General features: G+C 35.9%; 2 protein-coding genes and 1 long non-coding RNA gene across 4 annotated transcripts; 2 read left to right on the top strand and 1 right to left on the bottom strand.

The window, feature by feature from the left end:
• The first annotated feature begins 13,141 nt into the window (after positions 1-13,141).
• LOC310718171 (hyaluronan and proteoglycan link protein 1-like) lies at positions 13,142-19,124 on the top strand. The gene is made up of 4 exons (XM_083526753.1): positions 13,142-13,432; positions 16,966-17,298; positions 17,720-18,016; positions 18,453-19,124. Exons 1-4 carry the CDS (start codon positions 13,369-13,371, stop codon positions 18,734-18,736), a joined length of 978 nt encoding a protein of 325 aa, XP_083382879.1. The 5' UTR covers positions 13,142-13,368; the 3' UTR covers positions 18,737-19,124.
• An 8,520-nt stretch (positions 19,125-27,644) lies between these two features.
• LOC310718143 (versican core protein-like) lies at positions 27,645-55,247 on the bottom strand. Of its 2 annotated transcripts, none has more exons than XM_083526723.1 (15): positions 54,865-55,247; positions 53,745-53,815; positions 52,605-52,976; positions 51,224-51,398; positions 50,900-51,027; positions 49,438-49,731; positions 44,593-45,633; positions 35,570-40,978; positions 35,346-35,459; positions 35,112-35,225; positions 33,790-33,948; positions 33,273-33,355; positions 30,621-30,765; positions 29,782-29,964; positions 27,645-29,171 (listed from the first exon to the last, which is right to left on the bottom strand). In XM_083526723.1, the coding sequence occupies exons 2-15, from the start codon at positions 53,806-53,808 to the stop codon at positions 29,026-29,028; spliced, it is 8,427 nt and encodes a 2,808-aa protein (XP_083382849.1). In that variant the 5' UTR covers positions 53,809-53,815; positions 54,865-55,247; the 3' UTR covers positions 27,645-29,025. The 2 variants fall into 2 exon arrangements, with proteins under 2 accessions (XP_083382849.1, XP_083382848.1); XM_083526722.1 differs by having other exon boundaries at positions 53,745-53,808; positions 54,861-55,002.
• A 7,340-nt stretch (positions 55,248-62,587) lies between these two features.
• LOC310718675 lies at positions 62,588-71,375 on the top strand. Its single transcript, XR_014531214.1, has 3 exons — positions 62,588-65,726; positions 70,632-70,720; positions 71,147-71,375. It is a non-coding gene; the product is annotated as an uncharacterized lncRNA (long non-coding RNA).
• The last annotated feature ends 714 nt before the right edge of the window (positions 71,376-72,089 follow it).

The following is a 72,089-nucleotide window of genomic DNA, read 5'->3' as shown; positions in this document are numbered from 1 at the left end:
CAAATAAGCTTCAGTTAGTCCAGAATGCAGCAGCAAGAGTCCTTACCAGAACCAGGCATATGACCACATTAATTCTGTCTTATCCACTCTTTTCTGGCTCCCATTCAAATCCCACAGTGATTATAAAACACTACAACTGACGTGTAAAGCACGTACCCAAGCAAATTTTTGGTCAATTACGATCCGCCACCTTTTCAGTCAAACGGTGCACTCTATTTTTTGTTACCTTGAGTAGTAAAGACTACAGCAGGGGGCAAAGCTTTCTTTTGAATGCATGCCAATTGCAGTCCTAAGCCATTGTAGCAGACTGTTTATATTAAATACAGTCCAAATCCATACTCAAAGTTCTTGAGTTGCTAAGTAACTTCATGTATCTTTAGGCTGTTCATGTGGAAGCATCCTCATCTGCACCAAGTGGTCTCCAATTGAAGGGAATTTCAGAGGAAAGAAGAAGAGGACAGGAGCACTGGTCACTGGTACCTCAGGGGCATGTTTACCTCGACAGCAAAGGAGAGTGGATAAAGAAAAATAGTAAGATTGGTGAGGTGACAGGAAGAGAGAGAAACATGGAATATTAGGTATCCTTATTGTAGGAGTCTCTACTTGCACCCTGATCACACTGCACAGTGTCTAACTGTTATGTAACAATAGGGATACCTAATAGTCCATGTCTTTTTCTCTCACCCTGTATCCCCCTCCTCTCTTTCTTTCTCTCTCTCTGTCTCTGGTGCCTGTCTTTTTAATCCTTTAAATATTCATTTTTTTTATTATTATTTATTTCATGGCAATGTGTTAAAAACCAACAAATAATAAATAAATAAAATGTTTGATTTAAAACTGCACTGCGAATTTAATCCATTTGGAAGACTTTAAACTAAAGTTTCCGAAACCATACAATACGAACTAGAGTTGAATTAGAATTTGGGATTTGTTGTAGTAAATATGTAAAGTTGTCAGCAAGGGTATAAATACATTTCCCAAGCAAATATTTGCACTTCAACCACAGTGACAGTGTTTAAGCAATTAAAGTTAAAAGTTAAAAAAAAATTCCCTTTTCTGTCTCTATTCAGTTTTCACAATTAAATATATTTGATAACATAAATAAAACCAAATTTGACTTGATAGACTAGATTTTTAAGATTTTCTTCAGAATCTGTATTTCTGTTTCTGTTCATGTAAATCTAATTGAGTTTGGCACAGTCCTTGAACTTTAATGATTGTTCTGTCTTGAAGCATTCAATATTTGGTATGTGTTTAATTTTATGTACATAAATGCTACAACAGAGCCTCACTGTGTTAAGTGATTCCAAATGTTTCTCAGAGCAACAATGAAGCACTGTTCAGCAAGCGATTTTTTTTTCTTTTTTTCCCATCTGAAACACTCATCATGTTGCCGAATAATGGTGTCTGAGAAGAAGCTTGTGCAATGGGGCTGTGATTTGACAAAACCGTACTACTGGCAATGTTACAATTGTAGCTGGTTTTGTGCTTTAGAACTATTACAAAATGATCACTGTTGATTTCTAGTTTTAACACTCTGCATATATGTTTTTCTGTGGAGTTGCATAATGTTAGTTAATGGAGTTTCTTTTGTTTAACTAAATATTTTCAAGTTAAAATGCTGACCCATTTTTTTTTTTTTTAATAATGCACTGGTTTTTAATGAGCATCTAGTTGACTACTATCCAACTGTACAAATTGTTGTATTGCAAATTGTTCTTATCATAGAATATGAGCAGGCTCTGCATCTATCTTTTTTTAAGCTGTCTGTATTTCCAAAATTTGATGAGTCCATTTGGGAATTTAGCGTATGCAGAGCTCGTCAGAAAATTTCAGACCAAAAAAGGCCATTTTCTCTGAATCAAGGAACCATTATTGCTATGTTTTTTTTTCTTGTAAAGCAGTCTGCTTGTGTTTCATGGCAGAAATTACTTGTTGGACAGAGAGTAACACGTTAGATTATAGAAATTCAAATGTGGCACAGGCTTTAAAATTTGACAGGAGTGTTTTTATATAACAACAGAGAGTTGGGGGTCTGCATGCAGAGCGGGAAAGAATGAGTCAGAGTCTGTAGAAATACGACAGGTTGTGCGGTTCACTGCAAACCTACATGCTGGCATCCTAAAAGCCCTGGCCACTGTTCAGGAGAAAAGAGGTCAATCTTCAATTTTTCTGTTTAATACAATAATCTCTTTTTAGGCATATAGTATCTTGGGTCAAAAACTATGAAGGGGGATACTATTCAATTTTTTTTAAATGCAATGAGAAAGGGCATTATTGCAATTGATGCTTAGCTGAAACCTAGTCCTACACTGTTAAATATGTCTGTCATATAAATAAACATAGCTTATCAATCCCCACAGCACAGGCATTTTAACCTCCTCTAGGGCTATTACCCAGCTTAGAAATCAAAGCACAGTATGACGATGTAGTGAAATCCAATAAGATAAATCCTAAACAGTAGGATATCACTTTGTTACATTTTCAGCAATGGTTGATCTGCATCTATAAACAGCATCTGTGCTTCCTTTCTGTTTTTCATGCCTATAGCAAGAAAGACCTCACTAACAAGGCTGTCGATGTTTCAGAGATTCCCATTTTCTCCCTTCCCACCGTTAGTTCTTTTTCCTCTCCCTTACCCCTCTAATAGCTCTTTTATCAATAAGGTCTTTCAAAACACAGTCTGCCCCAATTTCATTTCGAGATTCAAGCAGCCTTAATCCAGTTATTGCATGTTTGCTTGGATAGATGAATAAGAAACAGCTTGACCCACCAGTAGCCAAAATACTTTATAGGTCTTTTGGGAGGCCAAACTCCCGCCCATCTAACAGATCAGTGTACTATTAAGGCAGGGAAAATAATGATATCAATATGGGGATGGAGGCTGTCCAAAGGTTGTTTGCTCTACATGCAGTGCTCAGGGTAAATAATGGATCACATAAATGTACAGTATTTTAAACATTCTTAAACTGATTGCCAACATTTTGAGCGCAGTTGGTTGATTATAAAAAGCCTTTAATATAAATGTACTTTGAGCAGCTTGTTCCCAGGGGCCCATTCTTCCTCCACAGGTGGAAGTGATTTATCTAAAGACTTTGACTCTGTTAAAAGAGGAACAGGACATGAGCGAGCAGCTGAAGAGACCCTGGTCACTAATAATGAACAGACAGGATTATGGTTGTCACCATATCTTAAATAATGAGTTAGCTTTTTACTCAATAAAGGATTAGTTCAGGCAGTCCAAGAAAAAGAAAGTGTTTTTCTGTCTTTCTTTTTCTTTTTGTTTGTTTGTTTGTTTGTTTGTTTCTTTGTTTCTTTGTTTCTTTCTTTCTTTCTTTCTTTCTTTCTTTCTTTCTTTCTTTCTTTCTTTTAATAAAGTTAGTATTTTGATCAGATAATGTGTTTAGTTTTGCATACTTTCACTTTTCATACAAAAAGATGATTAATGAACAACCATTGTGGCTGGCCCAAAGTGTCACTTCATATTTTTTCTCTTCAGTCACTGATGGTGCAGTTGCACTACATTTCATGAGAAAAATTAAAATACTGCTTTAAAAACATTATCTACAAATAAGTCAAAGTAGATACCAAGATGAAACCTTGTACTGGTTTTTAATATATACTATATGGAAGGCTAGCTCTGTTAATACATTAATACAAGCTGTCCCTGCTCATGTGGACGTTGTACAAGACTAGAGGCTGACATAAAAATTATGTGCTGCTTCCTCCTGAAACATGTCAGGACTGAAATGAACAGCTGTAGTGCATTCAATAACACCTTTTCCGAGTCATCAGGTGGTCTTTAGTCTTCAAGTTTGCGGTGGTCTGCTTGTTTATTTTTTGCTTAATTTCTAATCCTGCAAGAAATATTTCGTCTTCATACAAATGATGAAAACTTTAAATGTCTGTTGTGTAAACTTTAAATGTCTTTTTGTTTAGACAGTACCTGAAGTCTGTTACTCTCAGGAGGTTAAATGTGTAACAGAATATAATAATAGTGAGGTGGAAGCTTAGTGTTTAAGGCATTGGACTTTGGATTCAAAGGTTGTGAGTTTAAATCCCAGGCACAAAAATCTGATGCCCATGAGCCCTGATAAAGGCATCTGCCTTTAAGAATAGAGGCTCCATCTGTTTCCATTGTCTAAGACATTATTGGTGATATTTCTTTTTAAAAGTATTATTGGAAAACTTTCAAGAGGAGACTTATGTAGCTTTATTTTAATTAAATCTTAACATTAATTTGGTAACAAAATAAATAAAAATAATTGTGGTAAAGTTGAACACGATACTTTTAGAAAACACAACTGAAAAGAAATATAATATAATTGTACTCAAAAAACACAGTTACACTGAACTATGCACGTCAGTACTTTATCAAGATTACATGTAATTGGTTTCCACTCCTGGATGAGGACAGTGTTTTTCTAGCATGATCCACATAAATATATCCAAAAGCTATTTAATTATTGCCACATGAAATTCAGCAGCATGCATAAGTAATGGTTATTTGCTGATCTACACATATTTTATTAACTGGAGGATCATGAAACAAAATTTTTACTGGAAACAATATTTTAGGATTTTGTGAATTTATTCACTATGCTATAAAAATTTCAGTGTCAACAAACATAAATTACAATTCATTTTCTGAAATTTTGTTTTAATTTGTAGAATATAAGTGAATATAACATTATACGTTATACATAACAGACAATGTTCTGAGCCCTCTATATCGCCATAGACAGTATATATATAGAGGAAAAGGTACCAACCACCTATAGGGTTGTTTTTATAACCTCATCATATACAGGTCGTTAATATTTGGTTTACCTAACGTTGTTTTATCACATCACTCAGTTAGTAATAATTTTCTTTTTCCCATAATGATTGCTTGCCAAAGCATGGCAGTATGGCAAAGTATAGCATAAGCAACAGCATAGCAGGTGGCTGAGAGCAAATCCTTTACTAAACAGAACATTTCTCCCACAGATCTAGCAGATTATGTCTAGTTATCTGTTAATCTGTTGAAATTCCTTTTTACTAATCCCAGCTTGTTAGAAAGCAATGAACCTGCATTCTGATCCTTGCTGCCTAACAAGCTGGATAATGCAAAAAAAAAAAATACTAATACCACTGTGCTGTAATATATATTTGACTAATAAAGGCTTCTTCCTCTTCTAATTCTTCTTCCTAGTTCTTCCTGTTTAAGCCTATCTGCACCTATGCAGTATACATCCGTGTTTTATCAGCTATCAGATATCCAGACATGATCTGCTAGATTTGTGGGAGAAAAATGTCCTGCATCTTGTCCCATGACAAAGAAGGATTTGTTATCAGCTGTCTGAGTGATCACTCTTATCAGACTGCATTTAGTTGTGTAACTATACAAACAATAACACAATCCAACATTTGCCTAATTACATCAGATATTTGTTTTGCTCATATGTTTCAGATTACTGCATTAGGCAAGCAGTCATTCAAGTTGTGCTGTTTTACTCAAAGATGACGTTCATATAAATTACAGAAAACCTGACTGAAAACTAGAGACAGGCCTTGAACCACGTTTTCCGGTTTGGTGTTCAGATCCGGAAAACACATGGTTGCGTAAGCCTAACCCAAATATTTGGCAAGCAACAAAGTTTGGATAAAATACTAGAGCAAAAATAGTAGTACCTCATCTTTCTCTTTTCATTGATGTACACTTTGTTTGAAGTCTATTATACACCATGGAAACTAGATCTGTTATGGTTTGCCATATCATGTAGGTCATCTTATGAGGTAACTTCAGATGGTGCCCCTCAAAATATACAGTAGCTCATCTGGTTTGAAATAACCTAGGACTACACTGGTACATGTATTCCTTTCCAGTTCTTCACCCCCGGGGCCAAATTTCAAGCACGTTGTGATGTTTGAATAGGTGCTATAAGACAGGAAGAAACACATTTAGTGTGATGATAGGCAAAGCATAACCTTTACTTAACAACCATTAAAGATCAAACAGAATTCTTGTCTCAAATCCAGGTGTTTTGACAAGTAAACAGAATAGGTTTTTAACAAAAGATGCTCATACATGTACTCAAAAATCTTTAACAGTTAAGGTGCTCATGTAGAGAGCTGCAGGGTCCTATGTGGCAAATACCATCATATTTTAATGATATTGGCATATGAAGCTGCCATTTAAAATAAATATATACTGTAAATATCTTTACATTCAAAATCCAAAATAAATATTGTCAGAATAATAAAGTAAATGTACTTTATAACAATACAAGTGTTATGTAAAACTACTTAAAGTGGTACTTATGTTTCACTGTACTGCAATTTTTGCCAAAACAAATCTAAGTCACTGAATTGCAGAGAACATAATAAAGAGGGCTACAGTTTAATTTTCCTCTAAAATGACCACATCTCACTGTACAAATTTATTTTCTTTTTGGCAACCTTTGAGAACAGCTTTGACTATCTTTAGAACAACCTTCATATAGTGTTCAAGTGATGCTTTTCTCACGTTGCACTTTTCTTTTTTCTTTTACTATCAAAATTTGTCATGACCTAGAAAAGACCTGCTTAGTGCTGCATTGGCTATATGCCAAGTACATTATCAAAGCCTTTTTTTATTTATTTGCAGCCATCTGTAGTATTTTCCAACTGCAGTCATTTTTAGGTGTTGTTTATCTCAAGTTGGCACTTTGAGTGCTGCTTGAAACTAAACATTTTCCATGAAATCTCTTTGAAAAGACACACTGGTGTCTTAAACACTGTTCTCGACTGTTAATGAAATCATCTGTTCTGGATTGAAACAGAGTGGATTGTTTTACCAAATAGTAACAACCATGGCAATAAAGTAGTGGCCCACCACAATGCAAGTGGCAATCATCTATTCCATTACCACAAATTTAGTATGAGAGCTAACTGACACAGGCCTGCCATAAGTCCCTTTGCACCAAAAAGCTTGAGGTTCCCAGGCATCTGTAGCAGTATCTTGTGATTTCTATTGCAACCAAAATCCCAGAGCAAAGCTTCACGATTGACATCACTTTTTGCGTATATGAGATACCATGCATACACATATCCCAAGCATATTTAACATTTTTAAGAACAGACAAGGGTTTTTTTTTAGAACTTTTCCAACTTATTAGTGACATATATATATATATCTGGCCAGCAGAGGGAAAGGGATTGAACGAAAGTTCTGGGGGAGTGCCGGAAGAGCTGACAACTGTCTGCCCCAGTATCTTAACCCTGTCATACATTTTTTTCCAATGTCATCTTTTTCTTTATTGTTCCAATGGGACCAGTAAAACAAAGTACTCATCATGCTTTGTGTAATCGATTACCGGTATTTTTCACTAATCACAGGAGGAGAAGGTGGAGTCAGTGAGTCAGCAGAGAGAGCTTTGCTGGCCCTGACCGCCCACCACTGGTAGGTTTATTGTGTATTTGTCCTACACCGTCTTATGTTGTCTTGCACTGTTTGCACCAGGTTGCACACGATGCACTTTGCGAGGACAATTACTAGTCCTTAGCTCAGTGTTTTCTGTTATGTAGCTTTATGTTGTTTTCTGTTGCACCAGGGTTTTGGAGGAACGTTGTCTCATTTCACTGTGTAATGCATCAGCTATATAGGGTTGAAATGACAATAAAAGCTTCTTGACTTCTTGACTTGACATCCTATTCACAACAAGCACCAACACTAATTGATGGCAATCTGACATGCTGGTGAGGACATGGGTGTTCTGAAAACCTTTCCACCTCTGTTGATGTCATTAAGGCTCAACACTCCTCTACCCACATCTGTTGCCTCTGACTTTTTTATTACTGCTTGCCTCATTTTCAGTCCAAAAAGACCTAGAATAAAAAGAGTTTTGTTGAATTGAATAAAAATATTGCCCTTTTCTGAGGTTAAGAGTTGCATCAAATACAGATCTGAATATTTGGTTTTACTTTATTTAAAATTATTAACTTAGATTTATTTGTACATTGTCAGAGGTTCCCTGGTGGTCTAGTGGTTAAGATGCAGCGCTCCCACCGCTGCGACCCGGGTTCGATTCCCGGTCAGGGAACCATCCCCAGCCACTCTTAGTGCCGGTCCCAAGCCCGGATAAATTGGGGAGGGTTGCGTTAGGAAGGGCATCCAGCGTAAAACATGTGCCAAATCAAACGTGCGGAGGATCCGCTGTGGCGACCCCTAATGGGAGAAGCCGAAAAGAAAGTTTATTTGTACATTGTCTGCTAATGGTTCTACTTTGTGACCTGATACTGTAATTGTATTTGTTAATTGAAGATACATTTTTGAAAGATTGTTTTACTACTTTTTCTTTTTAGTTTTTGTTTGTTTGACTGACTTGTTTGATCTTTGTTTCATTCTGGCATATTTAAGAGGCTGTTGTGTTGATCTTGGTTAATGCAGCATTAAGGGGTACACTTTTTTGTATGTGTACAATACTCAAGTACTGATAAAATATTTTAACTCATATTGGAATTGGTGTAAGTTGTAATGCAGTAAGGTATCTATACTTTTACTCAAGTATGATTTTCAGGTACTCTTTACTCCTCTGGTTACTGATGGTCTTATGTACTGCTTACTGTATGAAACTGTATGTCTATACAGTATGTATATACTGTATGTCACCATCAAGACCACTCTAGCAAACCACCATTTGTACTAAATACCAAACTCCCAGTATTCTAGATTATGAGCATTTGCGGCAACATATTTTGGATAACATTTGAGTTGAAAAAAAAAAAAAAAAATGGAAATGGAAATCTCACTCCTATAATCCCTTCAGATTGTTTAACAACCTACACCAGTTTGCCATTTCTTACAATTGTGGAATTTATGCCACTAAAGACTTATAAAGATATGACATATGTCAAAGTTTTGTGTAAAAATGCCTTGAATAAGCAGCTTAGTGCAACATAGATAGGAAAAAATAGTGTTATTCATCCTCATGCATGAAAAATCGAATCCACATTTGCATGCTACTCTTTTTCACCATTCCCATTCTTGAAGCCAGAAAGTTAGATCAAGCTCACATTGTACTATTGTTCCTGGTCCATTTCCATAAGAATGCAAGAGGTTCTGAAAGCCAACCACAAAAGCCAATGAAAAGATTCATGCCCTCTCAGTAGTAAAGTAACTTCAATATTTTTCCAATCATGGCATGTCGTTTACAAAGTATTGGCACTTTATCTCCCAGAGTACTATAAAATCAGCTAAAAACACATAATTAAATCACATTTGTGACACCCTTTAAGACTCATGATTTATACTATTATATCATGAATCAATACACCACTAACAGACTCAACCTCCCCCTTCTCATCAAACTTCATACACATTATTTAACTTTATATCAGCACTGAGTTTAGCCTAACCGCTAAAATTGTACGATTTCCTTTAAGTATTTAGGGCTACACTGTATCCACAGGTAGCAGTATGTATAAACCCTGGGCTAGTTATGTAAGATTTGTCACTAAGCGGCCCTTTACCAAATCTTTGTTTGTGTGAAACAGTAGAGAGCAATACCCCTCTGCCAAAAAGAAGAGGAGCAGCGCTTTCTGCCATGACCTGAAAACTAATGTCCAGATGTTACTTTGCTCAGTGTCCCAGATGCCTGGCTCTATCAGAGCCTGGTTTGGGGAAGGCCCTGGGTAAGCTCCAAGACTTGAACATATAATATATTGGTCACACCCTTTGGAGATTGAGTCTTGGATTAACTCAATTAAATGTTTAAGCTCATGTAAAACACCCATTAAATGACTCATATTGAGACTGCAGAAAATGGATTGAAGCCTAAATAATGCTGGAAGCTCACATGGTTTTCTGTGGAGTCTGCCCTTAAAGTTTACCCTTGGTTTAAGATTATGTAATGGTTATGTTTTAGGAGCATTTTTATTAAATTTACAATCCTCAAACGGCGATTCATTAAATAATGCCAGTTAGTTTGCCATTACATAAAATATTTTGTAATACTAGTAAACAGGTAACTGTGTGTGACAAAGTCCAAAATACACTGTATTTAAAACAACGGTTTTAGCCAATAAAAGGGTTTTACATAAATTATTAGTATATTTTATTGGTTTCTTTAGTGATGTTTTTTTAATATATATATATATATATATATATATATATATATATATATATATATATATATATATATATATATATATATATATATATATATATATATATATATATATATTTGTATACATAAAGGACATTTGTCAACTTGTCTTTGTGCTAATAATATATGTTATTTTACAGTTTATGTTATACTGTATAAAACCAACCCCAAAGATTTTTTTGAAAAATGTAAATAAAAACAGAATGCAATGATAAGAACATAACAAAGTTGAGGAAATGTAACAATTTAAGGAAAAAGTAAGGTCATTTTGAATTTGATGACTGCAATACGTCTCAAAGAATTTGAGACAAAAGGCAGTATGTGGAAAAAGTAAAAAGAAACAGCTGGAGGAAAATTTTGCAACCAATTACGGTAGGTAAATTGACAGCAGGTCAGTAACATCATTGCATACACCGTAAAAAGTGTATATTAGAGAGGCAGAGTCTCTCAGAAGTAAGCATGGGCAGGAGTTCACCAATGTGCAAAAAAACTGTCTACATATTGTGGAACAATTTCAGAATTATGCTCCTCACCTTCAAATTGTAAAGACTTTAAATATCTTATTTACATTACATAATATCACCAAAAGATTCAGAAAATCTGGAGAAATCTCTGTGCGAGTGGAAGAAGGGTGAAAATCAATATTGGATCCCCAGCAGTCTTTTTGATGTTATGAATAAAATATGGGTTTATGAAATTTGAAAATCATTGCATTCTGGTTTTATTTAAATTTACAAATTTTCCCAACTTTTGGGGAATTCTGGATAGTACACTATGTGGCCAAATATTTGTGGACACCTGACAATCACATGCATTATTGCATATTTAATACATTACTTGTTATTATACTCTTCTTTAAAGTCTTTATGGATTTGCCCATTCAGCAACTGGGGCATTAGTGAGGTCTAAGGAATGAAGGAGTCAATAATAATAATAATAATTATTACAATAATAATATTTAATATAATAATATAAAATAAAATAATAAAAATATTAATAATTAAATATAATAATCTGTGTCGCATTAAAACCCCCATAGTTTGGACCTTCAAATTTTTGACTTTGCAAAAATATTATAGTTTGCAAAACTGCAATTTTGCAACTGTTTAAGAGGGGGTACATACTTATACAAAGCAATAAATATTTTTCTTTACCATACTCTGCTTGGCATTTTAATACAATATTGTTTCATTTTCTTGATACCTACTGTCTTAATCTCAAAATGATAATCTAGCACTTTGGGATTTTTACTTTAAATCCAATGCCTAAAATATAGAACTGTATAAAGAAACGACTTTATCTTCCCATTCTCCAAAAGTTGTTGATGCCAATTGGGTAAAGTTCAACATAGAGCCTGCAATGTTGGTTGAAATACAATTTTATTAATATTGTTCTTGTTGTTATTAGTGACCATTGTAAAACTGTCTTCAGGGTTGTGAAAGAAACAAGTTTAAGGGAAAAAAACAGTAAAACTCTGATTCTTACTTTGTAGCTTCATATGGTTTTAATTCATTCAAGACTTAAGTGCAACAAGCGTAATGCATATGCTTTGAGTGAAACTGTTGAATAAATGCACTTACATTGTGGTTTGTAGTCAAATGCTATGTATATACATACACCAAATATCCTGCCCCTTAATTTGGCTTGTACAAATGTTTGGGTTTGCTCTGAAGTAAATAATGAGACTCTGTGTAAGCCTGGTGACCCATTTTAACAGCTATGGGCCAAAGCTATGGGTTTCAATGTAATGTTTATTAGGGCGATTTTATTTTTTGTTCATTGTGCTTTTTTTTTTTTTTTTATAACTATGGAGCTAACAAGAGCTGTGTTGTCTCTACAGCAGCATGCCCGCTATCTTGCAGTCATGCCATTCAAGGGCTCCTTAGGGATTTGAGTAAGTGGAAAAAGACTTGCACACTAAAATCCCAGACTATATATTTTCTCTCTTATAACTGCAAGGAAAATAAAACCTTTAATTCCAGTCTATTGTACAACTCAGAAAGAACCAAAATTGGAAATATTGATTACAACTGGTTGTTTAACTGCAGTGCATTAAGTAATAGCATCTAAAGTGTGATTTCCACTCTTGTTTCAAACTGTTCCATGTATTGAGTAAGTCTGTGCTTGTAAAATACTGATTATAAGCTTGGACGTCAGTACTCTTACTTTTGGATGGCAATAACTTTGTTGGATTTCCTTTGTATACACTGGAGCTCCATAATGCTGGAGGTTTCATCACAGCCCTGGGTTTTTCTGAATTTTGACAGCTGTGTTAAGAGCTTATTAGACCATCTGTGGTGAACAAGCATCCGGCTCTGTTTTCCCCCTGTCTGTCACTATCCATGAAGATGGTGGAAAAAAATCATCTCTATAGGACCAAACACTTCCTTGCACCTTGACATGCCTTTTCTATCTTAACAAGGTAATGGATTCTTTCTTAAGACTGTCAGTCGGTGGGTACACTGTACTATGAGCTTCCATAATTTATTTTATTTTGCACACTGGGTGATACACTAGGTATGGTAGTTTATTACTGGGGAAGGAACTGAGAATAAAATGTGATGGATGGTGATGTACACACTAATAACCTGCCATGTTTAAAATGGTACTGTTGGAAAGCAATGAAATAAATAAATTAAATAAACATGTAATCATGTCAAACAATTATGCAGTGTGACTCTAGTTTATAATTTCTACCATAATTCTTGGAATTTTTTTTTTTTTGTACATTTTTTGTTTAAGGTATAATGATAAACATAGTACAATATTAATAAAAAAGAAAAAAATATATCCAAATATAAAAAAATAGCCACCTAAAACAGCATATTTACTGTGCATTAAATAACTGCTGTTTTTAAAAATATAAATATATGATTTGCAATTTTAAAGCAGCAGTTTTGTATGTTATTAATGCATATTCATGCATTATTATAATCTTAAATAGAGTAACAGTAAGAGTAAGTCTAAGCAGAATAAGTGTCAATTAGGTTGTAGAAGCTCTCAGCATTAAAGTAGGGTGGTGGGTGCCTTGGCTTCTCCAAAGGGAGGCGGAGTGATCTTAGCCAGCCACCCCGCTTAAATAAAAGGCTCTCTTTGCAACCAAGGAGGACCCCAAACATTTCAGTAGCACCAAAACTGACAGCTGCCTACACGTCCACACAGACAGCAAAAGAACCAACACCCCCACTTTTGTTTTGCTTCTTTATTGCGCAGGCCCAAAGGCAAAGAAAGAAGAAAGAAGATGATAACCATAATTGCTTCGGCGTTAGTCTGCCTGAGCCTTTTCAACAATGTACATACAGCAGGTATGGGAAATCTGTGTTTTTCTGTGACTTAATGAGTGTGCATGTGTCATTGTGTGTATTTGTGTGTGCAATGTGTGTAATAAAACTAAACAGTGGAAAACTGCTTTTGACACAAAGCAGCACTGTGTAAAACTGACTGGACTAAGAATTTAGAATATTAATGAGTCATTCTTGGGACCATCAATGAATGAATGAACGTCAACTAAAACAATGTAAATGTTTTTTTTTTCTATTTGGATTCAAATATACTATGTTTCTTTCATTCTGGAGCATCTAATAACACTAACAAAGACACAATGGTTCAAAGAAGGGGTGTGGGGGATGGTGGCAAGCCAAAAAGAAAAAGAATGTGACCCTCATATGAATATACATAAATGACAATGAATAAATAACAATATTCTGAATACTGTGATGAGACCAATACAATCATTGCAAAGTATTATTGTATAATATTTAAATATATAATACTTAATTTTATAAAAGCATAAATTGTTGCCAGATTAAGTATGAGATATTTTCAAGGGTCAACTATATCCAAAATATTAGATATAAATGATTAGAAATAGAATATTTATGCATGATCATTATGCTCTATTTGCTGGCATTGTAATTTCAACAGTACTGTGTGTGGTTCATTGGCACAAGCAGTTATTAATATTTCCCACAATATCCCGCTGTAGGAAATGATTTTTCAATAGTTCTACTGTAACTAATTGGTCCTTCTATATATACTAATGCTCACTCAGCATTCTACTCCTTACATCAGAGGTTTGTGCATGCCATATATCCTTCTGTACAGTCTCAGTGCAGAGACATAAGGCCAGATGCTGAATTTTCACCCACACCCTTTTGTACAACTGCTGTGTGTGTGGGGGGGTTTGACAGGCTGGAAGAGCAAGATTAACAGTGCCAGCATTTCAAGCCCCTTTCTGAACTCTGTCCAAATGCCTCTCCCTTTCCTTCTGAGGTAATGGTGTGTTAAGTAAGCAGTCTGAATGGGCTCAGATTTGGTCTGGACTGTGGCCTGGCGAGCAAAGGAAAAGAGAAAAGAAGAGATGAGAGGAGGGAGGGAGGGAGGGATAGAGCTATTATTGCCTTAATGGACAGTGTGGGACAGGCATGATTTATATAGGAGAAAGTCATTAGACAGTCATGGGTCAGTAGGAGCATGTGAATGTATCTATGAGAGAAAGAAAGTGAGCAAATATAAAACATTTGAAATCATTTATTAAGAGAATATAACCCTGAAAACTTACCGAAACTGGTGACAGGTTCATTCTTTTATTCCTTACTACTGTAACTGTCATTTTTTTCATTAGAGTTCTTGTATTGACTAAATAATAAATAATACTTACTGAATTCTTTTTTTTTATGTAAACCAAAAGGGTTTATTTTGTTTAGGTTGTAGCACATTGCTAATTTACTGTTAATGTGACATATCAGTGGTCCCCAATCTCCGAAAGAATACATAACTTACATTATTTCTGTTTCATTTATTGTCTGATTCTGAACAATGTCTTTTTTTTAATTACCGGATTCTTTCCACATCTGTCTATGAATCACTCTTGATGCATGTCATGATGCCTCCATCCGCTACCTTCTTAAAGGGGCTGTTCCGGCCTCTAACACATAATACATTACCGCTAAATTGAAAACCCCCAAGCAAACAAAATAAACAAGAAACAACAACACAGTGGATTCCCGTTTATTATAAAATTTAGAAAATACCAGTTTTTATGCCGGTCGTATCATTTTATTTTGTTGTATTTATCCGCCACACATTAAAGCCCGTCCGTGAAAATATTGTCCGACATTAATCTGGTCCATGGCGCAAAAAATGTTGGGGACCACTCTGATATAGTATACTTAAAGTTATAGGAGTTAATGTATAAATGTTTATGATTATCTCTCCAAAGATATGCAAAATTATAACTGAAATATTTATATTAATTTTTGGGGAATTGTCAATATGAACATATGCAATTATGCTTCCACAACTGCATGCTATAACTGTAGTTCCTATGAATCCATAAAAAAAAACCTTTATTTTAAAGATCCTCCTCTGAGTGTCCTGATTATATCCAATCTGCAAAAATTCTGCGGACAGATGCAGAACAAATTGCCATACTGAATACATCACTTCCTCTTTCATAACTCAAACAGACAGCTGGTTCTAGTCCTGTTGTGTAATTTTTTTTGGCAAATGTTTTGTGTTGTAAATGTCTTACCAGTCCTGTATTTTATCACTATCAATGCCTTGCCTTTTTAATTTGGTTTTAATTTACTTTGATTTTGTTTAAAAATTACTCATCAGACCTTAAGCCAACAAACACCCTGTATAAATAAACTACTCTGGAATACATGAGAACTATACACTAGAGGAAAACACACACACACATATACACACACGCAGTGCCAAACAATTAATTACCATCACTTGCGGATATTAAGTGCTTTATTGTAGCTGTGAGAGGAGGCCATGTCAGAACACACTGAATGTCTGCATTCTTACAGCTTCCACACTGTAGTCAAGGAATGACCAGAGTCTATATATAAGTCAGAAATGGGCAACTGTCCAGCACTGAACTAAAATAAAACTAACAAAATGATTATTAGAAGGTTAAATGTCTATTTAAAAACTGATCATAATGGTTTAACTTCAGTACTAAGTCTCCTTAGCCAGCGTTAGGGTCTTTTTGGCTGTTTTTAATAGGATTTCTATTGTGTAAGCCAGGGCCTGTAAATTATCCCTACATCATCTATTCTGACAGACAATTGTAAATCGGAATATATAGGTTGAAATTTCGCTGTCATGCTCAACAGAGATTGTGCCTAGCCATTAGACATCATTTATGTCAGATCCCTAACTTCTGAATGGACCGGCTTCACCCCACTGTACTCTGAATTCCAGTTTATTAGGCTTTTGACAAAATACAGTAACTGCCTCATTAGTTTGCCAGGCACAGAAGTGTTGCTACTCATTATTTGCTAATTGCTTGTGTGTCCAACCTGTTGAACTAATGAATTGTTAAGGGTATAGGATCCTGCTTTATCAAAAAAAGATGTTTTGTTGAAAAGGACAAAAGCAAGCACTGATTCTTGATATTCACTGTAGCACATGAGGACAAGATTTTACCTTAATATCTAATGATTTATGGTTTTATTGTGGAATAGAAAGTCTGTAGATAATAATTTTTCATATGTGAAAGTTCAAATAAATAGAAAAATAGCAAAAGCTGTCAAACATGCCAAAAGTCATTATTGGGTGAAGAAAGATATGATATAAATATTAAAATCATTTAAAGCATTATTTGGTTTAAATGATGTAAGACGGTCATGAGGTATTGCACACACATTCAACACAGCTCTCATCCGGATCACTTTTGCACTACACTCTAGTAATATCAATTCCTTAATAGAAATTTGGTGCATTTTTAATTGGAAAATATCAACTTGATCATTACGAAGTCATATGTAGACATTTAGTTGTCTTTGTTAAACATGGTGAGAATAATTTATTTGTCTCTTTCCAGAGGGCCGCACTATAATCCTTGCCAGACCAGGTGATGATGTTAACCTGCCCTGCCGACTGAAACCTTATGATGATGCTGTTTTTGGTGGGCTTGGAAACAGGATCAGCTGGACCAAGGTGGAGAATGATGTGGAAGTAGATGTACTGCTTTCTATGGGTCTTCACCAGGTCAAATATGAACGATTTGAAAAACATGTTAAGCTCCTGAAGGCTGATGAAAATGATGCGACTCTGGTTATTAGAAACCTCAGACTGGAGGACTTTGGCATATACAAGTGTGAAGTCCTGGAAGGCATGAATGACGTTGTTAATGAAGTGGAGATTAAAATGCGTGGTAATTATATTGATAAATTTTTAAGTATGAATAAATAAATGAATATTTATGAATATTACAAATAATTTTACCAATGGTCATCCATCTATCTATCTATCTATCTATCTATCTATCTATCTATCTATCTATCTATCTATCTATCTATCTATCTATCTATCTATCTATCTATCTATCTATCTATCTATCTATCTTCATCACTTTCTCTTCATCACTCTGTTTATCTCTCCAGCTGTAGGTTAAGTAATGTTTAACTTTAAGCTCCTTTAGTATCATGAATATTTCACATTAACACTACACATGGTAAATTAATGGGGGAAAAAATGATGTTAAACATTGAAGATTTAAATCCGATAAATGCAAACACATCTGATTTAAATCGAGTTGAACCTTTCATTAGGGGAAGCATGACTCTCTTTTTCAGGGGTTGTTTTTCCATACCAACCAAACTTGGGCCGTTACATCCTGAACTTCCATGATGCTGAGGTGGCCTGCTCAGAGCAGGATGCTGTGTTGGCATCATTCGAACAGCTCTACCAGGCCTGGAAAGGTGGGCTGGACTGGTGCAATGCTGGCTGGCTGAGTGATGGAACTGTACAGTACCCCATCAACAAACCCAGGGTGCCATGCGGGGGCAAAGTACCTCCTGGAGTCAGGAGTTATGGCCGGCGCAACAAAACCAGCCGCTTTGATGCTTTCTGCTACACTGCTGGATACAATGGTGCCTTCATAAAACTTTATTTATACCGAAAATGATTTATATCAGACAATTGAATATTCACATTTACCATTAATTCATGTTTATGTTTATTCTTTTTTTGTGCCAGTTAAGTACAAATATTCCAATAATCACTATTTATTCGTGAAGTAAAACAAAATTCATGATATGAATAATATGAACTAATTTCTAAAATAAAATGTAAAAAAATTCTGCATATTATAAATATGTATATAATTTATGTAGAAAATAATGCTATTTATGGGAACTTTGCTAAAGTATATGTTTTGTTTTCTGTTTTTTTTTCCTATTTGCCTTCAAATTCATTCTTACTTCCGTTGTATTATTTCTAACCACTATAAAATTGTTATTTTCTGAAAGTATCATTATTACTAGTGTATATGTAATCTATAATTATATATCATTTTCTGGTCTTTAGGAGAAGTGTTCTTCGTGGATCAGAAACTGAACTTCACCGAGGCTGTGCAGGTCTGTGAGAATAAGGGAGCAGAGTTGGCAAAGGTAGGGCACATGTTTGCTGCCTGGAAGCTGAATGGTTACGACCGTTGTGATGCTGGCTGGCTGGCTGATGGTAGTGTGAGGTACCCCATCTCCAGGCCCAGGATGAAGTGCAGCCCCACAGAAGCAGCCGTCCGTCATGTTGGATTCCCTGACAAAAAGCATAAGCTCTGTGGTGCCTACTGTTACAGGGTTCACCAGTAATTTGCTGCAAATGCCTTAAGCTCACACACCAACCAAAGAGCTGTAACACACGAGCATTAAAATATAAAACCTGCAGAGTCAGTTATCATGAGCGAGCATTAAATCTGCAAGCTTGTTTTTTTACATACAGAAATTTTCGTGCTATACATTTCCAAACATATACTGCAATTAGTAAAACAATTATTCATCATAAACATTTTAAAACTTCTTTTTTTTTATCCATTTTGCATATTTTTCAGTCATGCCATTACTGCACATCATTGTTTTCAAGCAACACCCTATTTTATAATACCTAATAAATTAATTAATTAATTATGTAATATTATTGAATTACAAATAAAAAAAATACAACTTTGACACATCTGAAGTATCTTGTCCGAGCACTGACCACTGTTTTATGTTGTTATAAAAAAATAATTTGCATTAGTTTTGGAAAGGCAAGGATTTTCTTAAATTGCATTAAAATCTTTTCTGGAGATGAAATGCATTTTTAGTCTTTACAGAAAGCTGCAAATTCAATTACACTGGACCAAGAGGCAATGAAATCTTTAAAAGGACCCAGTTGCTTACTAGCAACTGCACTTCAATGTCTGAGCCTTTGCATTACTGTAAGTGCCAACAAAACATTGTAACATGGATTAGGTAAATTTTTTATCACCAATTTCTATGGACTACAATGAGAATTAAATTACAATGATGTGCCACTAAATACATAGTCCATATTTGGTATTTCTACAGACATGGATTTGTTTATGTGATTGTGAAGAAAACTCGACCTATTATTCCTTTCTGTACTATAAATCCACAATATAGATTCACAATGCTTTTTTTTTTTTTATATATGTACAATATATTTTTTTTTTCTTTACTAAAATGCAGTTTGTTGTTTTTAAGTTTTCAAATGGAAAATAAAACCTTTAAAAAATTGTATTGGCTTTTGAAATTTTATTTTAAATAGATTTATTTGAGTATTATTTAGCTATAATTAGTTTTATAGTTTTATTTTCTCCATTAGTAATTTTGCATGTATCTATATGCGTTGTGCAGCACAGCATTTATTAAGTATTGCCATTAATAAGTATGGCAGAGGTGTTCAGGAGTACTACATACTTGATACAATTGACTTAATTGTGTCTAACACAATGTAGTTCCTGTTTAATTCCAATTTCCATTTTGTTTTAATTAAATGTTTCACATCTTTTAATTTCATGCAAGTGTAATGTAAATGTATGTATGGGTTTAAAGGTTTAGATTCAATGACCCACCAAACCGGGGGCACAGTAAAACAGTCACTAGTCTTTTTCATTTAACAAATTCACCATGTTTTATAAGCAAGGCATAAATCCACAACATGGCCCTCTGTGGTTTCGGTATTAAAATGAACTCTGGAACAAAAACAAGCCTATAAGTTACACCAGGCAGAGACTTCTTGCCCTTGCTTTCTTGTGTTAAAAATTAAATGATGAAAGCTTTCTTCGGACTCATAAATGGAGCTGAGGTTCCATGGCTTTTTCATCTGATCCCTTAATGCACCGATTTTCCAAAAGTAATTGAAAACTGGATTATAACCTTTTTTTAATAGGGTTTATATTTTTCAACAGACCAACAGATCAGGGCTGTTAAATTTATGTTCTGGTTTTGGAGGAAATACAGTTTTAACATCCAAATATTTACTTGTTTAATTGCAACAATTTTACAACTGTTAATGGCATGGTTAAAAAGATTTATTATTGTTAAATTAGAGAATAAATGCACAGACCAACCACAACAATAAAAGCACTGAGAGGTGAAGTGAATAATATTGATTACCTTGTTACATTGACATTTGTCAAGTGGTGGGATATACTGTATTAGGCAGTAAATGAATTGCAAGTTCTTGAAGTTGATTATTGGAAGCAGAAATTGAAAGTATCTGAGAGACTTTGACAATAGACAATGTTGTAAATACAAGTAACTACCTAAAGTGCTCCAAAGAAGGGCAACTGAATAATCAACATCAGGACCATGGGCACTCTAAACTCATTGATTCATATGTGGAGCAAAGATTTGCCCATCTGGTCCATCACTAAGGAAGAGGTGCAGTCCAAATTGCTGAAAAAGTTCATGCTGGCAATAATACTTGTTTAGCATGGAGCAAAGCAAGCCAAGTAAAGTGAATAATACAGTTTGTACAATACACAGTTAAATGAAACAATGTTCTTCCAGGACTAATTTGCTTCATAAGAACACATAATTACACAAGACAACACAAAACTTAGACTACACAGATCTACAAACCAGAAAACAAAGTGTGCATGTGCAAATGTGTTTAAACAATTTAACAGAGTTCAATACATGCAAAAATGAACACAAGTGTCTTACAGAGCAGTGCTGACCAGTACACAAATCTAATGTAGAGTTATGTGCAAAAGCATTGTCAATATAAAATCAAATACTGTATATGTAAACATTTTAGTATCTTTAAAAACAGTTGTTTTGGAATCTGCAAAAGGTGGGATGAAATACAGTTATACAGTTTGGTCATGAAGGCAGGAGAGTGTAAAGTTCAATTATAGGGTGCATGGGGTCATCCACAATCTGTTGGCTTTGCAGATGCAGCATGTGCTGTAATTGTCCGTGATGGACAGAAGAGAGACCTCAAAGATTTTCTTAGCTGTCTTCAAAATCCACTGCAGGGTCTTGCGATTCAAAAACGGTACAATTCCAAAATTAGGCAGTGATTTAGCTGTTTAGGATATTCTCAATAATCTTTCTGTAGAACATGGTGAGCTTTCCACAGCTTATTTCAGAATATACAAACACTGCTGACATTTCCTACTCATAGAGCTGAAGTTGATTGACCAAATCAGGTTCTGCAACAGTTAAACACCAAGAAATTTGGTGCCGTGGATGATCTCTATTGAGAAGCCATATTCATTGAAGAGTGGTCCAGTGAAATGGACCAAGCAAGTTGGCTTGGTTACTGAACTGAATAACATTTCCTTTTACACAATGTGTAGGATCTGTTTATCCTTACACAATGTTTAAAAGGAACCAGAATACACAATGTCAAAAAAAGGAAAGGTGGCAGAGTCAGTGTGATGTTCTGGGCAATGTTTCACCTGGAAACCTGTGGATGTTACTTTGAGATATCCATAAAGCATTGTTGCAGGCTAAGTACATTCCTAAGAGTTGTATTCTCTAATAGCAGACCCTCATCCAATTGAATAATGCACTCTGACACACTGAAACAATTGTTCAATAATGGTTTGAGAAGCATTAAAAAGAGTTTTGGTGAAAGATATCACAGAAGATTAAGAGGTCTTGTAGATGGATCAGAGCATGTTTAAACAACAGAGACCTTAAAATATAAGGCTGGTGGTTTTAATGCTATGGCTGATATATGCATATACTGTATTGTCCATATATAAGTAAAATAATGTACAAGCAGAATGTAGAATATCTAAACACAATCTCTCCTGATCTATACTCCCAAGAATAGATGACTTTGAATCTGCAGAAAGACTCTTTACAGCTGAATTGATCAATATCAAAGGTATCAATATGGGATCAATAACATTGCTATTCATGATGGAACCCTGAGAGCAGGACACTACTATCCCATTGTTAATAAAAAGTATAAAGCGGTGAAATCTTTTCAATGATTCTGCATCACCTTTTTTGTTTCAACAAAGAGAGTCCATAGCCAGCACATTTGCTTTCTATTCTATACTAAAAAAACTTTACTTCTGGCTATTGTTTTTTTCCCCTATCTTTATAGAGAATACAAAGGAGTTCCCAGCTTGAGGTGTTCTGTCAGGAAAGTAGGAACTGAAAATAAGGGGGGACTTCTATAAGATATTGAAGATAGACATCAAGCTAGAAGAATTAAAGAGGCAGGATGAAACTGGAAGGGAGTATAAGTGTTTGATGTGAATGAAAGCTATGGCAATGAAAATGGAAAAGCAAGAAAAAAGAAAGCTCAAAGATATCAGAAGACAGGAAAGCACTCTAAAGCAAGAAATGATAGGGCAAAATAAGGCAATGAGGATGGTTATATGTCAAGAGAGATGGGAACTTTTCAGAGGGAAAAGGCTTGATCTAATAGGGAGAACGGGAAACAAAATGGGACAACAAATGGAACAGAAAATCGGAAAAAACATAACCTTTTCTCAAGGTACAAAAGTACAAAAAGGACTATTCCATTTAAGATTACAAAAAAAGAAAAACTAAAAGCAGCATATTGCCAGGAACACCTTCAGCAAATATTATTCCTAGTTCTTGCAAAGTTACATAGAACATAGACAAGCTTTTCGAGTTTTGTGAGGAATGTACAAAAGGTTTGAAATTTTATTAAAAGTTGCTCAAAAAAACAGTTGGCTAAAGGCAGCCTTGTTAACTCAATAGACATTAGGATTTAATTGCTAGAATAATTCAGCACACCAAATTTCATCTTAATCATCCCTTTGCTCCTGAAGATGCCTTTCAAGTGATGTGGAACCATACAGGTAGTCCTCAGTGATAGGTGTTTTAGTAAGTCAGGTTCTGCTTCTTTAAACTGATTGACATATTGAGGGTAAAAAACAATAATTTGTACAAAGACTACTGATTTGTATTCATACATATACTTCATGCATAAGGCTCCATAATTAACATTAATAAAAAATAACTGGAAATAAAAACTATTGTGACCAGTCTGTAACCTTAACACATTTAACAATTTTGACAAAATTCGCCTACATTTGGTTTAATTTACTTATTGGTAATTCTCTATATTGTATAGTGCTTTATAAGTCAAAGCCTGGCCAACTAAAGGTGGGGAAGAAATTCTCTCAGAAAACATTTCTATCCCGATCAGAAAATCTCTTCCAGTAGATGACTCTTTGCTACGATGACTTCACCCCCACCTACAGCAGTTTTGAATGGTCGGTAATGAAAATTATGCAAATCGTAAGCTATGGCCCTCGCAGTCAACAAATCTCGAACTAACCGAACATCTTTATTAGATTTGGAATGACGTCAGATCTCCCCAACTTTTTTGAGGAAAAATCTTTTGCCAGATAGTGTACAGCCCTCCAGTCTAGTTCTAGAGCTTAGTACACTTTATGCCAATGTGCTTGGAAGATTTTTTTGGTTGCTTTGACACCCAACCCTTTACCTTAAGCATCATATTATTTTTTTTCCTTTAATTTGTTATCTGGTTTCCTGGCATTTATTGTTGTAATTTATAATTATTAACAGTTTATTAATGCATTATTTATGCAGTTTATTATTATTAACATTTGTCATTATTGACATTTGAATCGTTTTTAAAACAATTTTAAATGAAATAGCTGCTTGGTTAAATATATACAAAAATATTTTATCATATTTCATAAAAAATTAAATTAAATACATCAAATTAATGCAATAAATGTTTTTATTATATTGATTAAACTGAATAATTAATGAAATTAGCACAAAACAAACAAACAAAAAAGATATGATCTACCTAACTGTTCTACTTATTTCAGCAGACTTTACCGAATGTCTTCATTCCTTCCATCATTTATTCATTCACTTCCTCGATATGCAGATTTATCATGATTTTCTTCTTTTAAGAGAAATTCTTGAAGCTGGACCAGGAAGTGTTTAGCGGCTAACGCTAGCACTATGGATTCTTTAGCTTTTCCATGTATGCACAAATCAAATCTTATTTCTGGTACGGAGTGAGTAGCACAGCGACACTGTGCTAACCCTAGTTTTCTTGTTATACCCCAGGCATTGTTGTGCATAGTTTCAAGTTTATTAATAATAATAATAATAATAATAATAATAATAATAATTATTATTATTATTATTATTATTATTATTATTATTATTATTATTATTATTATTATTATTATAAAAAGTGCACTTAAAGTGTGAGGTGGAGACTAAACAAATTTGCGGTCCTTCACTTAATATGTTCCTGAGGGAACTCAGAGTTTATCTATGTTCCGCACACACGTGTATACCAAACCGAAAGCCCTGTATCGAAAAATGTATGTGTGTGTGTGTGTGTGTGTGTTTGTATATATATATATATATATATATATATATATATATATATATATATATATATATATATATATATATATATATATATATATATATATACTTCCCGTGGGCTCACCACCTGCAGGAGGGACCGTAAGGGACGGTGCTGTGAGGATTGGGCAGCAGTCGAAGGCGGGGGCCTGCTTGGACTGCTGCCCCCGCGACCCGAATTACGGATAAGCGGGAGAAAATGAATTAATGAATGAATATATATATACTTATAAGCTTTACTATTGCATTGTTTCACGCATGTTAATGAGATAAACCTTGATTAGAAATGTTAAAACTAGCGTTTTGAGCAGCTCGCGGTTGCTCACGAGCCGATCTGAATAAGAGTCGGCGGTCGGAATGAAAGTCGCGAGCATGCGAGGTCGCGAGCGCTGAGGCCGCGAGCTCCGAGGTTCCACTGTATTTAGGTATGGCAATTTTACATGCACTAAAACTTTCTTTCGGTTTCTCCCGTTAGGGGTCGCCACAGCGGATCATCCGCATGTTTGATTTGGCACATGTTTTTACACTGGATGCCCTTCCTAACGCAACCCTCCCCATTTATATTAAGGCTTGTGCGACCCTAATGGCTGGGGTTGGTTCCCTGCACTATTTAAGCAAAATCTTAATTATTGGGACACCTATATGATTCTACCATAAGCTGTCACCTTGATGACAAAAAATGATACAGTCAGTCTTTGTTTGTCATGTCAATATATATATATATATATATATATATATATATATATATATATATATATATATATATATATATATATATATATATATATATATATATATATAGTGTGTGTGTGGGGTCTCAAAGTGGAAATATGCTCATTATTTCACTTTAGTTGAGTATAAAGACAAAAACTTTTAAGTCAAATGTAAGTTGTGTCTTTCTGGTTCGAAGCTCGTATCTACAGCGATAAACAGCAACTCCAATCTGTTGAAACACCTCCATGACCTCCATGCCTGAGGAGCTAGAAGCTAGAAGCTAACCCGGTGTTCTGTTCTACATTGTTGATAGTTTTCATACTTCAGCTGTGAAAGGAACATGTTTAAGAGCTCAACACAACAGCAGAAGCCACTTTAGTTTTTGATTGTGAATATATTATTTAGCTTGTTTTGTTATTTATTTCAGAAATCCTTGTGATATATTCAGTTTGTGCTGCTCTGACTTTAATAAAATAGTGTTTAAAAGTTACGTTGTGTTTAAGTCAGTTTTGTGTTTGTGTAGATCATAACGCATAAAAGGGCATTAATGGAAACATTAGAGAAGGTTCTTTAAAAAAGTAACTAAAAAGTTACTTTTAACAGTAACGCATTACTTTTTGGTGTAAGTAATCAACAAAGCAACTGTAACTAGTTACTATTTTTTAGTAACGAGCACAACACTGCACAAATAAATAAATCCTTTAAGGCTGCATTTTATTCGTCTTTCTATTACCTATTCTTGCAGTGGTTGCTTGCTTGCCTGTTTCACAATCCCAACAGCCTTTGCTGCTGCATATTTGTTGACTGGGCATATTTCATAGTAGCCCTTACCTTCTGATTTTAGCCTGCACCCTAGGAAAGTGGACAAAAGAAATAGCCACACAGTTCCTTCTGGGGCTTGTGTTCTGGTTCTTGCAGCCATTAAACAGAAGATAAACTGTCTTTCAGTCCACAGTTTATTATCTTTGGTGTTTATATTTATGGTTCGTCAGGGACATCACGTATCTCAGGTTTGTGCCCTTTTCGACCTAGGTCCATGTGGAGGTCCAGTGGGGAAACGTTTCTACAAAATCAGTCCATCTTTACAGACCTTGTTTGGACAGCTGACAAAGCAATTTGTCTGTGATAGAGAGCTAGGCTTCTGCAAACCTTATTTGACAGAACTAATAATTCTTAATTCTTGGACTTGAATCAACCTTTTATCGTCAGTTACTAAATGCTAATTTTATACTCGTTTATGTCCTTGACTTGCTTGCTTATTTACTGTTTGTCATTCATATTAAAACCATGTTTTAATTCAAATGAAATAGAAATTGTGAAATCGTTCCTTATTTAAGAATTGAGCTCATTTAAACATGCGTGCCTTTGACACTTCATTGCAAAAAGTATCTGGACTGAAAAAAACACCTAAATGTATTCCTTGAACTTCAAATTACAGCTGTATTTTCCCTTATGCTGTTATATAAACTCCAGACTTCTAGGAAGGCGTTCCACTACATTTTGTAGTATGACTATGGGAAAATGCTTCCATTTAGCTCATGTTGAGTGAAGAGGCCTGGGGTGCAGTCAATGTTCTTTTCCATCACGCAAGGTGTTTAGTGGGATTGAACACATTCTACACCACTGTGTGATTTCAAGTTTGCAGAGACAAGTTTTGGAAAAGCCCACATATGCATGTGGTGGTCATGTGTCCACACTTTTGGTCATATATTGTATCTTCAGAAATGAAAAGTATAAAAATTTTAATATTATTTTAAAAATTTATATGAAAAGAAGAAGGTTGAAGGGTTTAGTGTTTAGGATTATTATTTACGTGCTGTTTGTTGTTTATTAATGGAGCGTAATATGAAAAATATTAAACCGTGCATAATATGTTAAATAAGTATACAAGCTTAGTATTTGTGTGCTTGTAGCATAAATTAATCACTCCATCTTCTGGTCAAAATGTATTACTACTTTTTTGCATTATAACATTGAAATCAGCCATTATTTTCCTATAATTATAGTATCTTAATAATTATATTTATATTACAACTTATATAAAAAATCTACTTTATACCACTTCAATGTTATGACACAAGAAGCCCAAACTAGGAAGGAATAAACTTTGTCTCTTTGGTGACACATTGCAAGTATAAAAAGTAACTTTTCTTGCAAATCTTTTTTTTTTTTCACACACAACCCAGACATTCACATTATACAAGAAAAATGTTATACTTTAAATATAAAAAATGATATGTGCACTTTTGAATACAACACAACTGACAAAACAACAAAAATGCATTAAAAAATAAAAATAAAAACAATGCTTGGGATGAACAAATGGATGGATTGTTGAGTTGTATTGAGACATTCCATGTAGAAAGGCTTAGTTTTGATAGATACTGGTCTTTGTTGACCCATTGAAACACCCCAAATGTCATATTATTTTGTTTCTCTTTGTTTAAATAGAAAATATCCTTAACAATCACAAGTGACACCTCATGGATCTGGTGGGCTCTAAAACAATGCATCTGTGCATGCAGGTCATATTACATCCAGTGTGTTGTATATTAGCTACAACCAGGAGAAGATTAGGAGCAGCTTGGAAAATAAATGACCTGCACGCTGTTAAATAAGCATGTGGTTCAAGTCTTGTTGAGCAATTCACAAAGTACATTCTCTTAAAAGTAGTTTGACATTTTACCAAAGACAACATGAAAAGTTACAGATGTAAATTTAGGAATTTGAAAATGTTGGGATTAAACGAGATGTAGATACAGGAAGACCAAATACACAATATGATTTCAGATTTCTCGCGTGTTTTTCAAACTAGGCACCTAATTGTTCTTTGGGATGCATTATTATAACAAATTCTTTTTCGGACAAATTATCGAAGCTTGCACCACCTTTCGCTGTAGTTTCTGCACTATTATGTACAGAATACTCATCAATTATTGGATTGTCTTTGTTTCTTTTCCTCCTTCACTCTTTTGGATTTGTCTCAACTCCCATATGTTGTGCTTATTAGTAGCTCTTGTTCTTCAGAATTTCTGGAATCCCATGTAGAAATAACTTCGACATACAGCATCCATATAAAAATGTCCAATAACATATGCTGGAATATTTTGTGGCTCAAAGTCCATTAAATCCTACTGACTTTCTACCATCTTCTCAAGTTCTTTGTGTTGCAAAGTTACATTAGTATATACTGCTCAAAGAAGGCATTTTGTGATCTGAAGAAAGACAAACACAGATTTACTAACATATAAATTGACTAGCAAAGATCAGTCAGTCATCCAGCAAAAACAGTAACAGTCCTTTTTTTTAGTGGCCAACTGAAAAGCACTTGAGAACCCTCTTCGTTTAGTCGTGAAATACTGGAAAGGCACTGTGTTGATTCCAATATCTAGAACTCAAGCTGCTTGTCTTTTATCCATTTTTGTCCATTTTCTATTTCCACATGTTTCTAAGTTTAAATCAGATGTCCTTTGCATGTTGTTAAAAAAGAAATCACAGTCAGTGAGACAGTATGATTGTAGGAAGGCCTATTGTTTGGTTTTGTTGTCCTTGAAGGCATGGTGATGGTGTTTCTGGGGAGAACTGGCAGGCTCCTCGGCAGACCTTTTCCGATGACTGCCATAATTTCTAAAGGGGCGGTACCTCTGGCTGTATTGTCTCTGGAAATTGGAGGCTAGAAAATAAATTGGGGAACATTTTAGTTCACAGTTTGTAAGAAAACGTTTGTAAGGTCATTAATAACATCATTGCGTGGAACTCTAAACTGAAACCTTTTTATAATCCAAACTAAATCAACTGCCTTATTACGTTTAGCTTGAAATGTGAGAAAAACATTAAAATAAAATGAAATGTAATAATGCAAAGGCTACAAATGAAACAGATTCATACTGTGTATTAACAATAAATCATGCTAACTAACTAGTCCCTCTGGGGTCTATTCAAAACTGCACAATTTAGCTTGGGAATGTCGAAACATGAATGTCTGCCTATTATCAGGAGATCGCTAGTCCGAATACTGAAAATGTCACAGCTATTCACAGCTGTCTTTGGGGAGACATGAAGGTAGAAGGTATGTATCATCTGATATAAGATATGGCTCGGTTTGGCAATTGAAAAAAATAGTCAAGAAATGAAAAGATGCTGGCTTTTTGGATTATTTCTATTTTTCTGATAATCCTTTACTTTTCAGATGTATTGTCTTCAATATGTTGTACTTTATATTCTTCATCTTTTCAGCATTTTAATGAGACTTTTTAAAAGGTTTAGTACACAAGAAGACTTACGATTCATGCAAGAAATTTTGGGCAGATCCCAGGAGCCATCTCTTTTGCAGCGAATGGTGGGAAGGTGCCTCTGGATGAAGCCGTCCATACACTGGTATCTCACTAGTGAGTTGATTTCATAGAGAAGACGCATCTGCCCAAAGGTGCGAGCATTTGGCACCACAGGTGGCTGCCTGCATGACACTATTAGCAGGGAAAAAGAGAAGGGAGAGAAACACCATTAACAGTGTTGCTGGTGGAATATGTTCGCCTGCTGTACTGTATTGTACTGGACGGTGCTGCAGTGTGTTTACTGTCTCAGTGTCTCATGTTGTTCTTTGCAGAAAATGTCACACACGTGCACTTTATATAGTGTCCTAGTTTGTTTTCTGTAATTCTGTGCTTCAGGTTTTTTTTTCTTTTAATTTATGTTGTCTTACAATGCACCTTGGTCCTGGTGGAGTGCTGTTTCGTTTCACTGTGCACTGTACTGCATATAGTTGAAATGATAATAAAAGCTTACTTGACTTGCAAGAGAACATGTAGGACTAATCTGATGTTCCAAAATAAACCAAAAACTGTGAGCTTCTTGTTAAAGTGTCAATATGTTGTTATTTATTATTCTGTTATAAGATGCTAAAAAATGCAAGCACCATGGAAACAGTGATTATTTATAAGTCCAAAATCATTTTAGCATGACATTGGAAAAAATATTGTGAAATGAAAAAAGAGTACATGCATTTTTAGCACTCTCTCGTATATCAATGGATAAACAATTTGTCTATGTTGCAATCAAATGTAAAATGCCGTGTGATAGGGATACCAGCCATAACATGATACCATGAAGGCAAAATCCTTACCTGTGCCTTTCTTGCAGCTATAGGTGAGGTGGTAGTTGCAAGGGACATCATTCCACTGGCCATCCTCATGCCAGATCATTACCACACAGTCCTCTCCATTAGAGAAGAAGCTATCTGGCTGGTTGGGTCTCCAGTTCTCATATTGCTACAGGAAAAGTAAAAAAATACTGTGATTCTAAATATTATAATTGGTGAGTTCTTGCGAATATTTGCATGTATTTATTACATATATTGCCCAAATAGAATGCTGACACTGTGCGCTCGTGTTAAAAGGAAAAAAAATGAAGCAACTAGGGTTTTATTATTATGCTTATACGGCAACAATAACTGCCTCAATACACATAGTGCTACTTGAGCCTGGTAAAGCAGTGAAAATACATTTATCATGTTAAAAAGCGTCAATTACGTCCCATTATCTCATATTAGTGAACAAGCCAAGTGTACTGTTCTGAAAACACCACTGAGAGTAAAACGATTATCATTACAGCAGTCGAGGAGCGTTTCATTCTTGCATCATTTGAATTATATAGTGATACACTTAGTAATAGACTGCATGCTGACGTATTCATCTTTCTTATGGTTCATTAGCTGACACAGAGTATTAGGAAGGTTATGAATGACTAAAACTAAAACGGGTATGGCACAAACAATAAGGCACAAAAACCCTGTGGTAGTATTACACAACAGAGACCACATGGTGGCGCTGTCTATCTCCGCACTGTAACAAAACATAGACAAGAACTTTAAAAAAAAATTTAAAAAGCAATGTGCATTTGCAGACACAGACCTTATTTTAAAAGCATGAAACTAACACAGTTGAAATTTTTAGAAATATGCGATATTTCAGAGACAATACTGGCAAAAAGTAAAGTGTGCTGGCAGCATAAATAAGCCAAATGCAAATTATAGGGCGCATGCAAAGGTTATTTAAGGTCCTGTACAGCACATGGATTTTATTAGGGACGAAAATATCATCACATTATCCGTGAGATTGATTGAACTAATGTTAAAATGAGGGGAAAAAGAACAACAATTCTTAGCAAAGTCTATATACCATATGTAAAAGTACAGATCAGAGTCCTTATGGGGGCGCTGTGTACCTTCTTACTGCATAATTAATGCAATTTCTTTAAGAAAAAGAACAAGAAAGGGGTTTATTCAGATCCAGCTGAGGCGGTCTGGATTCAAAACTCATCACTGATCAACTGCTCTCTGTGTTCTTCCACAACCAGGTGGCCACAGTTAGCAGACGACAAACCACACACACAGCAACAGATACAAGATTATGAGTAGGATCAGGCAGTATTGCCTTGGACAGCTTTGAACTCTGCAAGCTTTAATCAGTTTCCTTTCTGTCATTGTTTCCCACAAATAGCTCACTGTCTAAAAATGATGGCACTGACTATGGTTCTCTAAATACTGGATTAATTTAAACCAGCGAGAGAAGAAACAGGCAAAAAAGGACCGTATTATAATTTGATGTTCACCTCTTTCATAATAACTATGCAACTGTGCAATTCATGTCTATAAGTTATGGTGTCATAAATGTTTCTGGGAAAATATTTCAAATGGTAACTTACAGCTTATGCTAGTCAGTCAACAGAAACATACAAACTTTATGCACTTGGAAGTTCTCTGTCCACTTATCCAAGAATAATAAACACTACGTAACCACTATGAGCCACTTGGCCTGAGCAGCTGAGCTGTGCTTTTCGTCAGTGTGTTTCAGCTAAACCATATGGAACGAGCCCCATCTGTGTGTGCTCTGCTCACGCCTGCCATTGTTCAGCAACATTCTGGATTACAACTAGCATTTCAAAGCAGCATGGACCAATTTTCCATGTGTCCTGTTATTAGCTTCGTCCAATTCCACAGGCTACCCACTGCTTCCTGCAGACATTTAGTAATGCAACAATCAAACCCCAAGTTTAATGACATCCTAATTCACACAATCAAATTGCCTATTCACTTCCCTTTCTCTTCTCATGTACATACAAGCACACCATACATGAGGACAACTTACAAACACATGCATGTTAGAGTACACCACTAACAGCATACAACCCCCATTACAACATATATTTACAGCACCCCTGGGCGGTGTCCTTCACTTATCTAGTCCCCTCTCTATTTCCTGAGGAGAGTTGTTACCTGTCCACACCTGTCAGCGTATGCCTCCCTGCTTCATTCACAGGTTTATTTAAATCTCTCAGCTGGGAGGGAATCTTTCTAGCGACGAGCAGACCACTTATCTCTAGCCCCCCAAGGCTTTCTCTCTTTTCTTCAGCTTCAGAATACATGCTGTATCTTTGAAGTGATTGTCCAATCAGCACTAAACAACCCTAACCAGCAATTAGCCATTTTCCTGTCTGCTGCACGAATACCACTGAAAGCAACAGAAGAGCTTTTTGCATCTCTGTATAAAAAAAGTCAAACTAAAATATAGATTTTTATTTGTGTTACAATTTTCAAGTTAAACTCCAGTTATCTGCAGTTATCATAACTCATTTTAGAAACAGATATCGATATCTTAAGGAAACCATCTAAATTCTCCAAGTGTATTTATTTATTTATATCGTGGGATTGTTTGTAGACTTTATACTGCATGCCATCTGACAAGAAGAATGTATAAATTATTGTTGAAACACTTACCAAAAAACTGCCATCTGACCAACGGAAATCGTTTTCAAACATCTTATCGTTCAGTCCAATCCACTGGTAGTCATGGCCAAGGCCTGCAAGAAAAGAAAATACACATGCAGCTTTATTATTTTGGCCTGTTAGGCGTGCTTGGACAGTCTTTAAAAATAAGGGCAATTTTTATTAGCCTAGACATCTAACTTCCTGTTTCTCAGGCCTAAGATGTCTATTCCTCACATATCCTGTTTACTAAAAAGCGTGTGTTTTTTCTTGTTTATATAATCAAACAGTAACGTCTTAACTATGTAGATGTAGATGATCACATTATTTATACTGCCTGGGCATTTATTTGCCACTTTAGATAAATGCTACAATTGAAATAGTAAAATGTAAAATGCCATTTAAAATGTATGATTGTATGTGCATTCCTTATTAGCTATTCTTTATTGACTGTGTAGAATCAATAATGCTAATTTAGTAGTAATATTACATATGAGCAATGCTAACAAGTTAGACCCTTCAAACTTACCATTTACAAACTGTTGTTCTTCATGGGACAGAATACTGGTAAGGTGACCACCCACAAGACGACATTCGCGCTCTGCCACATCCCACGTGCGTCTGTGAGGGAAATACTTGTAGCAATGGCCTTGAAACTTATGCCACCCATAACTGCATGTTTCTGTGTCTGCGAAGACAAAATACAAATGATATACACAAACGTTTGGCTTAAGCAGTTAATTGTCCCTAACTTAAATGTATTTAAAAGAGAGTAGTAGTGAATGCTTACTATGTGAACCTGGCTATGTTTCATGTGCTAACATTTGGATCTTTATTGCTCTTCCCAAGGCCTTTTGATTTTATCTCTCTGTCATCCCAGTAGTACCCTCTACCCCACTACATTAAATGAGATCTGTAAAAGCAAGCTTAGCACTTGCACTTTAACTGTAGCTGGAAGAGATTTCTGTTCCAAATAGGTCTGTTCACACAGAATTGTTTTGCTTAAAAATATGACTAGACACTGGAAAACAACTTATTGAACATTTCAAATGCCCGTGAGGCTATTTTGCTATCTTTGTATACAGAGTTTCTACAGAAACAGATGTTTAAAACATTGCACCAAGTGAGTCATGAATATAAACTGTGAACATGTCACTTTTTCACATTTGCAAATGGGCCATAGGCAATAAATCACTGTGGATGTTTCTTGACCAGCCCTGTGCTGCACTGTTTCCTAACTTATTTGAAATGGCATGATTTTACCCTGGCAGAAACACTAATTACCTGCAGTTAATCATTGAAATGGCCTTTTAAGGAAAGCCATTGAGGGAGAACCCATGAATTTTAATTGGGCAATGCTTGCAATAATATACAAGTTTAATTATAACAAAATTAGTTTTAAAGGCATATTTAAGTTCTAATTAAAAAGAAAAACAATGTCGTTACAAAGGGCATTCTAATTATTTGCGTTTATCTAATAATAATTATTTCTAGCCACACTGATTAGTCCACCTTGGCTTAAATTCTGTTTCATTTCTGGATAGGAAGAAGCTATAGAATCATGAGCAGCTGTATGTAAGCATTTAGACACCCAGAATGAATCACCTCTGTACAATTTCAGCACCCAGGGTGTGTTACATGGACTGTTAATATAACATTGTCTGAAGCTAGAACTACAAACGTATCAGATAACATGAACTATAATTTTTCTCTTAAGACTTTTATAACATTAGCATCTGCCTTATTAGGAATAATTGAATAAACTCTATGGAAAATAGATGACCATCAACTGCATGTTATTAGTCACGTTTTCCTAAGTATGAATCATCCCCAAAAAAAGTATATCTTTACCTTCCTCGCAGACAGATCCTCTGTAGCTTGGTAGGCATACACAAGAAAAACAGTTGATCCCATCCACACAGGTACCCCCATTATGACAAGGGTTGGAATGGCACTCATCAATATCTAAATAATGAAAGAGCAAAGATTTACACTACTGTCATTCAGGAAAAATAAAATCCTTAAATAAGCCATTTTTATTAATGGTTTAAGTTAAAAAGAAAATCATTGTCTGTTTGTGGATACCTATTTCACATTGGTCACCAGTGTATCCGGGTAGGCAGCTGCAAATCTGGACATTACCCCTTTGTAAACATGATCCACCATTCTTACATTCATTATCAGAGCATGACTGGTTACCTGTCATTTAAAAAAAAGAGAAAATGCATATGATTAGGTTGTGAAATAGCAGCACATAAGCATGTGATCTGAGAACTACTGATAATTTGGGATTCAAATTAATGTCATACCGCCAATATCCAAAGACTCTTCCAAAATTGTGTATCCTGGATCGGGTCTAGGTGTATCTGGCATATCTGTAAGAGAAGCTGTTTTTGCAGAATGTTTTTGAATTTCATCAGGTGATGATGTGTAGTCTGTACTCTGGGGAATTTCATTTGAAGATTCCTCAACTTGACCAACTGTGTCTTGTTCTTTTGACACCTTCTTATCTACAGATGCAACGACAGCAGCTACCTCTTCTTTGCTGGTAAAGCTCTCTGTAGTGGACACAGTCTTACTCTCATATACTGGAGTGCTTTCAAGGGGAGTCTCATTTTCAGCCTCATAATTAGTCCAATCTGGTTTGGATTCTACAAAAGGAGTTTCAGATGTATCATCTTCAATATACTTGTCGTTTTCTGATGTGGACATAGACATGATGGAAATAGTTGTTGTTAACAAATTTTCTGCTGCTGGGGTATCTTCAGTAGGCTGGGATGTAAGTGCCACTTCAAACACAGCTTCAGGTTGGAAACTTGCTGTTTTGAGTATCAGGGGTGCGTAGGTTGTACTATCAGGTTCTTTAGATCGTGATACTAATGCATCTGCTTGAGTGGTGGAAAAATCTGTGTGATCTGTCAACATTATAAAAGTGGTAGCTGTAGAATCTTCAGTCAGGATTTCAGAAATCACATCACCTGAGCTTTCCTCTGGTAATAATGGACTTGATATCTTTGTCTCTGGTGTTGTGTTATCTTTTACTTCATCTGTTTGTGTTTGAACTATTTCATATGCCCCAAATTTGGTGGATGGTTGTACTGTGCTGTCAAATTGTTTAGTAGTTCTAGCACTCGTATTACTCTCAAGATCCTTGTTTGGAGGTTCAGTAACCTCCATTTCAGGGGCAACAGTATAAACCAAATCTGGTTTGCTTTCTACAAGAGGATTGGTGCTGCTCTCATAATCTAACACTGCATCAATGGCTGAATGGGTAATAATGCCTGGAATCTTTGTGGTATCTGCTACTGATTCCAAAACAAGTGTGTCTGCTAGCTGTGGGCTTTGGGTTGTTGGAGATGACATCTTTGAAGAAATTACAGTTGAGACTTGCTCCTTTGCTGAAAGGTCTACAAGAGGTGCAAAGGATGACTGGACGAACTGTACAATACTAGTAATTAATGAATCGGTAGTTGCTGCGGTAGTTACACTGTGCTCTTCAAACCTATCACGTGCAATTATTGTTGTTGTTTCCTCATCAGTTGTTGTCTCAGTGAAATCTGATCCACTTGACACTATATGTTCTGATGTGAGACCTGAGCCTTCCTCTGTGCCACTTTCCTGGGTAAAAGAAATGAATCCTGATTGTTTAGAGTCTGTGCTCTTATCTGCATTATATCCAGGGGTTGCAAATACAGCTTCACGTAAAGCAGAATCAATATCTACTGTTACAGTTTTCATTACTGAGTCCTCTACAGAAACACTGTCACCTGAAAAATCATCAGTTGAAACAGCTGTCAAAATAGAATCTGATGATTGGGGCAGTGTATGTGTATGTGATGGGATAGAGGTCACATGTAAGCTAGTTTTAGGTTGACTTGTGGTTGTATGGATGGGTTTAGTGATGATGTGACTTTGCTGACTTGTGTAGACAGAACCAGTGGTGGTAAATGTAGGCTGATTTGTGCTATAGGTAATATGTGCGGTTGTGTCACTAGGATGGGATGTTCCAGTGTTGGTATACTGGGTTGTTTGAGCAGGTGTGGATGGGGTTTGAGCAGTAAATCTTTCATCAGGAACTTTTACAGACAATGTTGTTTTTGTTTCTGTTTCCTCTTCCTTTACTGAGCCAATTAAATCTATGTCTTTAGCTGTTGTCTCTTCCAAGAATGATTTAGTAGGCAGGTTTAGATCTGAAGATGGTAACACAGGAGTGTCTGTCCCAGAACCTTCTGATTCCTCTGTTAGTATGCTGGAGGATTGTGGTGTCATGGTGACAGCTGTTATGCCAGCTGCTTCTTCTGTGATGATTGTGGAAGAAAATGGTGATGATGGTTCCAACTCTGGAACAGTATCTGCATCAATGATTATATCATCTTTACTAATAAATTCTGTTTTGGTGCTATGGTCTCCCATGCTGTCTGTAACTGCTGAGAAAAGATCATCATCTTTTATTTCATCTATGAATGTGATAACAGGGCTTGTGATTGATTGGGTATCATAAAGCTTTGTGGCAATTTTGCTAGATATGATCTCACTGCCAGATGTTGTGACTTCTTTATCTTTACCATCTTGGTATATGACAGAGAGAACTGGAGTCTGTATATCTGTTCCTGTCACTGCTGACTCAGGTGAGGTTTGGACACTGACCTCATTCACAAGTGTAGTATATGAACTCTCTGTAGGTAAACTAGTGGTTGGGGAATCTTGTGTAGAAGTTTCTACATTGTGCGGCAATTGAACATTTGCTGCACTTTGGGTGGATGTTTGTATAGTTGTTTCTATAGTAACACTTTGCAATTCGTTACTGGTAGTAACTTGCATTTCATCCCCTGATCCTCCATCTTCTGTAAAAGATTTCAATGTCCCTGTTTCCAGCATCACTGGAAGAGTTGTTACAGTTGGCTGTTTGCCTAAACTATCTTCATTTGTTAAGGCAACTGAATCTTTGAAAGTTGAAGTGGTAACAACCAATGGTAGGTCTTTAATACCAAAGTCTATTGGAGTTTCTGGTTTTTCTGTTGTAATATCAGTTGATGGACCTTGTGAAGGAGCAGCAGATTCAATAAAAGCACCAGAACCCTCATCTTCAGTGCTTCCCTCTTCAGTGCCTTCCAATGTAGAATCCTCCATGTCGCCACTACCAGCATCCAAAGATATAGAAATAGCTTCTTTTTGAATTGTGCTAGACATTGTTGAAGTTAATTCAGGGTTATATGATGCATACTGAGGAGATGTCTGAACACTTTGGTGATCTAGTGTGGTCTTATTCTCACTGGTTTCAGCCTCCTCTGTCTTCACAGAAAATTCAGTATTTACTTCAGTTGTTGCCGTATCTGATCCTTCAACATAAGCTAGTGTCCCCTCAAATGGCATCCCTGCCACAGAAGTCGTCGGTACATCTTCTAGTGTAGGAGTGACAGAAGGTGGAAATGACTCAAGAAAAGTGGATACTTGATCACCAGACCCATCATCATCAACTCCTTCAGATTCAATAGTAGTGTCCTCTGTGTCACCACTACCAGACTCCAAAAAAGAAGACATTGTTTCTGTTTGTGCTGGGCTTGAAGAAATTTGTGAAGCAGATTCGGTTAACTTTGTGGAAAGTGTAGACGTTTCGACATCTGAGTAATCTAATGTGCTCTTTGCGTAGCTAATTTCTGCTTCCTCAGTTCTTATAGAATATTCTTTACTTGCTTCAGTTGTTTTTAATATATTTTCAGCAGATTCTTCAACTATGGACGACTCTGTGCTTGAGGTTAAATATGTGGCATTGCGTGTACTCTCAACGTGAGATGGACTTGACGAGAAATGGTCAGCAATTACAGAACTGCTAGTTATGGTGTAGCTCTCACTAACTGCAGATGTTGTAACAGATGTTGGTGAGGTGACAGATACAGTGTAAAGGTGGTCTTCAATCTGGTCCCCAGAACCTTCACCAACAGTAAAGGCACTTGTCATTGTTGAGTGGGCAAGATCTGATGATACTTCCATAACAGTTGTGTGTTTTGGTATATCTGTTGTAAATACATCATTTGTAGATGATAGCTGTGAAGGTGGCATAGACTCAACAGCTGTATTAAAGAAATCACCAGAAACACCATCTTCAAACTCTCCACTTTCTTCTCCAGAACCCTCTGACTGTGGTATTTTTTGGGTTGGAGCTAAACCAGTATGTGATTCTTTAGAAACTGTACTGAAAGGTGACTCTGTTTTATAATAACTAGTTTCAGTGATTGTGTCAGTTATGCTTTGGTTGAATTTAACAGTCTCTGGTGTCGTGCCTATATCAGTTGAGCTAGACTCTATTGAGATGGATTGGTCAACTGTAAAAGTTCTTGTGGTAGTAGTTAAAAAACTCTGTTTTGATTCACTCTGCATTGTTGAACTCTCTGTTGAGGAGACTTTTTCAGAGGCAATACTGATTGTAGTATGCAAAGGGGAAAATGTTGAAAATTCTGTAGTCGACAGCAAATTCGGCTGATCTCCAGAGCCATCAGCTTCAGAAAATGCAAAAGTTACAGATTGTGTACCAGATTGCACATCTTTACTTGTTTTCTCCTCAGTAGATACAGTGCTTGTCATTGACATCTCGCCTGAACTTTCTTCTTCTTGTCTGGGGAATATTATTTCTGAGGAAACATGCGATGGCGTTGCTAATATTGTTTCTTCTGTTTGGAGCACCACGTTTTCTGGCATTGGTGCACTGTGTGGTGTTGTGGCATCAGCATCATTTGTCAAAGTAAGTTGTAATGTAGGCTTTGTAATAATAAAATCATGGGTTTCACTACCTGATCCCTCTTCAACTGTAATTGAGGATTTTGTTGAAGTAATGCTTTTTGTGGCTGGGGAAGATGTAACCATAATTGGGCCTTTTGAAACAGATTGATTTTCAGTGGTGTCACTGGTCAACATATTATCTGTCTGGTGTGTGGCAGAAATAGGAGACTTTGTAGTAAAAGCATACTCATTGATTCCAGAGAGTATACTTTTTGTTGGTTGCAAGGTTGTACTTTTCTGTGTCACTTGTACTACTTCAATGGTAGCCTTTTCCTGCCCAGACCCTTCTTCAATTGGAAGGGAGGTTTCCTCAGTTGTTTCTTCTGGCTTAGAAGGTAGAACATCTGAAATAGTTGCTGCAGTTGCATTTCCTGGAAGTTCAGATGACTGAGGTGGTTTTGGTGAGAAGCTTCTTTCATCTGTAAAGCCTGTATATGGTATTATTCCCTCCTCCATGAGATCCTCTTCTTCAGGATCTTGGATTAGAGATGTCGGAGGAATGGACTCTACAAGGTTTTGATCTTTGTCATGAAGATAAGTTGGCTCCATTGTGCTGAGGAAAATGGGCATTGGCTGGGTAATATCTTGGTTTGACTCAAGTGGCACATGTTGTGTTGCACCATTGTCTACTAATGAGTAATCAAAACTGGACACTGTCTCTATTTTTTCTTCTGTTTTTGTTAGGTTTTGAAGTGTAGAGGACACACTTTCAAACACATCTCCTCTTGCCTCTTTCTCTGCATAAGACTTCTCAGGCTCAATGCTCACCTCTTGTTTGCCATTTACGAAACTGAGTTCTACACTGCTGGTAGTCACAGGAGGGAAGTCAGAGGTAGATTCTTTGCTGTCCCATATAGGCTCACCATCCACAGGAGAGGGAATTCGCTCATCGGGAACTTCAGGAATAATAGGAGACTGGGGTATCAGAGGGGCCAGCTCAGCTATAGAAAAATAAATGTATATATTAAATCTTCAAATATCACTTATTTCCAGTATTTTGTAAACCAACTAAGGAATATATAATCAAACACAGTGATTCAACATTATCTGGTTTTTACACATTTTATGACAGATTTTATGAAATAACAAAAAAATGAACATCACTAATTATGGGTCTGTCTTGGCTGCACAAATTCAATACTGATAAAAGAGTGTTGCGTCTTTCTATACAGTAACACTGAGAATCTGCTGTTTCTGTCTGAAAATAATATATTAAATCTGATTTTGTCTTTCTAAATAACCTAATCACACACATTTCAAATATAAATATAATAAAATTACTTTTTACAGATGGTTTATCAGGCATTGTTTGCACAGTCACACTGTGTTTGTGTCACATAACCCTGTCCATGCAAGTTTAGCTTTCAGTGGTAGTAATTTATTCACATGGTGCCAATGAAGATTTTGCTTTTTATTGAAAAAGCTCCCAAAATAATATCAGCTATGTAGTTTACTTTAATTAAAAAAATGTCTCTTCTGGTTATCTCCATCAGCATACTGGTTGGAAGGTTGTGATTTAAAATCCCAGAGTCACTAGTCAGGTACTGAGCAGGATTATCCCTCATGATTATCTGCATAGTTGTAGCCTGTCTAAGTTTTACTCACTTTATACACTTTATATATAAGTTTGATAAGTAATATAAAAAAATCGGTAATTAATAATTTTCTTTCATTAATAATCTAAACTATAATTAAAACCAGAGCAAAAGTTACAGATATACAAATAGTTCAAAATTCTGTCTTCTCATCCAAACTATGACAGAAACAGCAATGATGTTTCTGTTGTTATCTAATCTGTATAGTAATTAATGTTATATTAAAAAATGGTGAAGCAACTGAGCCTTTTAGGACCTTAATTCATTTTCTACCTCTTATGTTTGGAAATATTTATGCTTCTAACTAAGCAATAATCATATATATCGGCCAGAGCTATTTTGTTCAGTCAGCTGATGTGAAACCAGAAGCTTGAATAATATAAAGAGAAAATCCTCAGAGAAAATTTTCAGAGTTACTGGCACCAACCCATCCTTAACCCCAACATTAAAATGGATTTAAGCATGTAATAAAATGATGCGCAGGATGTGACAACATTTTCCCCTGGTGTTTATACAACTAAAAATCTTGTGAACTGATTACAGTGTCACAGGCACACCCAGCCATCACCAATAAATAGCATTAAACACATTTCCTTACAAGCTTACTGTTCATCTGACTGCGTACATCTTAGTGACATCAGCCTTGTTGTGGCGGCCAGTCTTCACTTTTCTAATAGACATGTGTGCTTATGCAGATAGTGTGCCAAGTTTTTTTTCTCTGCCAAGTCTCCACAAACCAGCAAGAACCTGTTGTGTGCTGTCTCTTCCAATCTTGGTCAGCATGAGCTTTGCAAAATCTGGCAATTCACAGCTGGCAACTAGAGGTGTTAGGTTTTCTAAAACTATTAGTGTAGCTATATAGACGTAAAACCTGTCTAAATGATCAGTAACCTAAAAATATTTTTCATATCATATGACATTTTAATAACCATCTCAGGCATTGGTCTTACATCTGAGTGGAAAAAACAACAGTCTTTTTTTAAGTTTAAAAGTTTCTTATTTTTTGCTATAGTTCATCACACTGATAGCATTTGCCTCTGTGTACAAAAAGGTACATTTCTAATACAAAATTGAAGTTATTATTCAAAGAATATTAAAAAAAACTATTTACATAGAAACCATTTATAGGCTGTAAAAATTAAACTCCCTAATCATTACTAAAAAATCAAATGTACACATTAACCAAAAGGCTCATACATCCAAGCAAACCAACTTTGTGGCAGGGTTTAAAAGTAGCTGAATGTGGTTTCTAAGTGTGAACAGACGGGTGCCATGTCTAAAGAACACTTTGATTTATCTTAGAATAGCTGGAACGAAGCACACTTATAAAATAATCCTGTGGCAAAACCTTATCAAATCCTCACATAAAATCCAATGAGGCCTCATTAAATCAGCGTGTTTACATGGCAGTGAATTTTAAAATACCTGCCCCCATTTTACCAGCCCTCATTACAGGATTGATGAGTACATTGATTGGCTTCCTATATTTATTTTCTTATTTCCTAGATATTTGATTTAATATTAGTTCATCAAGGTGAATGAGCATGGCTCTGTCAAATGTAAGTGAAATACAGTTGAGGTGTGATATTTCTGCAGTACATTGAAATAGAAGACAGAAAAACTTCTAAACTCTGTTATATATTTGAGCATATTTAGAGATAGAGTTCAATTGAAAGTTTTACATCAATTTTTACAAAAAAGGAAGATTATGACTATTTTTTTATTTGAGTTTTTTCTTTTTTTCTTTATTTTTTTTGCATTTGAAGCCAAACCCTTTTTTGTTGCTTTTGACAGAAAAGCAACAAAAAAGTGTTTGGCCTAAAATGCAAAAAACATGATTAAAATATACAAATTGTCCTTACATGATATTTGAACAAGAATTTGGCAAAGCACGCACTTAAATAACCATCACTCTTAGGGAGATGATTATTTCAGTGCTTTGTCAATTTCTTGTTCAAATATCATGTAAGGACAATTTGTATATTTGAATCATTTGGTGTAAAGTCTAATACATTGCTGAATGAACAGATAACTGAAATTATGCTGCAACAGTATGACTTCCACACTTTATTATAATTACACACGTTATTCAGCAGCTTATAAAAAATAGCACTTAGTATTTTGCTGTAAGGTTGCATTTTATTTTTATATCACATAACAGCTAATCGTAATCACAACATAATGAATCCACTTGATTCAAAATTAATGTCATGAAATCATAATGTGTGAGAGCGATAGAATCTGTTTTATCATGCGGTTAATTTTGTATTTAACTTGTTAAATTAATGAAACAATGGCAGTATTTTGGTTAAAATGATGTGCTTTTTGTTAAAAGAAAAGAAAAGAAAAAAAAAGAAAAGAAAAGAAAAGAAAAGAAAAGAAAAGAAAATGCCCATGGTTTATAGAATATGAATGAGGACTCAGGAGCTACATGTCATTTAAAAATAATTCAGAACTATATGCATTTTTTTTTTTTTTTTAAATCAGGCCGCAAATAATAAGCAATGTATCAGTTTCCTTCAATGTCCTCTGTAAAAAAAAAACATAATAAAAAATAATATTAATATTTATTTTATAAAATCATTGTTTTTGATATATGCAAAGTCAGAATCGGGTATAACTGAGACATGCCTTTTTAAGTCACCTTATGACTTGAATACTTTAAATAGCACCTCTGTAAGTCAATTTCCCTTAAAGTAGTTTTGAAAGAAAATTCAGATATTCAGTGCCTTATCATAATATGCAGATCAACTGTTCGGCTTTTTTCAGCAGTTTCTGAATCTCGATCTAATTTGTGTGATTAAAACATACTAACCACTGAAAGCAAACTAGACACTAATTTAAAACTGTGTAGAGTTGATTGGAAAAAAGCATAGTATCAGTTTTCCTGGCAACAAATTAAATGTAAATAAATATATTGGTAACAGGGTATAACAAAGAAAAAATAGGAAGAGACATACCTGATTCATTTTGCTGAACGGTAATGAAGATCACATGGACAGACGACAGATCAGTACAATTTTTGGTGCTTCTTTCAGGAGAATGTGTCGATGAGATGTGTTCTGTGTCCTTGCTGTTAGTCACACCTTCAACTGTGGGTTTTGGGGTACCCGAAACTGATTTGGTTGATATAACTGAATCAGTGAGGATTTCATTGAGCACAGTAGTTGCTAGCTTCATCGGTATGGATGATTTGGATGACTCCGGTGTGGTATCATCAAAATGTGTTGTATTTTGTTGTACTGTATAGGTCGTGAATGTTAAAGTTGCATCAGTACTAACTGCCATGGAAAGTCCATCTGTGGCGGTTGTTTGTATGGATGGAGGTTCAGCCATGACAAATTCAGAGCCTTGAGTTGATTGAGCTTCCTCTGTAGGGCTCGTCTCAGTTACAGTAGTGATGCTAGGCATAATTGAGTCATCTTTTGTGGTACTAGACTGTTCAACAGGTATGCTGATTAAGGTTGTGGGTTCCACTATTAGTATAGAAGGTGTATCTATTTTATCCTTTTCCAGGATAGATTCTTCTGTTTTCCCCAGTGCAAACATTGGCTCTGTGCTGCGAGTGGCTGAGATTAAAACATCAGGTGGATTTGTACCTATTTTAATTACTTCATTAACTTCTAATTTGTCCAATGGAGTTTTAGGGACAGAAGGACCAGCTGTTGTTGATATTTCAAAATCTTGAGTTTCTACAAAATCTTGAGTCTCGTCTACAGGAGAGGTTACTGAGTCATCGACTTCTAAATCCTCTGTTAAATGTTGGCTACTTGTTGAGTCAGAGCTGCTTGATGGGGCCATGCTGGTGGAAAACATGAAAGGAGAATCTGTTGGGGGCTGGTTCTCAGAGTCATCTATGGTGGTCTGTGAGTAAATGGATTTCTTTGGCTCCAGGAAGGACTCAGAGAAAGCAGTCTGGGCTGTGGTTGAAGAGGCTAGAGAGGGTGACGTTGTGCTGACGACATCAAATTTAACATCCACCCAAGTTGTGTGTTCATAACCTAAAGTTAAACACATAAAAAAATTTTCTAATCTGCTGTAAATGTCACAAAAACTTAGAACTGTTAATAGATTTGTTCCTCTGTTAAATAATTGTTATGAAAAATTACTGTGCATTTTTACTATTCATCACTGTATGTGCCCCAGGACTGATGACTAATAAGTAAGGAAGACAACAACATGGGATGTTCTAATCTAAAACAGGGTTGTATGTTACCACCCCAAAGTGGATTATTTTTTTCCTATAACAGCATATCCTCTGTCACAAGGACCTTCCCAGGAAGCTTTTAATACTTAGTTACAGTTTTAAAAACAGCTAACACGATTTCTCAATCCATCCAAAATGAGCTGCAGTTTTGGAGATTCTCAAGACCCAGTCGTCTTGGCCTCACAATTTGGCTCTTGTCAAACTCGCACTAATCCTTACACTTACCCATTTTTCCTGCTTCTAACACATCAACTTCGAGGACAAAATGTTCACTTGCTGCTTAATATATCACATCCACTAACAGTTTCCATGATGTTATAATGTCATAATGTTATAATGTCATATTATGCTTAGTCGCTGTATATTTAGGCTTTGATCACAAAGTATTTGTCAAACAACTAAAACAATAAAATATTAAAAGTGCAATTTATTCAAACCTATGAATTGGTACAGCTGTATTCCATACACTGTGGTATAAAACAACTGATTAAAAGAATTTCAGTTCTATAATGTCATTATTCAAAATAGTCGATAGGTTGCATGTGTGGATTTGGGCCCTCTGTAATATTTTAAAACTAAAATAATAGAAAAAGTGAACTCTAGTAAAGTTTAATACAACAGAAGGTTTGGTGTTGTTTAGATACTTTGAACAAAATGTTATCTTCCTTACATAATTCTTGCTTAAATTTAACTAATTTAACTAATTGGGAAATGTGCTACAATCCTCCAGAAACTCCAATTTTCCCAAATTCAATACTGCTTACAGTGCCTTCTGTCATCCAACCCTTCTGTCATCCTCCTGTCACACTTCCATGCAGCTTATTTACTAATAACCTCTTCAGCCTGAAATACCTCCAAGTTGAGTTAGCTAATTTTTCCTCACCACCCACGCAAAACCTTTTTTACCTGAATTTCTGTACTTTACTTGTTGTAGCACTGATATCTGTAAAAGTATAATTGTTAGCATGTTTCCCCATATTAACTTCTGATTATATTATATAATTCAAATAGACAAACTGCAAATGAGGCTTCTTAGAATTCTTAGTCCATAATGCTTTAAATATAATTTACTTAGATAGAATAGAAAATACTCTGAATGCTCTAATTCCATGCCAGTTGGTATAATGCTGTTATGTTTGATGATGATATTTTTAGTGTTTGCAATCTGCAAGTAGGAGCAAAGTCAGGTGTAGCAACTTGAGACCAATTAACACCAAAAAGGTTTCGTGTTAGTCACTCTCAAGGCTCTATTTTTTAACCTAAAGGTTTCAACTCATAAGGTTTTTTTTTTTACTTATTTTAAACTAAAGCCATTTTTACTGAAAAACTTGCAACAGTAATAAAAAAAAAATTCTGCATTATGTAATCCATTCAAATTCATTTTTAAATTCCATAATTAAAACAAGCAATTTTTTTTATAATGTATCAGTATCGTTCTGAATCAGGCTTGTACTTCAGACAAGGTCATATATTTCATACAAGCCTCTCCCAGGCTCTGCTCCACTTTCATTTTCTCTCCCTCATGATGCTTTATGCTTTTGCCCACTTATCTTTGAAACATTCAGACAAACCTGCATAATCCAACATGTATGAAATTAGAGGGTTTTTAGTATTGGAGAACCACACTTTTGAATAATGTATTTACTCAAACCAAAACCCATATTTGTCTTCACCACATTACCACTTGTGGCAAAGCGTGTGAAAAGACCAAAAATATACAATGGCGGCATCTTATGGCATGTTTAAAATTATGAGAATAAAACACATTTTTTTTAAATATAACATTTGTTTTGACAGATTCGAATAAGACATACTTGGTCCCTATTTTTAGCTATTTAACTTTTCTTACTTTGCTACTTAAAACGACTGACCACATTTGACTGAACATAAAATTACATGAAATACAAGATCTTGTAATGTTTTCAAATAATCACTTGTACATCTTCTCCAATGTTTATGCATATGGAAGTCTCGCTGCTGTAATGTGACATGGCTTGTAGCCAACACTCCAGCTGTTATGTATTAAGTACAGTACCTTCCCCCTTTCTCTCTAGCTATATCTGATGTAAGGTGCTAGGCATTCTGTTCCTTTCCAAAAAATAAAAAATGCCAGACATCGGTCTGTTCCAGTTAAAGAGTATTTAAGCTTTCAGCACTCTTTTTTGGGAAAAAAATAAGTTGTTATGGCATCATAATGAATAAGAAAATTCACTGGCCCCTATGTAAATGCAGAACAGGATTTCAAACCAAATGGACCTGTGAGTGACCTAAAATAGACCAAACAAGCCTCAATGTCCTGTTTTAGGGTGACACAATGTCCTGTTTTAGGGTGACCCCTGGGGACCAATACTTATCACAGCAGGCTGTCATTCTGGATGAGCGCCTTGCCTAGCAGGAGACGAGTAATCTAAATTAGCCTCTGTTGAAAAGATAGAGCCCCCACACAAGGGCAGAGGTCAGCAAGCCCTGTTAATTTGGGAGCCATAGTGGCAGTTCTATCCATTATCTCCAAGTCTGTTCTGATAACTGTGAGTATGACTGACAAACAGAAGTGAATCTAGTTGAGGAAATGAAAGGTGGACAGAAGAATAAAGGGTAAAGAGTGATAATAAAGCGCTTTCTCATGCTGTTTAAATAGGGCTTCTCTGTGTGACCTCCAGTGAAAGTGACTTAGGTAGGTTTGTAAAACAATGACCTATTTAAAAATCCTGCTGAACTGAAACTCAACTAAAAAATTAGAATATCTACTTTTGTGGAAACCTTTTTTAAGAATATTCATCACTGAAGAATTCGCATTAGTCCTAAATGAATTATTTAGTAAGATAGTCACAATTCAGTGATACATGCCTGAAGACATTAACCTAAATAGAAATGAGTTGAGTTTTCTGTTAACCAAGCCCAATTTGGTTTCCCTAGAAACAAGTGAAAGCCCAAAGTGAAATGGAGTGAGGTCAAGGAACCATTGCACACACAGTCTATTAAAACTTGTATAAACTTTTCCAGTTCCTTCTAGTCGCTTATTTTAACAAACAATGTGCTTAGATGCACATACACACAGTTCAAGCTTGAGTCTGGATTTAATGTCACTGGTGTGGGAAAGGAGAACGTTATTGACTAAGTGAAATGAACGCCAACATGTGTGTGTGTGTGTGTGTGTGTGTGTGTGTGTGTGTGTGTGTGTGTGTGTGTGTGTGTGTGTGTGTGTGTGTGTGTGTGTGTGAGTGTGAGTGTGTGTGTGTGTGTGGGAGTGTGAGTACTTGTAAGGGTGGGGAAGAGATTACGTACACGCTGAAAAATGACATTAAGAAAATCTGGGGCTCTGGTTAAACAATTGTCCTCTGTTTCCTATAAATTCTTCAGGTACTTCACGCACTACTTCATACACTTATTAGATATTAGCACCTCAGTGGCACAACCATTGCTCTATTGTCACAAATCTTGATGCCACATTGCTCATCAAGAGAGTGAAAGGATTGGCCTCTTACACTGGTTGCGCAATAGGAATGATTCAGCTAGCAGATGTGAATTGGCTGATTAAACTGTGAAAAGACACCACCTAAAAAGAACAGTGAATATTCTAGAATGTAAAGTTTGATACCTATGTAGCAGTAGGCTCCCAGTTTCATGGTGGGGTCCGGAAAGCCTGTCTGGTTGCGGAACTGGTACATAGTGCGAACTCCAAGCAAACCTCCACCACATTGAGTTCTGGCTATGGAGACAGGGTGACGAGCACTTCCATCAGACAGCCAGCCATAGTCACAGCGGTCCAGACCATTCCTCCAGGCAGAATGGAGCTGACCAGGTGAGGCCAAGACGGCATTATTTCTCTCACACTCGGACTTTGCTTCCTCAAATGTCATCTTATTTGATTCAGTTGTAAAGAATACATCACCTGTAAAAATAAAGATATGAAATAAGTGTATAAGTGTACTTACCGCACATTAAACAGATAAAACCTTCCTGTTTCATTATTTACAATCTTAAGATCCACTGAATGAAGCACTGAGTTTAAACAGTGTTATAGATATTATCAAATCTAATCAAATAAATACTAATCCCCCATTCAGGCATCTTAGGAATAATCAGAATATTTTGCTGGAAGGATAATGCCCTCCATTTGTGAAACCTATGGTTAATTAAATACAAACAGAAAGTAGAGTGAAAGTAGCATTAGAATTATTATGTTCTGTTGAAGTATGGATGGCACTAGAGCTAGGTGTTTGGGCATTTGAACACTGGTGCCTGTTGTTGCAAAACCTTTACCTACACAATTTTACATTTACATCTACGGCATTTGGTAGATGCCCTTATCCAGAGTGACTTACAACTGAGCAGGGGAGCGTTAAGGGCCCTGCTCAAGGGCCCAGCAGTGGCAGATTGGTGGTGGCAGGATGTGAACATGTGACCATCTGTTTCAAAGTTCAATGCCTTTACCACTGAACTACAATCTTCCAACCTTTCATGATAACCCCTGCTTCACATACAAAAGTCATCCCCTTGCCCAGTTATCTTTTCTGTATTCAATATTTGACACCACATACAGACACTAATTCACCAATGTGATACTTATAGTAACATTGCAAAACACCGATTGGCTAAATGTTTCTGCCTCAAACTAGGACACTGCTGTTGATTCAACAATCAGGCGGTAATGGACCAGTAATTAATACAAAAACGGACTCCACTGTTGTAGTGCCAGAAAAAACAAAAATCTGGAAATAATTCTAGACAAATTTGTTTAGTTTCCTGTAACTGTACATAATTAAGTGATTTGTTAGAGCCACACTCATTCTGTCAGTAATGTGCTAAAGAACAACAAACAACTGCTTTGGCTGAACTCACACCATTAGTGTTTTTGCCAGCAGTAATAATCCTTATTAGAGCACATAACCACATTCAGATGAGTTCTAACATATTGTAGGTTTAAGACCTAGCTGGAATTCATTTCCTCTAATCAATTGATTACATAATCGAAAGCTTTTGCATAGAGTAAATTATTAGTCCAATGATAATTAGTCCTAAGATTATGGAGAGTACACCTTTCTCCACTGTTCTCTTACCCTTAAGCTTATCTGCATAACAGTACACATCATACATCTCATTGGGCATTCGATTGCCATATGACCTGACACCAGGTTTTCCAGGCAGGTTCCCAGAGCAGCCAGGCCTTGGGTTAGTGATGGGGTATCTGCATTTCAAAACAGAGAAAAGAAATTGCATGGCAAAGAATGTCTGAAACCACAACATAGCATTGGGCCATTTCCCACTGCTTGGATTAGCACAATATATGTCATGTATTGTGCCATATGGTTGTTTTTTTTTTTCAAGAAGCAATATGAAATAACAACGTTAATGGTAGTAATAGTCAATGAACTACATCTTACCTCACTGTTTGATCTGCTATCCAACCTGCATCACACTGATCAAACCCATCCTCATAAGCCGCTTTTAGCTGCTCTGCTGTTGCAATGGTAGCCCCGACATTTTGACACGTCTCTACGGCTTTTTCGTAAGTCAAAGTGTATCTATCGATCTTGGGCCGATAATGAAAAACAACACCTAGGTAAGAGAAAAAAAAAAAAAGAGCAAAATGGTAAAGATGCTTGGACTAAAACAAATACCATAAATAAAGACAGCTTGCTTACTGCACAGAAGATCTAAATGACTAAATTTTTTATTATATCATTTTAAAGACAGCTGGTAAAGAATTAAAACCATAGTTAAAAAAGAAGTTGACATGAGCTAATATAAAAAAAAATTGTGAAGTATTTCTATGACTATAACTGTAACTATGACACCAGTTATTGGGTAAAGGGACTTTCCATCCACCCTAAATTTTGCTTTATAAACACACCAATTAAATGAGTAATAGTAAAAAAAAAAAAAAAAAAAGTTCTAGCCTATCCCACCCTTTCAGGTGACCCCAGAATAAATAATTTTCCTCACATATACTGTATGTCCTTCAGAAACCTTTGCAACATAATAGAAAAGTCAATTCATTAACTAAAGCCTATTAGTACAACGGTCAACAGGACCCATTAGTGAATGAGTTTCTGAGGTGAGTATTTTGTAGAACAACAATTTAAAATGACAATTTTAATTTTAATGTCTAACTTATTTAGTTTTAAGGCAAACAGTGACCTTTCAAACTTAGAGTTAAGGATGAGTAACCCCCTAACCCCTTGCCATTCGGGAAATTTTAACTTAAAACATTATTGTGTAACAAACATGTTATTCATTATCTACTGTGAAACTAACATGAATGATATGTAATTTCATGAATTATTCACGTACATCTGGACCCACTAATGGGTCCTGAGATTTTTAAAGTCTACACTCAAATAAACAAAAAAGATTCAATTGGAATAAATGAATGAAAATAATGTAATACCCACAATAATTAGATTTAAAAAATGCATGTTTAAAAAGCCAGCTGTCAAGGCATTCACTTGTAGGTAATGTCTTCATTTTTTAAATTAAGATTTTAAGTGATAGTTACACTTAACGTGTACATTTTACAAATAGAATCAATGTAGCACTGTACTCCTTAGGGTATTTTCTGTTTGCTTCGTGCTACCACTGTTAAAATGCAGTGCTTCTAGTTTGAAATTCATGCTATTTTTCAGCATTTAATGGCAAGATTCAAGTAGCCTAAGGCTTACAATATAAATGAGTTTCAAAATGTGTGGTAAAGGGTAAATGGGTTTGTTGTAGCATATAACTAATATAAAGTATTTACGGAATAAAAACCAAATCGTCACCCACCACTGACATCCAGGTTGACCATATCTTGAGTGTCTTCAATGCCATACATAACCTCACAGCGGTAAGTTCCGGCATCACTAGCTCGCAATTTCACAACAGTCAATGAGGCGTCCCCAATATTCTGTGGATGACTCGGCACAGATACGCGACCTTTGTAGCCTGGCCCAACTTTCATGACACCAAATTGAGCAACGATTACTGTGAACTCCGAATCACCATCTATCTTGGTCCATTTAATGCGCAGATGGTCTGTTCCAGTGGTTGTAGCATTGCTGGGGCTTGCTGTAGGGAGGATGGAGAAGTGGCATGGGAGCACTACCTTTCCCGAAAGAGATCCACTGACTGGCGGCGCCACTAATATTGTGCCTGAAACTAAAAGCATGAAAAATACGCTGAATTAGGCATATATTTAAAGCTGAACAAAGCAAATCACAATATTTGTGTTATTTTATTTCTCTGCAGAATGACTTCATTGTGGATACGAGGCGCATTGGCATGCGTAAGACAACAGCAGAAAGATGCAGAGCATATGAGCATACTGTTCACAAAGCCAAGCATTGTATTTCCTAAATAAAATTGGGATGGAATGCAGATATGATATGAGAAAAATGACGGGATGACTATTCTCAATTCCTAAATAACCCATTACATTGCAAGTTTCGGATATCGATTAGTCTTGAGTCATGACCTTCTCAATCTCCATGAAAACTTGCAACCCTAGTGGTGCAAGGTCTTGTTTTTGAAGCATATTATTAGAATTCAGCAAAGTGCACATGCTGGGCAATGTCAAAATATTTTTTTTTTTTTTTACAATGTATTTGGGCTGGAAATGTTGCTGAGACCTGGCAAACTTTCCTCTTAGAGAAACAGTGTGGAATGCTTGGGACAGGTGGGATAACCCCTGAGGGCATACACTACATTATGCGCAGGGCTTTTTCTATGTTATGAGGTGAACCCATCTGTTTTCACCAGACAGTTTCCTAATTAAAAGGTGCTGGGTCCTGGGAAGGCCACTCTAGCAGCACATTAAGATTTTAAAGAAGACGGAAACAATGTCAGCTTTGTGGGAAACCAGATGCAATAAACGATTTTCATGTGAATGTATGTAAGCTACTTAGAAAGCGAAAAATCGTAACTTACCCAGTCTAAGCGATGTGCAGCAAAGGCAGAGTAACCACAGAATATGTTTTATATCCAGAAGCATCTTCCCTCTAGAGGACAGATAGGAAACAGAACATGAAGAACAAAAACCACACTTTCCTTAAGTTCTTAACAAGGAACTTAAGTTCCTTCCTATTTCTTGACTGCTGTTAAAACCCAACCTATTCAACAATAAAGAATATTCAGCCTGGCCATGGTGGTGGCATTTTATTGTTTAAACAATTTGTGGCAGTGGTCAAACGAGACTCACTTCCTTGCTCAATGTGGGTGGTAAAATTGAGGTTTGTGTTGTCGTAACCCCCTACGGGGACATGGGCAAATTTGTGCTCTGACAGAGAAACAATACCTGGAGGTCCAATTTCAGTGCCATTAGCATTCAGCCTGTGAATTAAAGTCACATATCCAAGACATGGCCTTAATATTGCAATATATAGTCCTTGTATATGTTTTATGAGAAAATGTTTTTTACTTGGTTTTTCAATATGTTAAATAAATTGGCATAGTGACCAATTAAATAAAGACGTTTAACTAGATATTGAAGCTGGTTGGTGAAATGCAAGTTCAATACAGGAAACGTGTTAGTGGATAAGTGATGCACTATTTAAGCAGATGTGAAACATCTATAGAGGACATAAGCGACATTTGTAGCACAGCCACACGGTCTTTACTTTGTATGGTGTTGCAAGTTTCCCGAACATCCCAAGATCTCTCTCTCTCTTTCTCTTTCTCTTTCTCTCTTTCTCTCTCTCTCTCTCTCTCTCACACACACACACACGCGCACACACACACGCACACGCGCACAGCTGTTTAGAGATATACAAAAGCATCACCATTATTTCAGTATAAAACTATGTTCTTTAATGATATGTGGCTTATTTCGAGTGGATCGGATTATTTCCAACACCTGTCCAATGTATCTGAGAATCAGACTCGTTTTCGCTATTCTTACACATTTTTAAGCTGTGCATTGTGCAATGAATGAAAAAAAAAACGTGGTCGGGGTAGAGGGGTGTTCTGTATAGAGCTGTCATTAATGCAATGGTAAGCGATTGGAAATCTGAAACACAATGAAAAAAAAAAAAAGACTCATTTGACCTACCTTTTTTTTGTTGTTTGTTAATAAAGCGTTTATTAGATCCAAAAGGGATTCGAGATCCTTAAAATTCCAGTATGAAGACCACGATATGTCCAGAGTCCATATGAAGCAGTGGCGACGAGCGCGTCCTCTTTTCTCCTTTCTGCTCCTCGAGTTGAAAGACTGCTTCTCCTCCCTACGCCTCTCTTTTTCCTCCTCCAAGTGGGCGACTGCGATCTTTACAAGAAGATCAGAAGATGAAGTTCCACTTCTTCTGTACACCCACAATTACGTCGGCGGGGATGGAGAGGAGGGGCGCACTGATCACCCGAAAAGTGAGTGGACATGTGGGAGGAAGCCTGAGACACACGAGACGGCTGGCACGTTTTTACATTAACGATGCTCTGAGCGTGCGCGCGCGCGTGCGAGTGTGTGTGTGTGTGTGTGGCACAGCATCCTTTCTTCCTTTGTATTGCTGTTATTAATGGCTGTGCCACGTGTTCTTAGTAGACAACGTGGCCTATATATTAATACAATGAATAAAAATGTAAATAACCAAAATGTAACCAAAATGCATACAATGCATAAAACTGGTGTGCTCAGCAACACATTGCACCTATAGAAACTTCACTAGAAATATCAATAGAGTGGTGTTTTGTATAAATGCATAGCAAAAATTCCCAATAAATAGAATATTACTTTTTAAAAATATCCTTCAATGAGGATCTCAATGCCATGTTAGGTGTTGGTGCAGTAGTAGTAGTAGGCTCAGTAAGATTGTGTGTAAAATCCCAGCACTTCATTTACACCTTTGTATAGTTGGACGCCTTGAAACATTGCAAGATTGAATCCGAATCTGTAGGCGTTAATTTTGACGCTGAGGATTGTGCTGCTGGTGGTGGTGGTGCTGGTGCTGGTGGTGGGATTTTCACATTGGCTGTGCACCAGGTTTTCTCACCCATGTGAAATTACTTGAAAGAAAACCGCGCGTGCTGGGGTGTTAATGCAATACATTTCATAAAGCACACGATTAACTGGCAGGGTTGGTTGTTTTATTGAAAAACAAAGCATAGAAAAGCATGTGCATATTATGATTTAGAATGTGTCACTAGGATTTTACTTACAATTCAATATGCAATATGTAAAGAACAGACCAGAGTCTCTATATACAGATTTTCATCGTATTAATGCCCTTTTTCCTCGAGTGGGAGTTGATTTACTCTTTCTTGCCTGGTTTTTCCACACGAGGGAGTGTCCGACCACTGATAAGGAAAATCCCCGGCACAATAACACTAACTGAACTGCAAGAATACGCTCCATACGCTTATCCCATTTTTACATATTAATGATCTGGATTTGTAAAGCTTTTTTTGCTTCAGTTTTATAGTGGGGCAAGGGGGAGTGTATTTATTAATGAGAATGCACGTAAAAATACAAATCACATAAAAACTGTTCTATGAAGTAAACTATTATTTTCTGGAATGTCGAGGTTTACAAGAGCATGACATTTAAATATATATTTTGTCAAGTATATTATTCAAAAACAATGGTTTATTCATTCATTTATGCATCCATCAATGTATTTATTCATTCAATCATTCATTTATGAGGATTAGGACAGGTCCTGGAAGTTAAAATGTGTAATTTGAAACTTTAAATACAATAAATATAATATCATATACAATTCAACTTTGATCACTTTTTACTTCATGTATTGCATCACCTGTAGGTACACTAGTCATCTAAATGACATGTTATACACAACCATTAAGATACAGTCGGGAAACGATTTCTTCAACCCCCCCCCCCCCCCCCCCGCCCCCCACCACCGCTCTGTCCCCAGGGCACCTGTAAAAAAATCATCCATTCCTTTATGGACTGTAATCAGCATTGGCCACCACCACCAAGAGTGCTGCTTCTTTGGAGCTGTTTTGATGGTGGTATGAAGCGAGATGGAGGGAGTGAAAGGGGGTTGACACGGCTGGCAATACGTGTTCCGACAATGTACCGATATTGTTGAGGAAACCTGTCACTTTCTCTGGAGTTCTCTATCTTTCAAGACCAGACTCGTCACCATGTCCACATGGTTATTCAAAGGGTGAAATGTCCCTTAGCAAAGAAAAAAATGAAGCTCAGAGTAGTTTATCTTTAGATGACTGGAGAGGATGGCTGAAAATCCTAGAGGATGTAATATATAATGCTGGAAGATATTTAGACATATATGTTAATTACAACTGTTTAGGTCTCCTCCTCTTGCACAGCTCGCATGTTCTAAGAGGAATCCCAATGGTCATCCTCTAATTACTAGCATTTTTTTGGCATCTGTCTTATAGGTCCAGAGATCATCATCTGTCATCTGAATACAGAGATCATTATCCTCATCTTATTTAAGTCTAAAATAATTGACTTTCAACTGACCCAGAATGTAGCTGCCCAGCATGTCATTTATCATCCAAAGTCTATCTAGGGCACTCACCTTCTGTGTGAACATATTAATTATCTGTCATGTATATGCATATTAGCACTGATTCGTCTTTCTGGCATTGTTTTAGTCTGTTGATATCTTTAGACTCTGGGCCATCTGCACTAGCATGTTTTCCAGATAGATATGCAAGCAAGAAGGAAATTAAATGCAAACTTGTTCGTTGTTGTTTGTTGTCAGTGTGTGGATTAATTGACAATGTATTATTTAATAAAAATAAAAAACATTGATTAAGCAAATAGGAATGTATTTGCTCTCATCCTGGAATCATCTCCATTTCCGAAGTGCATAAAACATAATTAAAAGGAGTTAGACGAAAAGAAGAATTCCAGACGTATCCAGCTGTCCAAAGGAACGTGGAAGCAGGACACAGCTGTCCCACATGTCCACAAGAGCTGTCAGTCAAGGGAGAGGTAGTTATCTTAGTTTAAAGTGAGTATGTATGTATTTACACAAGGTGTGAAAAGGATGGCTAAATTATAGACTGCCACTTGTCACCAAGGCCCCATGACTGCAGTCAGAAAGATATTTACATGACATTCATAGTCAAATTCACTTCTCTCGGATCTCATAGTGTAGTTGAAAAAAATCAACAGTTTCTTTATTCCTTGTATATCAAAAGTATTGTTTCAGAGTTAACATTTAATTATCTACCTTGTAATAGTAGCTCCTTTTATAAATAACCTCCCATTTGAAACAATCCCATGCAATCACACAATATTTTGCTTGTTTTTTGTCACTGAATTTATAATACATACATTTGTTGCATCTGTAAGTACAGATCAATTACATGTTGAACTTCATAAACAATGTTTTGGTTTGCTGGGGGTTATAAGAACATTTCCCGTCAACCACCCACTCACCCCCTTTTACTTTTTCATTAAATCCTGTTTAATTTAATTAAAGTTTAATTTATAAAGTCTTCCAGCTGATACATTTCTATAAAAGAAGCTGTTACATGCATTACAAAATCTCTCAGAGTGATTCACTAAAATAAGAAGATATGATATTTCTCACAGAATATTTAAGACAAAAGGCCAGATTTTAGCCCCAAACTTGTGGAAATATTCATTTAGATGTTTAGCACCAAGATAACAAGAGTTGAAACATTCTGCATTTCCCATATCCCAGTATAACCCATTCCCAACCCTATTAGACATTACAGGAAATGTTCAGTGTTGTTATTCACTCCAGGAGAAGATAAAATATAACAACAAACATTAGTTGTTGTGGTTAAAATATATAGAAGATTTAAATCAAATGCAAATAATCCAATAAAATGCACAAACTATGAATCATTATTGTGTTCACATAAAATTATACAGCATCCTCATATACACATGTATATATATATATATATATATATATATATATATATATATATATATATATATATATATATATATATATATATATATATATACTGTATATACACAGAGGGTCCCCGAGAGGGTCCCCGAGAATTATAAATCAGCATGAACAGGAAAGACTGTCACAGTAAAAGTACCATCTTCAACTTACGATATTTTTGATTTAAGAGGTGGTCGTCGTAACGTATCTCCATTGTAAGTGGAGAACTACCTGTGTGTGTGTGTGTGTGTGTGTGTGTGTGTGTGTGTGTGTGTGTGTGTGTGTGTGTGTGTGTGTGTATATATATATATATATATATATATATATATATATATATATATATATATATATATATATATATATATATATATACATATACATATATATATATATATAAGACAAATATTTTACTCATTGTACAACTGTAGCTGAGGTGAACCTTTAAAACAACAACTCAACTGTAGTTCTCCTGCTAACCCAGCAAAGCTTTGTAATGATAATGTGTATTGAAACAATGTTTCCAAACCATCCTTTGTGACTCTCAGATGTTTCACAGTATACCATGTATTCAGCATAATGGATGGTTTGTTTAAGCTGTGTTTGGAGAGCATAGTTTAGAAAAGTCTGTCTTATAAGATGCCAGCTTAGATAAGGTCAGTCCCAAATATGTACTCATGATGAGAATGAGTGAGAGCTTGAAAAAGGACAGTTTAGTTCAGGACCAACAAAAAGGAAGCAGACTTTGTAAGCTTCTTTTTTGATTTACCAGAGCATGGTGGTAAATATACAATTAACTATCGATTCCAGCAAAGGCAAATGTACTACTTGTTGTCATCTGGTCACATCATGCTAGTGTATTCTTTTCTGAAGTTTATACCACAACCATTGTTTATCTTAGCAAGTTTTCTTGAATCCATTCAACAGCTGAAATATTCTTGAGGCATGCTGGGAACTTCTGTTGTGACGCTACCAAGTACATCTGCGTTTCCGTACCAGGCAGACACACTTTGATGAAACATAGTAACAAAAGACCATTTTTCTGGCTAAAGTAAGCACTAGAGGTTTGGATAGCATGCACTCATTTATATGAATCCAAAATATTTGCCACGATAGAACTCTTGTGAATGCTAAATATCACATTTGGACCTCAGGGTGAGAGATGGCAGCAATATACCAGTAAAAATTTAGCGTAAAATTAAATTGTAGGGCATTTGTTTAACTCTCTTGGTTATATACAATGGAATAACTTACAGAATGCCAAAAAAAACATCTGAACAGATATTTGTCTAATTGCTTGTGGTCAAAAATGGAAAATGTGCATATATAAAAATGGTTACGATTGTCATACAAGCTCAAATAAAAGTTGACACGTTAAGCATTGTTTTATTTAAATCAAAGTGTGGTACATACAAACAAGGCAACAAAATTGTCTAATTACATGCACACTGCAGGCACCAGTGTGTAAACAATAGCAGTTCAGTTAACAATGTACAATAGTGTACATTATATATACATTTGTTGTTATATTATATATAAATTCCTACTATAAATTTTTATGTAACCAATGCCTACTTTAGATAATTACTCCCTTACTGTAAACTAGACACAATTAGGAACAGATGGTTGACAATAGCCGTCACTGGCCTCCAGTCAACTGATTGTGGCCTTCTCATTTTCCCAAAAAAGGCAAGTCAGTAGAATAGTGCCTTGAGTGAGACAAAATAATTCTTCAATGAATTACTTTGATGCATTGAATGCTTGGCCGACGTATATAAAATACATCAAATGTTTGCATAATGTAGATAAAATGAATGCATGAAATGTTTTTCATTTTGCATGTTGAGGAAACATCATGCCAGAGTGTGAGATGTTGCTTGCCATTGCTGTAGATAAAGTGTCATGCAAATGACTTAACTTACTGCTCACATGTAACTACAGAATAATGATTTAAATGAGACTATGTTTAATGATAATCAGATTTTTACCACTGACCTTATCTTCAAAATCATCTATATTATATTAAGTACCGAATATAGATATCTAAGTGTTATCTATCTTTATAAATAATCTCACAAGTACCTACGATCTGCTAATGTAATCGTAAGCACTTATTCACACTTATTCACAATATGCTCATACTGAATATTTTAGCACAATGTTGCTGCTAATGGGAGTTTTAAAGAAAGTTTTCTGCTGCGTTTTACACAAACCAAAAAGAATAATTATTATAATTATTATTATAATTATCAGGTTTTGAGAAGTTTCTTGCGTACTGTTTAAGTACCATAAAAGTATCACAATCAGCATAATGTAATGGATCATCAGCCTGTAACAATGCTCATGATTTCTGCTATCTAATTTGAGGTATTGTCCTAATTATGGTCATATTATTCCAAATTTCAACAAAATAATTTTCCCAAATCAGACATAAAGGGCTGTGAATAAATAAGCTCCTAGTTCTCTGTATTAGCTGCCTTAACTTATGAGTTCTAATGCATTCATTTACAGGAATTCCAGTTAAAAACAGTGTCCTTTACCTCTCATTCATTAAGAGAGGCCCCTGAATCTGAGTCATAAATATATGGAAGGTGATGGGAATTTCATAAAGACAGTGTAACAGAAGTACAAGAACTTTTTTTTTTTTTTCAGACTGACCTACTTAAATAAGTTTCAGGATTTTATAAATTGACATTGCCAAAGTAAAGCTAAAATTAAAACTTGCCCTGTATGCCTGACTATAAAATGAATGTAAGAAACAAGAGTTATGATGTAATAAAAATTTAGTTACTGAGCACCAACTGAGTTGGCTGTTTGCTGAGTCTGTTTTACATTTCAACATTTCTATTCACTGACCCTTGTGAGGTTCATGCACTCGTCACATTTTCTTAATTATCAGTGCCACTCATGGAAAAGTTAAACAATTTATAATTGTACACTGGGCAACATTGCTATGCTACGTTAAACATAAGCGTCTCTGTTTATCATTTATTTTATTTTATATATTGTTATATTTACAGTATCCCACAAAAGTAAGTACACCCCTTTTATTTCAGGAACCATTTTAGTATATCTTCATAAGAAACAATATTATAGAAATGACACTTGGATATATTTTAGAGTAGTTAATCATACAGCCATTATTGTCAAAATTGTCAATAATTTGTGTGAGCACAAATGTTATCCAGCACTGCTTTAATCCTCCTGGGTATGGAATTCACCAGAGATGCACAGGTTGTTGCTGGGAACCTCTTCCAGTCCTTCATAATGACATTTACAGAGCTGCTGCATATTAGACACATGGTGATTCCACTTGAGAATGCCCCATAGGTGCTCAATAGGGTTCAGGTCTGGAGACATACTTCACCAAGAAAACAACTGCATTGCTGAAGGTGGGCACCTTGAGAACTCAACTTCTTTGATTGACTCGAGGCCTGTTCTGAGTGGAACCTGTATTGGAAAACCTCTATATGACCCTGGCCACTGTACTGTTACTCAGTTTCAGGGTTTTACCGATTTTCTTTTAGCCTAGGTCATCTTTGTGGAGAGCAACAATTCTAATTCTCAAATCCTCATAGAGTTCTTTGCAATAAGCACCAAATATTATCTGCTCTAATACAAGATATTCAAATTTGTATGGTCCTGTCAAGCAGACAAAAACATCAACATGATGAATGTGGCTTTCTATGGTTACATGATATACAGCTGTTATCACTTAGGGTGTACTCACTTTTGTTACCAGTTATTTAAACAATCCTGGCTATAAGTTGAGTTATTTTTAAAAGACAGTAAATCTGTACTGCTATACAAGCTTCACATTCGCTACTCTAGAATATATCCAAGTTTCATTTCTATAGCATTGTCCCTTGAGAAGATCTACTAAAATGGTTGCTGAAATGAGAGCGGTGTACTTACTTTTCCCAAAACTTACTACAATGCTGGTCAGAGGCGGTAAGAAAAAAAAGTCTTGTCAGTTCAAAGAGGGGTGACAGGAAATCTCACCACTGCATGTACTCAATTTTTATAATGGCCAGACTGCTGCTTTATTGTCATACATCGACCCCCTACAGCATGAAAAGTCCAACACTTTTTAGGATCATGTTTCGTTTTCAGTAAAAATAAAAAAAACCTGTAGAGTTCAGTGAGGATGGATGTAATATTATACATGTCAAAGACTAATTCAAAAAAGCTGGATTTATAAGGGTTAAACATTATGAATTTTAAAAGATGTATTGTGCTAAAATACTATACCATAATATGATCCTTTTGACTAAAGAAAACCGTGAAAATGAGTTAAACTGCAAAATGTAAATGTAACCTTAAAACAGAAATGCAAATATTATGCACCATGTATGCACCATTTAAAGAGCTAGTGTATAAGATAGTGTTTGATAAGCTATTGAAAAAAATATGTCCGATGCTTAAAATAAGAATGGTATAAGATATGAAGTGCCAATTAACCGGAAATTAACAGAGGCACAACCCAATTTCTTAAAATATTTTGATGCTAGGTAACATATTACTAAAAACAGTATGCAATGATGATGCAAAAGATCTCGGAAAACATTGACCTTTTCCTGCTTAAATTCTGAGGTAACTATTGGATACAAGTCACTTGACTGACCTCACTAGCTCTTAGCACAGCACTTTGCTTTTGCTTTTTAATTAAAGTTCTTAATCTGCTTCTGAATAATTCTGAAAAAAATACTAGTACTGCCATGAATTTATCAATTTTTTTGTCCTTTATATTAAACAAAAGCTAAAATGGATCAGCACTAATTATACAGCCAGTGTTAACCTTGTTGAGTCACTAGTCTTCAACATCTTTAAGAGCTAATGGGCTAAATTAAGTGAAGCACTCAAGAGCTAAATCAATTATGCTTGGGAAGAAAAAACAAACACCACATCACAGCAATTCCATCCAAAGCACCAATATAGCGGTGAAATATACATACATAAGTCTAATTCCATTAATATTACTACTTCAGTGAGGACTAGATATTGCTGCAATGTAGCATTTCCCAGATTTGTGGCACAATACCAAACCACTGTAAAACATCATCATAGCTATTGCTACAGTTACAGCAGAATTGGTGCAGAAACATTTTACATACTGCAAAATAATGTACAGTCATGTGTTTTAGAGCTGGCAAGTAGGTAACATTTCTTTGGCACCATCTACACTTTAGTTTTCATATTCCCTGCAGTCTATGTGATTGAATAATCTAAGACATATGGCCAAATGCAATATATTACCAAAAATGCTAATTTGTGCTAACATTCATAAAATCATGCCTGTTTATTTTCATAGTTTATTCCAGAAATATGTGTTATTGATCTCATGCAGAGGTGCCTACAGTGAGTACAGGAAAGACTGTGATTACTCCTTGTTCCAATACACCCAAATCACCAATGTCATCATATTCCAGAGCTGAATTATATGTTGTATAAGGAAAAGATGAGTGGTCTTAGTGTTAAGTTCGAGCATGTATTTGGGAGTCTCAGAGAAAAAGTCAACCTTTAAACCTTACTCCACACATTTCAATAACCCTCTCATAATATCCTTCTCACACTCTTCTCACTCTCACAGTAGGTCATTTCAGTTAATCACAAAGCAGTGATGCAAATTGTGTTTACAAAGCAAACATGTTTTTTCACCTATTGCCTGATAAGCCTGAATAAACTGACATGGTTCTACTGACCAGAATGCCAACAGTGTTGGGAAGTTGTGCTGTAATGAAAATGCAGTTGTTTGACTTTCTGTTCAGCTCTAATGAGAATGCATTGGTCACCATTGGAGTGTAGGGATGAGGTTTTTCTCATACTGTATGCCTATTAACCTTTGAGGGTCATATTGGATACAAAACATACCAAAAAAATCTCAAGAGCACTGGGTGTGAGGTAATACGTAGCTACTCCAATTCATTGCTCTTGCACTCGCATTCATGCCTAGCAGCAATTTAGAGTAGTCAGTCCATCCAGTAGCATGTTTCTGGTAGGTTGGGAAAAACTGTGGAACACAGAGGAACCCATGCCAGTATGGGAAGAACATGTGCTGTTTGCTGTCTATATAGAGTATTATATACAGAACACACAAGACAGAACCAGAGGGCCCAGTAGTTGTAAAGTGGCAATAGTACCTCCATCACAAAATATACAAATAATGACTATTTAGAGTACCATGATTAGCTTGAAATGGAATTTGAGAGTGATTTCAGGGTTGAGGGGGATTTGTAATCAGACAGCGTAATGACTGCATGTCTAGAGTGTTTTTAATGATGCAGAGGCACTAAAGGGTTTGGACTGGATGATACAAAGAAGCATTGAATTTGGGTCTGTTTGTCTGAAAGCAAGGTTGGAGGCAAGGTCCAAATCTTGGCTTAAAGAAAGAAAATGGAAGGGGTCTGTAGAAGGGGTGTATTTCTGAGTTTGCAAACCAGCAATAGCCAGATGGCCCTGTGTCCCTCTGCGGGAAGGCATTTTTCTCTCAACTGTCAACCAGAGCAACAGTAGCCTATCGCATGTATCTGTTACATTATGGTTACCAAAGGATTTAATTCATATACATTTAGCTGCCCTATGATATGAGTAGAAGTTGAAATGATGCAACAGCTGGCTTTATGTATTTATCATGATAATTAGTAATTGCACTATTGCTATACTCCTAACAAATGAGGAGCTAAGACTAGACCTACAGTATTGTATATATTTTGGTTTATTCAAGCCACGAATGTGCTTTTTTTAAGTGCAAATTCTAACAATTTTAAGCCTTGACTAAATTCTAGAAATTTAAAAAATAAATGTTTTAAACGAATACTGAAATATTAAATCGTCACTATTTGTTGTGCCCTCTCTACACAGTGCTGTGTAATCACCCCACTGTGATTTCCCTCTGGCTCTCTGTGTACCAGTGATGCAATACGTTACACCCATTTGCCAGGCACAAACGCACAAATCCCAGGAAAAAGACGTTGGAAAGATGGGAGGGAGTGCATCTGGCATGATAAAGAGAGCCAAAGCTTACTGTAAGTGAGCAGAAGCCTGGGGCCAAGCTAAAGTAAGTGGAAAGAAAATGTGTAGTAAAGAAAGAGGTTATTGTTCTAAGCCTACTGTCCTGAAAAGCCTTACAAGCCATAAACAAATAGATGAGGTCTTAATGCAAATGCTGTACAGACCTGTGTACACACTTGCATGGTGCCAAACTCATATTATTCCAATTAGCATATAAAAAAAACACAGAATTGTTTTCTTCAGTCAGCTGGTGTACATTTGCTGCACGGTTGTATGGCTAACTTGTCACCACTTTCTCTGCCATGTTTACGAGCAACCCAGCACACATGAGAACACACACCTTTACATGGAGTACTGTAGACCCATGCTTGACTCCAAGTGCTTTGAAAACTTGTCTTTCCAAGAGTTTGCATAGCGATTCTTTCCTCGTGTTGCCTAGAGAGCACTGCTGTTTGCAATTTCCACGAATAATGAGGGGTCTCATACAGAGATGAGTAATGGGTTAGTAGCTCTCCTCTGTGACTCATTCCCACCCGTTCTCCCATGCTAAAACACACACAGACACAGACACACACACACACAGACACACACAAACACTCAAGCTTGTACAAAAGACCACATGACACTAAACCAGCTTGTCAAAACTTCATGCTGCTGTGAATTATTCTTTCACTATTGAAATCATTTTCACACTTGAATTATTGGAAAGCATGCATATACACACACAAGGACAAATTTGACAGTGAGGTTTAGCAGAAAGTGACTCCTGACCTATTTAAGTTTAACACCATAAAGCCACAGCTTTTTCAGTCAGATATGTTTTAAGCACATGATTCAGTAATTACAATGAATGGGCCAGTAAATACAATGAAACCAACAGGAAGGGTACACTATATGACCAAATAGTTTGCAGACTCCTGAATAACACATCCATATGTGGGCCCTCGCTATACAGTTACCACTGAAATTAGGAGACCTAAACCTGTTCCAGCATGACAGTGACCCTGTGCACAAATCAAGCTCCAGGAATACATGGTTTGCCAAGGTTGAAGTGGATGTTCTTAAATGTCCTGCATAATGTCTCTTCTCACTAATGCTCTAATGGCAGAATGGGCACGAATGACAGTGCTGCAAAGTTTAAACAAACACATTTTTAATACTTTACTTTACTTTGTTAACATTACAAACAGTTTATTGATGCTGATGTTTAACTAATGGCATGAATATAGTTTATTAAGGGAACCTTTAAGTAAATCTGTTCAAGTTGTACCATGACCACTCACACATTGGTCATGTACACTTAATTATTTCCTGGACTCTTCACTGTCAGGCAAAACCATTACCAGATTGCTTTATTATTCAAAGAAAAGGCTTCACTCTCTGTCTGGCAAACACTCGCCTCCTCAGATGAGTTGAGGAAGTACACAATAGAGCTTCATTTCGTTTTTGCCCATCTGTTTCATAAGCTCTTTTCATTCCCGCCAGCATGCCAAGTACACAATTGAGTTGTCATCAGCTCTTGTTTACTCTTAGCAAATTGCATGGAAAGAAGACTTAGTTCCTTAATTTCACAACAGCAGAGAAATCGCATTACTGATTAAAACAGGACTGTTTTCTGCATCTATATGGTACAAATAGAGGGAGTGGTGGCATTGGTGTCTGTAGGAAAAATATTTTTTGAAAGTAGTTAAACTAGCACCTCGCCCAACGCTAGACATGATTGTGTGTTCCTTCAGAGGAGTAATTCAGTCACTCGATTATACTGAGCATTAATAAAGCTCAGTGACATTTCTATACAGTTCTATCCAAGAAGTTCTCAGCTAAAGTTTGTGGAAAAAAGTTGCTGCAAGTGCCATGGGTGCCTAATGATTGTCATTTGGGAGGCCAGCTGGAGAAAAAGCTGTGAGAAAGAAAGAAAAAGAAGGTAGAAAGTATTAAATGCTGGGAGTTTACTAGCAAACACAAAAGGTGCACACATTTACTCATATTAACTGTAGCTGTATAGTTAATGTTTACCTTTTTTCTTACTAGTTTACTAGCTTACTAGTTTTTACTTGTTTTTAACATTTTAAAGATATTAAATGAAATACAAACAAGCCAGATTAAAGATGCTGGTATTAATCCTTGTTTAATTCAGTTAAATTCATTTTTATTTGTGTAGCACTTTTAACAATAGACACTGTCTCAAAGAACCTTTACACAGATAAAGGAGTAATAAAGAATGTATACGTTTTTTCCTATTAATTGTAAGTTTGTCTCTAATGAGCAAGCCAGTGGCGACTGTGGAAAAGAAAAACTCCCTGAGATGGCATGATGGAGAAACCCTGAGAGGAACCCATCCTCATCTGGGGGGCAAAAAATGTCCATTTATTACGGTTCACTGTTGTTGAGGTGTGCAGTGATAGATGATTAAATGCTACTTGTGGTCCTGAGCATTGTAGCAGACTATTGACATTAAGTATAGTCAACATCCATCCTCAAAGCTAGTACCACAGGAGCATGTTTAACGAGACAGAGAGAGAGAGAGAGAGAGAGAGAGAGAGAGAGAGAGAGAGAGAGAGAGAGAGAAGGGGGGTGACAAGGAGAGAGAAGTATGGATTATTAAGTATCCTTTTTTTCTATGAATTTTAAAGACACAACTCTACCATGTGCAATTTCAACAAGGTAAATTATATGGTTTTAGCTGTATACTGAAAACATGCTTTGTTCAAGAACAATAAATGGATATGAATTAGTTCATTTTGAAGCTGAGAAAAGCGGGAAAATCAGTCAGAGCCATAACACAAGCATTGGGCATAGCCAATACAACATTTTAAAATAATCTGAAAAAAGAATGAAATCACTACTATACTACCAATCAGACATTGAACAGGTCAGCCAAGGAAAACAACAGCAGTTGATGTCATAAATATTGTAAGAGCTGTGAAGAAAAATCCAAAAATAACCATCAGTGACATCACCAAAAACCTCTACAGGACAGGAGTGAAGGTATCAAATTCAACCTTAGAAAGCGAAAATAAAGAGGCCATACCACAAAATCAGCAGTAAGAATCCGAAGGCTGGTTTGGAATTTACAAAGAAAACAGATATGAGCCACAAATCTATTGATGATTTAACTCATGATGGTGAAAGTAGAATTAATTTTCCATTAACATTCTGTCTACCAAGTTACATTCACTCTAATTGGAATTAACTTTAAATTACATGAAGGCTACATAACAATAAACTTCATTGGGGGAAAAAGTGGAATGTTTTAGACCGACCAAGTCAGGCATTCATTTCTTCCCCTAAAAAGGTGACTGAAGGGAGAAACCCCCAAAACAAACAACAACTGATAGAAGCCTGAAAAAGCATCTCAAAATAAGAATGCAGTTTAGTGACACCAGTTGTTTGCTTGTTTGACCCAGTTATTCTTTTAGAACTACCTGGTACCTGGTTTGCTCACCTAAGTATTTTTGACAGATCTAGAAATTAAAAATAAGGTGCAATTCTCATCTATTATCTCATATTCAGTGTAGAAAAAAAAAAGGATTAGCTTTACTTTTTCTGATACTTTTCTAAAGTAATTTTGTATTCATTAATGTAATTAAATTTCTATTTAATTTGTAGACATTAGATGAAGAGTGTCACAATTATGTAATTAGCAGATTTTGAACATGTCAGTATTCATTCTAACTCTTCTGATTGGTCAAAAATCACAAATCGTAAACTCAACTTTATTCACACCTTAGCAGTCTCTGACTATTCAATATAAAGAAATCTACTGACCAGGTTACTTTAGTGACGACATTCTTATGGACTTCAGACTATTATAAACCTCCTTTGATATGTAATAGAATAGGTTATTGAGATATGTCTCTGGTGAAATACAGAGGTGGTCTTAATTTTAACAAAAGTATAGGAATGCCAGTGGTAATACTGAGTTACAGTGTGTCAGAGTAGCACAAGGCTTTATAAAACCTTTGTTCTATTGCCACGTCTGCTGACATCATCTCTTGGCAGCATGGTCCTTCATCTGCCTTAAACAGCCTAGTCTTTGCAGCAGCAATTTTCAGCAGGTAATTGTACTTTAAGTTTCGTGTTTTGCCAGCCCGAATGGCAAAAAAATGGTTTCTTTAAAACAAGATGTAACAAAATCTGAAAATGGTAGTCCAAGGATGAAGAAACAGTAATACACCAAGTAAAACTCAGGCATATAAAGTCAAGTCTTTTCTTAATTTGTCTGGATAGCTTAGCTACATGGATCACTGGTTAACTGTGAATTATAATAAAGTAATTTAATGCTTGTTTGGGAATATATATATATATATATGGGTACATAATATACATTTGCCTGTACATAATATACATTATATACCTGTAACATTAGCATAAAGCTATTTTTAATATGTACTTTCAATTACATGGGCTTGGAATAAACTCAGGTTGAATTTCCTAATAGCATTGTCGCACAAACATTACTTTTAAATACAAGCTTGAAAATTGCTATGAGAACATTCTGTACTAGTTAAGATGATCTAAGATTTGCAATGCTATTGGGAAACTTTCACAGCAAATCATTAACACAAGTCTGAAAAAGTCTGGCTAGACTGACCAGACACATCTGTAATGCTCCATTGTTGGGCCAGTTTGCTGACACTGATACTAAAACCAATGTCATAGGACTACCTTTGATTCTGGTCTGCCTTTCATTCGCTGGGATTTTTTTCTTAACACATCTTACATATGAATACAACTGTCATCTTCTATCATAGCACTACTATTCTATGCTTCCACATGTCCCTGTAGAGGGAAGTGACATTGACAAAAATAAATTAAAGGACGAATTTTTCATTCCAGATGGGATTGGTCTTTTCCATGATGACCATGCCCCCCACACACAACATGGGGGCCCACTGAGTGGTTTGATCATGATGAAAATTATGTAAAACATATGCTTTGGACTTCACAGGCATCAGAATCCAGTTGAACACATATGGAGGATTTTGGAGAAACATATTGGATCTCTCCACCAACATCATCATCAAAACACAAACTAAGGTGAATATTTTAGTACAATACTGTACAATATTCTTCATCTATCCAGTACAGTTTCAAGCATTAATATAATCTATGCAAAGGTGCACAAAAAATGTTGGTGATCCAACACTTTTCAACATGTTCTACTTTATTAACCCACTTGTAGATTGGTCCGTACAACAAATTTGTTTGAATGTTTTTTAAATATCAGAGCATAAAAATTTGCATTCAAAATTTACGTTGGAAATTCAGGTTACAACTACAAACGCTTCAGAGTAAAGCAGGGTGAGTGTAACTAAAATTGATCCAAAGAACCTTCTTCCTTCTACAAAGAACTTATCATTGTACAGATGTGCATTGTTACTAATTATTGTTCAATTAATACAAAAAATTTAAACCCTAAATCTATTTTTCAATAACAATGAACTTTTGTGTGTCCATGTCTAGTAACTGATGCCCAAGACCATGGCTGCAATCTATCACTTGGTCATTTTTGACATGTCTATTTATTTCGGGTCCTTCGGTCACGGATTCAGCTATTCCACTTCATGCTCGAGAACAGCAGTGAAATGCTAATGACAGCCCAGAAAAACAGAAGGTGATGTGGTGCTAAATCTTCAGTGGATCTCGCACAAGGTCACAGTCCCACACTAATAAAGGTTCACCTTCAAACCAATCATTATAGACCTTTCATTTTTATCTGTGGATGTCGGTATTGTGGCAGGCTTTACACCTGGTTTCCCCTCTTCATACCTTCAATGGTATTTGGAATGCTGTTATCTAAACACTGTCTGCCTTAGTAATTTGTCTAACCTATATTGCCAGTGTAGAAATTAAAAATAGGAAACATAAAGCTGAAAAATTTAATGTGTATGCGTCACACCCATATCAACACACCGCCGACACTCTACACACACTCAGCAAACGACTGAGTAATAGGCAACTCTGTGTCATCTGTGTTTAAACAGAGTGAGATGTGTTTGTGACAGCATGTCTCCTCTTCTTGAGCACAGCCAGCCATCTTGACAGAATATATTGACTCGACTCTCAGACTCGAGAGGATGACCACTGCCAAGAGCCATACAAACGCACACACACACGGATACACATACCCACCCACCCACACTAAAATGAGATAGTAGTAATCAGACATTTATCCTCACACTTGCTCTTCTGTGACTTGAAGTATATCTAGCCCAAGTGTGCACTCTTGTAAATGCCAACCCCTACTTCATCCACCCACATTATGTTGCCAAGCCACAGAGCACAGCCAAGAAAAAATACAACTCCCATTTCCAAAAACATAAACATTCAGAACATAAAATGCTTTTCATGGCTTTTACAAAATTGCCTGAGAATCAATCTTTCAACATATTCACTTTGTTTTTCC

The sequence above is a fragment of the Silurus aristotelis genome, assembly GCF_946808225.1.
Source record: "Silurus aristotelis genome assembly, chromosome: 23".
In the NCBI taxonomy this organism is placed as follows: Eukaryota; Metazoa; Chordata; class Actinopteri; order Siluriformes; family Siluridae; genus Silurus; species Silurus aristotelis.
This window is presented reverse-complemented; position numbering and strand designations above follow the sequence as displayed.

What these genes read in the sequence shown, in the direction of transcription:
- LOC310718171 (XM_083526753.1), top strand. Translation starts at nt 13,369, where the DNA reads ATGATAACCATAATTGCTTCGGCGTTAGTCTGCCTGAGCCTTTTCAAC. An exon ending in AGTGGAGATTAAAATGCGTG is followed by an intron (nt 17,299 to 17,719) that starts GTAATTATATTG and finishes TCTCTTTTTCAG; the next exon opens with GGGTTGTTTTTCCATACCAA. An exon ending in CTACACTGCTGGATACAATG is followed by an intron (nt 18,017 to 18,452) that starts GTGCCTTCATAA and finishes TCTGGTCTTTAG; the next exon opens with GAGAAGTGTTCTTCGTGGAT.
- LOC310718143 (XM_083526723.1), bottom strand. Translation starts at nt 53,808, where the DNA reads ATGCTTCTGGATATAAAACATATTCTGTGGTTACTCTGCCTTTGCTGC. An exon ending in CTGCACATCGCTTAGACTGG is followed by an intron (nt 52,977 to 53,744) that starts GTAAGTTACGAT and finishes TCATGCTTTTAG; the next exon opens with TTTCAGGCACAATATTAGTG. An exon ending in CAAAATTTCTTGCATGAATC is followed by an intron (nt 29,172 to 29,781) that starts GTAAGTCTTCTT and finishes TTTATTTTCTAG; the next exon opens with CCTCCAATTTCCAGAGACAA.